The following is a 72089-nucleotide window of genomic DNA, read 5'->3' on the forward strand; positions in this document are numbered from 1 at the left end:
AAGACCCTATTCATGTCCTAGATCGTCTCAATATTAGGAGAGGAAAACATTTTATACTGACATACATATAACTGACATGACCACCAACAACACCACCATAAGCATCACCAGCTCCAACACACTACCACCACCACCACTACCACCACCATGAGGTATGGCTCATGACACTTCGAGTTATCCCCAACATTCGTCATCATTACGTTATAGGTGATTGGATTACAAGCTCATCACCGAACGAACATCGAGCTAACAGGATTCAGTCGTTTATACGCGCGGCTGATGGCACGGACAGGGGACGTAATCCTCCGTGAGGGGGGTTGGGATGGACCCAGACGATCCCGAAATTATTTGGTTCGGAGATTTGACTGTGATAGTGTTTTGGTATATCCCATACTGTGCCCGTCCCGTGAGGAGAAAATATGATTTTAGAATTGATTCGGTCTTCGTTATTCTCGGACATTGATGACCAATGAAAATTTTATTGGTTAATCTGTAAATACAAAATTATGTGTGGATTATTTTTTATAGAAACTTTTTTGCAATTATATAATCTTCAGACTTGTGTTGTTTCATATTACTCGTGTCTATGTAACTTTGTGAATATTAGTCGTGTCTATGTTACTTTGTGAATATTCTCGTGTCTATGTTACTTTGTAAATCATTTCATATTAGTCGTATCTGTGTTAGATTGTGAAGTGTTACTTTAAGGAAACAAGAAACTGTGGTGTTGCTTAGTGATATATAGCGTCTCTGTGTATGTAGTCTCACTCTATGATATGTAGTGTCACTTAGTGATATGTAGTGTAACTCTATAATATGCAGTGTCACTTTGTGATAGGTAGTGTCACTATGCTATGTAGTGTCACTCTATAATATGTAGTGTCACTTTGTAATAGTAGTGTCATATGATTTGTAGTGTCTATGATATGTGGTGCTTGCCTATTAGAGGAACTTCATTTGGTTTGCTGGAGGTAACGGGAGGTTATGTATGAAGAGAGCGAAGAAGGTTGGAGAAAGAACTGCTCCTTCAAGACCTCAGATGTAGAGCTTAAGGGTTTAGGGATAAAGCCAATATGAGTGACTGACATGGCTGCTGCTTATGATGTTGTTCGATCACCTAACGTAACTGTTGTAGAGGGTGGTGTTAAGTATCTTATATGAGCATGTGTTGGGGGATAGTGTCAAATGCTTTGTTGACATCTACTGCTACCAGTATTGTGCGATACGGTGGTTGTGGTCGATTAGATCCATCTCGGATATGTTGTGTGAGGTCATTGTGTAGGATTGTGGTGGAATGGTTGGGTCTGAAGCCATGTTGTGTAGTGAGATGTTTAGCTTCATTTTGTTCTGAAAAGAGAGTCGATGTATGGCGGTAGCAGGAGAGAGAGAGAGAGAGAGTGAGAGAGAGAGAGAGAGAGAGAGAGAGAGAGAGAGAGAGAGAGAGAGAGAGAGAGAGAGAGAGAGAGAGAGAAGCTTTTGAACTGGTATTATGTTCCCAAATTTCCAGATGTTAGGGATTTCGTTGTATATCAACAAGTGTTTGAAAATGTGAGTGAATATTGCTTGGATTACAACTGGGCCAAAGTGCTTTATGTGAAAGTTTGAGATGTTGCAGGAGGGTTCTTTAATGTTTTGATATATGTGCTGATAGGAGTTAAGATTGGGGTCTTCTTGAGTTGATTTCGTGTGGGCTTATTATGAGTCTTATTTTTAGTGAAAAAAAAATGGTTTATGGCTAATTTTTGAGCAGGGAATAGATCAGAAATGCCCCATGAGCAGCGAATGGATCAGAGTGGCAATTGAGGATCTTTCACGGACGCCAGAGTTTCTTGCTATGCGACCTGTGTTCGTTTTGTTGAGGAAGGAGTGCTAATTCATGATTTGTCTTTTAGTAAGTATTTGGTGATGGTGTTATTTAGAGTGTGGATTTGTTCTCTTATTTCTGTTTGTGGTGAGTGGTTCTATGTGAGTTGCATTCTTTGTTTTACGAGGTGTGTTATAAGTTTTAGGGAAAAGTTTGGTTTATGTATCTTTATATCTCGGGCCTTCACCAGCCAACCCCTTGTGGTAAGTGCTTCTGCAAGCTTGGTTGGAGAGTGGTTAGCGTTCCTTACCTTGACGCATTTACTGGCCGCCCGAGGTCGAGCGCTTGGTTTCAAATTCTAGTTACGGCTGTCAGTCCACAGTTATCCCAGCTGTTCATCAACCTTTAGGGGTTGGTCAATGAAGTGGGTACTTCATTTTTAGTTTCTGTGTCCCGTACTAGCAAGGAAGCGCCAGGAACAGACGGAGAAAGACAGCATTCGTTCACACTCAGTCTCTGGCTCTCATGTGTAATGCACCGAAACCACAGCTACCTATCCACATCCAGTCCCCACAGACCTTTCCATGGTTTACCATGGACGCTTCACATGCCCTGGTTCAGTCCACTTATGCACGTGCACCCTGTATACCACATCGTTCCAGTTCACTCTATCCCGTGCACAGCTTTCACCCTTCTGCATGTTCAAGCTCCACCCGCTCAAAATCTTTCTCACTCCACCCTTCTGTCTTCAATTAGGTCTCCCGTTCTCCTTGTTCCCTCCACTTCTGACACATATATCCGCTTAGTCAACCTTACCTCACTCATTTTTTCCATATGGCCAAACCATTTCATCACACCCTCTTCAGCTTTCTCAACTACAGGGTTTCTATTAACGCGCCCTGTATCACATACCCCTTCATTACTTACACGACCAAATCACCTCACCCTACGTATTTTCCACAATCATTTTATTTCCAATACATTCACCCTCCTCCACACAGCCTTATCTATAACCCATACCCGTTTTTGCCCTCCCACATAACATTCTTTCCGCACATTATTCAGCGCTCTTAGAGCCTTCGCCCCTTCACCCACCCAATCTTGCTTCTATGGTTCCATTTGCTGCCATATCCACTCCCAGTTATCAAAAACACTTCACTTCCTCCAATTTTTGTCCATTCGAACTCCCACCCCAACTGACCTGTCCCTCAACCCTTCTAAACCTGATAAAACGTCTCATTTACTATTAAACTTTCTTCACACACCCCTCCAGTCTTAATCATTAACTTCTAAAGTTTCTAACTCGAATCTGCCTCCAGTGCTGTATCATCAGCAAACAACATCTGATTCAGCATACAACAATTGATTTAACAACCATGGTGACATCACACGCCCCTTCCGTGGACCAACTCCTTCACTTGGGACAGCTCACTCTCTTCGTTTCCGACTTGCACATGCATTACACCAGTGATAAAACTTTTTACTGCTTCTAGCAGCTTTCCTCACACGCCTTACATTCTTAAGGCATTCTAAAAGGCATCTCTGTCAACCCTAACATACGCTTTTTCTAGATCCAAAAATGCCACATAGAAATCCATCTGTCTCTCTTAAGTTTTTCTCACACACATTCTTTAATACAAGCACCTGATCCACACATCCTCTACCACTTCTGAAACCCCACTGCTTCTCCCCAACTTAATGATCTGTACTTACCTTAAACATCTTAATCAATACCCTCCCATACAACTTACCAGGAACACTCAACAAATTTATGCCCCTGTAGTTTGAACACTCACTTTTATCCTCCTTACCTTTATACAGTGGCACTATACATGCATTGTGCCAATCCTCAGGTACCTCCCCATAATCCTTACATACAATGAAAATCCTTACTAACCAATCAGAAAAACAGTCACCTCCTTTCTTAAATAGATTTAGCAGCAGTAGCATCCACCCCAGCCGCCTTGCCACATTTTATCCTGCCTCCTCTCTTCGCCAAGTTATTCTTCATAACTCTTTTACTACACTAACCACCCTAACCCAGATACCCTACATGTGCCATCTTATGATTAAACACATTCAACGGTCCTTCAAAATACTCACTTCATCTACACCTCTCTTCATCACTGCATGTTACCACTTTCCCTCTCGCCCTCTTCACCGATGTTCATATGTGTTCTCTTGTTTTTCGCAAATTATTAATCTCCTTCTAAAACATCTTTTTATTTATTATAGTTGATCGTCGTTTCCTGCGTTTGCAAGGTAGCGCCAGGAAACAGACGAAGAAAGACCCATCCACTCGTATACATACACATATATTCCTAAGAGTCCATGGGAAAATAAACACGATAAGTTCGTGTTTCATTTTCCCTGTGGACTCTTAGGAATATACTTGATCACGCGCAAAATTGTAATCCTTTCCAACACACACACACACACACACACACACACACACACACACACACACACACATATATATATATATATATATATATATATATATATATATATATATATATATATATATATATATATATATATATATTGTTACGTTCTCTGCCTCCACCCCTTACATTAAAGGGTGTATAATCAGCCCATAGACCCATTAAAACAGATAACTGAAACAATGGCTTAAGAGAGAGGTTTGGGCTAGACTTAGATTCCCTTACCATCTGGCTGACATCTGACAGCTGACGGCCGTAATTACTTACATTCTTTTCCTTCCTGTTACGTTGGTCAAATACCAAACACAGTGGTGAAAAGTTATAAAAGTATATTCATAATAACAAAATAAACATGGGATGACTCTGTACATGAATAATACAATTTACTCTTGATACATCTCCCTCTACTTTACTTAACAAATCTTTGGCAAATATTCTGGCCTCAATTATATAACAGAAGTATTTGAAATAACTGAGAGGTGTACAGATTAACATTATAGATTTACCAACAGCTTTGTATCATCTTTCTCTGTGGCCATTCGTGAGAGAGGAGGGATTGGCCTTTTTTCCAATTTGTAAACAAATGCTTCTTATTACTTTCTCTTGTCTCTTAAATATTTTGTCCTTCCATGATTTGTAATGATAGTAAAAATATATATTATTAATTTATTTACAATCTGGTAAACGAAATTTCCTATTATAACATACAATAATAAGACGTCAAAACAATATATGTACACTGGATAATGTAACTTAGAAAACTGAACATATCATTTCTCAAAGAAAACCGAATAAGATGTAATGGATAACTAAAACATTTTACTGGTAAAGCGGGGCGATACTTGTAACAATGTATATATATATATATATATATATATATATATATATATATATATATATATATATATATATATATATATATTTGTTTATGGATGGGGTTGTTAGGGAGGTGAATGCAAGAGTTTTGGAAAGAGGGGCAAGTATGAAGTCTGTTGGGGATGAGAGAGCTTGGGAAGTGAGTCAGTTGCTGTTCGCTGATGATACAGCGCTGGTGGCTGATTCATGTGAGAAACTGCAGAAGCTGGTGACTGAGTTTGGTAAAGTGTGTGAAAGAAGAAAGTTAAGAGTAAATGTGAATAAGAGCAAGGTTATTAGGTACAGTAGGGTTGAGGGTCAAGTCAATTGGGAGGTGAGTTTGAATGGAGAAAAACTGGAGGAAGTGAAGTGTTTTAGATATCTGGGAGTGGATCTGGCAGCGGATGGAACAATGGAAGCGGAAGTGGATCATAGGGTGGGGGAGGGGGCGAAAATTCTGGGAGCCTTGAAGAATGTGTGGAAGTCGAGAACATTATCTCGGAAAGCAAAAATGGGTATGTTTGAAGGAATAGTGGTTCCAACAATGTTGTATGGTTGCGAGACGTGGGCTATGGATAGAGTTGTGCGCAGGAGGATGGATGTGCTGGAAATGAGATGTTTGAGGACAATATGTGGTGTGAGGTGGTTTGATCGAGTAAGTAACGTAAGGGTAAGAGAGATGTGTGGAAATAAAAAGAGCGTGGTTGAGAGAGCAGAAGAGGGTGTTTTGAAATGGTTCGGGCACATGGAGAGAATGAGTGAGGAAAGATTGACCAAGAGAATATATGTGTCGGAGGTGGAGGGAACGAGGAGAAGAGGGAGACCAAATTGGAGGTGGAAAGATGGAGTGAAAAAGATTTTGTGTGATCGGGGCCTGAACATGCAGGAGGGTGAAAGGAGGGCAAGGAATAGAGTGAATTGGAGCGATGTGGTATACCGGGGTTGACGTGCTGTCAGTGGATTGAATCAAGGCATGTGAGGCGTCTGGGGTAAACCATGGAAAGATGTGTAGGTATGTATATTTGCGTGTGTGGACGTATGTATATACATGTGTATGGGGGTGGGTTGGGCCATTTCTTTCGTCTGTTTCCTTGCGCTACCTCGCAAACGCGGGAGACAGCGACAAAGCAAAAAAAAAAAAAAAAAAAAAAAAAAAAAAAAATATATATATATATATATATATATATATATATATATATATATATATATATATATATATATATATATATATATATATATATAGGGGATAGGGGAGAAAGAATACTTGCCACGTATTCCCTGCGTGTCGTAGAAGGCGACTAAAAGGGGAGGGAGCGGGGGGCTGGAAATCCTCCCCTCTCGTTTTTTCCTTAATTTTCCAAAAGAAGGAACAGAGAAGGGGGCCAGGTGAGGATATTCCCTCAAAGGCCCATTCCTCTGTTCTTAACGCTACCTCGCTGACGTGGGAAATGTCGAATAGTACGAAAGAAAAGATAAAGATATATATATATATATATATATATATATATATATATATATATATATATATATATATATATATATATATATTTTTTTTTTTTTTTTTTTTTTTTTTTTTTTTGCTTTGTCGCTGTCTCCCGCGTTTGCGAGGTAGCGCAAGGAAACAGACGAAAGAAATGCCCCCCCCCCCCCATACACATGTACATACACACGTCCACACACGCAAATATACATACCTACACAGCTTTCCATGGTTTACCCCAGACGCTTCACATGCCTTGATTCAATCCACTGACAGCACGTCAACCCCTGTATACCACATCGCTCCAATTCACTCTATTCCTTGCCCTCCTTTCACCCTCCTGCATGTTCAGGCCCCGATCACACAAAATCTTTTTCACTCCATCTTTCCACCTCCAATTTGGTCTCCCTCTTCTCCTCGATCCCTCCACCTCCGACACATATATCCTCTTGGTCAATCTTTCCTCACTCATTCTCTCCATGTGCCCAAACCATTTCAAAACACCCTCTTCTGCTCTCTCAACCACGCTTTTTTTATTTCCACACATCTCTCTTACCCTTACGTTACTTACTCGATCAAACCACCTCACACCACATATAGTCCTCACACATCTCATTTCCAGCACGTCCACCCTCCTCCGCACAACTCTATCTATAGCCCACGCCTCGCAACCATATAACATTGTTGGAACCACTATTCCTTCAAACGTACCCATTTTTGCTTTCCGAGATAATGTTCTCGACTTCCACACATTCTTCAACGCTCCCAGAACTTTCGTCCCCTCCCCCACCCTATAATTCACTTCCGCTTCCATGGTTCCATTCGCTACCAGATCCACTCCCAGATATCTAAAACACTTCACTTCCTCCAGTTTTTCTCGATTCAAACTTACTTCCCAATTGACTTGTCCCTCAACCCTACTGTACCTAATAACCTTGCTCTTACTCACATTTACTCTCAGCTTTCTTCTTTCACACACTTTACCAAATTCAGTCATCAGCGTCTGCAGTTTCTCACACGAATCAGCCACCAGCGCTGTATCATCAGCGAACAACAACTGACTCACTTCCCAAGCTCTCTCGTCCACAACAGACTGCATACTTGCCCCTCTTTCCAAAACTCTTGCATTCACCTCCCTAACAACCCCATCTATAAACAAATTAAACTACCATGGAGACATCACACACCCCTGCCGCAAACCAACATTCACTGAGAACCAATCACTTTCCTCACGTACACATGCCATACATTGTCGATAAAAACTTTTCACTCCTTCTAACAACTTGCCCCTCACACCATATATTCTTAATACCTTCCACAGAGCATCTCTATCAATTTTATCATATGCCTTCTCCAGATCCAGAAATGCTACATACAAATCCATTTGCTTTTCTAAGTATTTCTCACATACATTCTTCAAAGCAAACACCTGATCCGCACATCCTCTACCACTTCTGAAACCACACTGCTCTTCCCCAATCTGATGCTCTGTACATGCTTTCACCCTCTCAATCAATACCCTCCCATATAATTTTCCAGGAAAACTCAACAAACATATACCTCTGTAATTTGAGCACTCACTTTTATCCCCTTTGCCTTTGTACAATGGCACTATGCAAGCATTCTGCCAATCCTCAGGCACCTCACCATGAGTCGTACATACATTGAATAACCTTACCAACCAGTCAACAATACAGTCACCCCCTTTTTTAATAAATTCCACTGCAATACCATCCAAAACCCCTAGCCTTCCCGGCTTTCATCTTCCGCAAAGCTTTTACTACCTCTTCTTTGTTTACCAAATCATTTTCCCTAACCCTCTCACTTTGCACACCACACCACCTCGACCAAAACACCCTATATCTGCCACTCTATCATCAAACACATTCAACAAACCTTCAAAATACTCACTCCATCTCCTTCCTACATCACCACTACTTTTTATCACCTCCCCATTTGCCCCCTTCACTGAAGTTCCCATTTGTTCCCTTGTCTTACGCACTTTATTTACCTCCTTCCAAAACATCTTTTTATTCTCCCTAAAATTTAATGATACTCTCTACCCCAACTCTCATTTGCCCTCTTTTTCACCTCTTGCACCTCTCTCTTGACCTCCTGCCTCTTTCTATTATATATCTCCCTGTTATTTGCATTATTTCCCTGCAAAACTCGTCCAAATGCCTCTCTCTTCTCTTTCACTAATAATCTTACTTCTTCATCCCACCACTCACTACCCTTTCTAATCTGCCCACCTCCCACGCTTCTCATGCCACAAGCATCTTTTGCGCAAGCCATCACTGCTTCCCTAAATACATCCCATTCCTCCCCCAACTCCCCTTACCTCCTTTGTTTTCACCTTTCCATTCTGTACTCAGTCTCTCCTGGTACTTCCTCACACAGGTCTCCTTCCCAGCTCACTTACTCTCACCACTCTTTTCATCCCAACATTCTCTCTTCTTTTCTGAAAACCTCTACAAATCTTCACCTTCGCCTCCACAAGATAATGATCAGACATCCCTCCAGTTGCACCTCTCAGCACATTAACATCCAAAAGTCTCTCGTTCGCGCACCTATCAATTAACATGTAATCCAATAACGCTCTCTGGCCATCTCTCTTACTTACATATGTATACTTATGTATATCTCTCTTTTTAAACCAGATATTCCCAATCACCAGTCCTTTTTCAGCACATAAATCTACAAGCTCTTCATCATTTCCATTTACAACTGAACTTCCCATGTTCACCAATTATTCCCTCAACTGCCACATTACTCACCTTTGCATTCAAATCACCCGTCACTATAACCCGGTCTCGTGCATCAAAACTACTAACACACTCACTCAGCTGCTCCCAAAACACTTGCCTCTCATGATCTTTCTTCTCATGCCCAGGTGCATATGCACCAATAATTACCCATCTCTCTCCATTCACTTTCAGTTTAACCCATATCAATCTAGAGTTTACTTTCTTACACTCTATCACATACTCCCACCACTCCTGTTTCAGGAGAAGTGCTACTCCTTCCCTTGCTCTTGTCCTCTCACCAACCCCTGACTTTACTCCCAAATCATTCCCAAACCACTCTTCCTCTTTGCCCTTAAGCTCCGTTTCACTCAGAGCCAAAACATCCAGGTTCCTTTCCTCAAACATACTACCTATCTCTCCTTTTTTCTCATCTTGGTTACATCCACACACATTTAGACACCCCAATCTGAGCCTTCGAGGAGGATGAGCACTCCCCGCATGACTCCCTCTTCTGTTTCCCCTTTTAGAAAGTTAAAATACAAGGAGGGGAGGGTTTCCAGCCCCCGCTCCATTCCCCTTTAGTCGCCTTCTACGACACGCGAGGAATGCGTGGGAAGTATTCTTTATCCCCTATCCCCAGGGATATATATATATATATATATATATATATATATATATATATATATATATATATATATATATATATACCAAGGATGTAAGGCATGTGTACGAGTAGGAAGAGAGGAAACCTCAGTGAATGTCAGTTTGCGGCAGGGGTGTGTGATGCCCCCATGGTTGTTTAACTTGTTAATGGATGGGGTGTTTAGGAAGGTAAATGCAAGAGTTTTGGAGGGAGGGCAAGTATGCAGTCTGTTGTGGGTGAGAGGGCCTAGGAAGTGAGTCAGTTGTTGTTCGCTGATGATACATATCTGGTGGCTGATTCGGGTGAGAAACTGCAGAGGTTGTTGACTGAGTTTGGTAAAGTGTGTGAAAGGAGAAAGTTGAGAGTAAATGTGAATAAGAGCAAGGTTATTAGGTTCTGTAGGGTTGAGGGACAAGTTGATTGGGAAGTAAGTTTGAATGGAGAAAAACTGGAGGAAGTGAAGTGTTTTAGATATCTGGGAGTGGATTTAGCAGCGGATGGAACCATGGAAGCGGAATTGAGTCACATGGTGGGGGAGGGGGCGTAGGTTCTGAGAGCGTTGAAGAATGTGTGGAAGGCAAGAATATCTCGGAAAGCAAAAATGGGTATGTTTGAAGGGATTGTGGTTCCTACAATGTTATGTGATTGCGAGGCATGGGCCATGGAAAGGGTTATACGGAGGAGGGTGGATGTGTTGGAAACTAAATATTTGAGGACAAGATGTGGTGTGATGTTGTTTGATCTAGTAAGTAATGAAAGGGTAAGAGAGGTATGTGGCACTAAAAAGAGTGTGGTTGAGAGAGCAGAAGAGGGTGTATTGAAATGGTTTGTACATATGGAGAGAATGAGTGAGGAAAGATTGACAAAGAGGGTATATGTGTCTGGAGAAGCGGGAGACCAAATTGGAGGTGGAAGGATGGAGTGAAAAAACTTTTGAGTGATCGGGGCTCAAGATGAGCTGCTGCAAGTGAATTAGGATCATGTAAAATGAGATGAGTTTAGTTTAGATAAGATGAACAGGGTAGGATTCCTACGGCAAAGATGAAGATGTGAGTTGTAGTGGATTTTGTGTGACGTGGAATTGTTGTGGGTGGCAGGTGTTGCCAGGATCCTGAGTTAACGGCCGGTTGCTAAAGTCTTATGCTCTTTGCTGTATAAGGCGTGACCATGGGCCACATTAATGTATGATACAGTCGTTTACCTTTCTGTATGAGTTTGTGAAACTTTTTGATATCAAGAAGTAACATTGTCCCTATTTTTTTAAGGAGGAAGACTTGAAGCGAGTTTTTTCACTGATCTCAAAATCTTATAAGAAAAGATCGTTGCATTTCAGATTTTTTTGTTGTTGTTCTAATATGTAATCCCTCAAAATATGTGATTATTTGTTTATATATGTGCCATTTAGTGTTAGGTGGCTGTTAGGGTGCGAACTTTGGGCACTTTTAGCTAATGCAACAAGCTCGCGTCTGTGTTTATCTCGGACAAAAACGTTGGTCTTTATGCGTAAAATCCTGTAATTGAAAACTGAGAAGGACGTGCCTGTGAAGTAGTGGTTGGGATTACTGGCTCGAAGCTCCACGCTCGCAATATTTGCCTTCCGATATGGCCGACTCCTAGAAGGGTGCCCGCAGCCTCTCGAGTTCTGACCCAGCGGCGTCCGTCTTCCGTACCAACTAGTGCGGCCCGATTCCCTGCACCAGTGCTTTAGGGCTTGTTCTTCCAGCATTCATCCGCCCGTGACTATTACTGTTATCCCTACTGCTGTTACTAACTCGAAAACTTTCTACTTCTTTACTTCTACTACTGCTACTACTGTTACTACTATGCTCCTACTACTAATGCCACTAATACTGTTCCTGTTACTACTACTACTACTACTACTACTACTACTTCTACTACTACTACGTCTGCTACTGGTGCCTTTGATACTACTACTACTACGACTCCTATTACTACTACTAATGTTACTACTTCTGCTACTGCTACCTTTGATACTACTACTATTACTACTACTACTACTACTACAACTACTGTATCTACTGCTATTACTGTCATTATTACTATTACTAATGCTTTTACTGTTCCCACTACTACTACTACTACTCCTAATACTACTCTTCTTACAACAACTGCTATTACTACCATAACTACTACTACTAATGATAATACTGTTCCTACTACTACTATTACTGCTACTACTGTAGTGATCCAAGGTTACCTTAATAACATCGCCATTGATTGGGTGACATCCTTTAACCTCACCTGACCTAATTGATAATCCTGGGAAGAATATGTTTGGTGGCCCATCCTACAGCAATATTAATCCCTGACACCTACACTCGATGTCGGCGGTTACAGGTCAAAAGCTGCCACTGTAACTATAGATGACCTGACCCTTTCCATAAGAAGTGCCGCTCTTACAGACTTAACCTCAAGTTCACCTCCAGGAGAAAGGCCAGAAGTTTGCGACATTCGGCTTCGTGTCTAATTTCCTTTGGGAATAGCTACCTCTCACAGAACGGACTCACTGTGTCTTCAGTGCCCGGGTATCTACTCAGCAAGTCAGTCGCTACGCAGCTGACTCACCACTAGACAACAAGTGTAACACTCCGGTGCCTAAAGTCTTGGTGATGTGACTTCAGACTAAAGCCTTCCTTAGGGCGTCTCCGTCTGTTGATATTCCAACGTGACTCCTGACGTTTCATCTCCCTAGCAGGTTTCATTGTGGTGCCTCATCTTTGATGTACACCTTCGACAAGAATCATATATGACCGCCTCCGCCCGTCACGAGCAGCAGTAACACGAGACCTGCGACCACGCCCGCGGCAGTCCTGTATCCCAAACGCCTCTTCAGGAGCCTTCTTCAGCACAAGTATTGTTCGGCAGTCGCGGGCACACTCCAGGAGCCTCCTGCATCTCTATCACATATAGGGAATCGCCGCACACTCCATGAGCCGCGATACGGGCCACACTCATCTACAGGGGCTTCAAGTTGGCTTGGGAGCCATGCACTTCTTCCACATGGTCCTACTTCCGCATACTCCCAAAGGGAATAAGAGGCGTTGAAGCAGAATTTCGCAAGTTTCTGACCTATCTCCATGCTGAACTTGAGGTTAAGTCGGTAAGAGCGGCACTTCTTATGGAAAGGTTCAGGTCATCTATAGTTACAGTGGCAGCTTTTGACTTGTAACCGCCGACATCAAGTGTGGGTGTCAGGAATTAATAATTCAAGTGCAGATGTGTAGGATGTTAGCTGAGAGAGCACGGGCAACTACAGACCTAATCAAGACTATCTCATTAACGCAGGAGGGTGAAAGGCGTACATGGAACATAGTGAATTGGAACGATATGGTATACTGAGATCAGCATGCTGTCAGTGAAGTGAACCAGGGAATGTGAAACTTCCGGGTAAACCACGGAAATGTCTGGAATATGCAGAGTTCAGTAATGTGGCATTTGCGAGTATATCTGGGGGTGATGGGGTTATGTGGCAGTTGCGAGTATATCTGGGGGTCATGGGGTAATCAGTATATTGAAAGGAAATGATGGAGAGCTTGTAAAGTTGTCCTGAAAATGGATTTATGACTGGGAATACCTGGTTTAAAGAGAGAGACATATACAAGCATCCGTATGTGAGTAGAATACATGGTCATAGGGCATTATTGGATTACATATTGATTGATAGACATGTAAGAGAAATGCTTTTAGATGTAAATGTGCTGAGAGGGGCAGTTAGTGGGATATGTGATCACTATCTTGTGGAGGCGAGGGTGAAGCTTTGAAGAAGTTTCCAGAAAAGAGGAAACATTGTCGGTGAGAAGAGAGTGGTGAGAGTAAATGAACTTGGAAGAGACTTCCCTGAAGAAATACCAGGAGAGATTGAATGTAAAATGACAAAAAGGTGAGAGTAAATGAAGCAAGGGGAGTGGGTGAGGAATAGGAGGTATTTAGGAAAACACTGATGGCATGTCCATGAGATGCATGTGGTATGAGAACGGTGGGCATATCAGAATATATATATATATATATATATATATATATATATATATATATATATATATATATATATATATATATTATCTTTGATATGTACATATTTCTACAATAATCTATAATATTCATGTCTCCTCCACTATTACAAACAGCCTCGAAGGGACCCAGTGGTCTGTTGCTGTTTGAATTCCTTTGTGTTGCCTGGATCGTTTTGTATACTACCTTCACAATAGCTAGCCTGGATTATTTTGTATTCAAAATACTTTTATTCTCTACGTCTCCCTCATTTCACCCTCTGCATCACTGACCCAATCATTACGGGCAATACTAAAGGTTAACTTTTTTACAGCCGGACAGAAATATAAAATGACAGTCAGAGACGCAAGACTCCTGTTAATACATAGATTGATAGACAACACTTATTATTAACACTCTTATTACCGTCACTCTCATTATTATTACCGTCACTCGTTATTTTTAACACTCTTATTACCGTCACTCTCATTATTATTAATACTTATTACCGTCACTCTCATTATTTTTAATACTCTTATTACCGTCACTCGTTATTATTGCCGTCACTCTCTTTGATAGTAACACTTACTACCGTCACTCTCATTATTATTAACACTCTTATTACCGTCACTCATTATTATTAACACTCTTATTACCGTCACTCTCATTAATATTAACACTTATTACCGTCCTTCTCATTATTATTAACACTTATTACCGTCACTCTCATTATTATTAACACTAATTACCATCACTCTCATTATCATATTTCTAATATCACATGTAACCAATGTATGCAGATGTGCGTTACACATATACAGTGTTCTGTTACACCTGTATACGGCTGGGCTACACTTGTACAGTTGTATACATTGGACGTTGGTGTGTTACATCTGTTCACTGTAAACATTTGTACATTGTATACATCTGTGTGTTACACATGTGCAGCGTATAGAGCTGTGTGTTACACTTGTACAGTGTATGCAGCTGTGTGTTACACCTGTTTAGTGTATTCAGATGAGTGTTAAAACTGTACGGGAATTTATTTACTTGCAGTCAGTTCATTTGCGTTTTCAACACATTTTAATGAAATAAGATGATACGTATTTGTTACACACTATTCTGTCTTTAGTCATGTCACCTCTAATACAGAATCATTATTTTTTTGTGTGTAAATGTAGGTGTATATGCAAAACAGTTGTAAATATAAATGCATGTTGACGTTTTGAAAAATATGCATTAAAGCCCTTAATAGTCAAAACCGCGTTTCCATTTACGAGACATATTGAATTCGCAATGAATTGCTCAAAATGTTCAATATTTATAACATATCAAACAAAATTGAATTATGAAAAAAGGCGTACACATATTTTTGAGTGATATACAGCAATTTTAATGCAGGACGCGTGTTCGTCCCCCTACTGGTAATTCCAGCAATTTCAAAACTTTGATTATGGATCTCCTGTGCATTAAAAATGTCAAATCTTTTTAGTATTCATCGCGTTTTGTTTATTTTTGGGGCTGGGTGGGGAGAAGAGGGAGTAGGATATTGGGGTGAGTGGGAAGGGAAAGGGAATGGTAGGGAGGAAGAGGGGAGTAGTATATGGTAGAGAGTGAAGAAGGAAAGGGAATGGTGAGGAAGAAGGGAAAGGAATGGGGAGGAAGTAGGGAATGGGATGGGGAGGAAGAAGAGAAGAGCTAGGGAGTAGGATGTAGTAGAGGATGAAGAGTGGAAGAGAGGAGTGATAAAGAGACGCTAGAGAGTGCAAACGAAGGTTACTTAGCTGGTGTTCTGGTTGGGTTTGTTGTGGAGTGGTATGACTGAACGAGGGGCACTGAAACACGTAAAATAGCAGCAATAATGCTTTATTAGACAAGGTGAGGTAACATAGGGCAATAGGCTACTGGAGGTGCAGGATTATAGTGAACAGAAGGTAAAGTAAGGTAGGTGGAGTCGTGCGAGGTAGGCTGGGCAGGGGTCCAAGATGAAACAGGACCACGTGGGAGAAGTGCGTAGCTGCCGAGTTACCGTGGATCCACGCTCCTGTAGGAGGAGGTGGATGTGGCCCGTATCGCGGCTGGATCCTAGAGTACAGAGGGAGCTTGGCTCTCGTGGGAGCCGGATGGGATAACAAGGCCCAGTGCTTAGGTCCCTCACCTCCGGCGGGCCGCCCTAGAGCATAGGGCCCGCACCTCGTGAGCTGTGGGGAGGTTTAATCTCAGACAACAAATCCTGGAGTATGCGGCGGTTGCCGGTATGTGACAGGGAAGCAGGAGGCTCCTGGAGTGTGCTGCCCTGTGCTGTGCTGCCCTACCTTGTGTCTGCCCTGTGCTGTGCTGCCCTACCTTGTGTCTGCCCTGTGCTGTGCTGCCGGTGCTGTGCTGTCTTGTGCTGTGTCTGTCCAGTCCTTTGCTGCCTTGCGTTGTGTCTGCCCTGTGCTGTGCTGCCCTTCCCTGTCCTGCCTTGTGTCTGCCCTGTGCTGTGCTGTCCTGTGCTGCCCTGCCCTGTGTCTACCCATTGCTGTGCTGTCCTGCATGTGTCTGCCCTGTCCTGCCCTGTGCTGTACTACCCTACCCTGACCTGCCCTGTGTCTACCCTGTCCTGTGCTACCTTGCACTGTGCTGCCCTGTACTGTGCTGCCCTACCCTGTGCTATGTTGCCCTGCACTGTGCTGTGCCTTGCTGCCCTGCCCTGTGTCTGCCCTGCCCTGTACTGTGCTGCCCTGTGTCTGCCCTGTGCTGTGCTGCCCTGCCCTGTGTCTGCCCTGCCCTGTGCTGTGCTGCCCTGTCCTGTGTCTGCCCTGTGCTGTGTGGAAATGGTTTGGACAAATAGAGATAATGAGTGAGTAAAGGTTGACAAAGAGGATATACGTGTTAGAACTGGAGGGAAGAACGAGAAAGGGGAGACCAAATTGGAGTAGAAAGGATGGCGTGAAAAAGATTCTAAGCGATCAGGGCCTGAAAACATAGGAGGGTGAATGACGTGCACGGGACAGAGTGAATTGGAACAATGTGGTATACCAGGGTCGACGTGGATTGAACCAGGGCATGTGAAACGTCTGGGGTAAATATTGGAAAGGTCTGTGGGGCCTGGATGTAGATAAGGAGCTGTGGTTTCTATGCACTACACATTAAAGCTAGAGACTATTATGTCTTTTCCTGGCGCTACCTCGCTCACACAGGGGTTGGCGATGGTGTTTTATGTGGGGCGGGGTGGCGCTGGGAGTGGATGAAGGCAAGCAAGTATGAATGTGACTTGTGTATATATGTGTATGTATTCCTTTGAGTCCACGGGGAAAATGAAACACGATAAGTTCCCAGGTGCACTTTCGTGTAATAATCACATCATCACGGGAGACACAAGAGAGAAATATAAGTCAGTTGATATACATCAAAGAGACGAAGCTAGGACGCCATTTGGTAAACATGCGATTGTCGACAATCGCATGTTTACCAAATGGCATCCTAGCTTCGTCTCTTTGATGTATATCAACTGACATATTTTTCACTTGCGTCTCCCCTGATGATGTGATTATTACACGAAAGTGCACCTGGGAACTTATCGTGTTTCATTTTCCCCGTTGACTCGTAGGAATATCTTGATCATGCGCAAAATTGTGATCCTTTCCAATGTGTATGAATGTGTATATATATATATATGTGTGTGCATATGCTGATATTTATATGTATATGAATTATAAAAGGAAGCGGCAGGAGGTCAAGAGGAAGGTGCAAGGATTGAAAAAGAGGGCAAATGAGATCTGGGGTGAGAGTATCATTAAACTTTAGGGAGAATAAAAAGATGTTATGGAAGGAGGTGAATACCGTTAGCAAGACAAGAGAACAAATGGGAACATCTGTGAATGGGGCAAGAGGAGAAGTAATAACAGGTAGTGATGAAGTGAGAAGATGGAGTGAGTATTTTGCATGTTTGTTGAATGTGTTTGATGATAGAGTGGCAGATGTAGGGTGTTTTGGTTGGGGTTGTGTGCGAAGTGAAAGGGTAAGGGAAAGTGGTTTGGTTAAGTGAGAGGAGGTAGTGAAAGCTTTGCGGAAGATGAAATATCGCAAGACAGCGGGTTTGGATAGTATTGTAGTGGAATTTATTAAGAAAGGGGATGACTTTGTTGTTGATTGGTTGGTAAGGATATCTAGTGAAGTGCCTGAGGAATGTGGGAATCCATGCATGGTGGCGTAGTACAAAGGCAAAGGGAATAAAGGTGAGTGTCCAAATTACGGAGGCATAAATTTGTTGAGTATTCCTTGGAAATTATTTGGGTGGTTATTGATTAAGAGGGTAGATGCATATACAGAGCGCAATATTGGAGAAAAGCAGTATGCTTTTAGAAGTGGCAGAGGATGTGTGGATCAGGTGTTTGCTTAGAAGAATGTATGTGAGAAATACTTAGAAAGACAGATGGATTTGTATGCGGCATTTATGGATGTGCAGAAGGCATATGATAGGGTTGATAGAGATACTTTGTGGAAGGTCTTAAGAGTATATGGTGTAGGAGATAAGCTGCTAGAATCTGTGGTAAGTTTTTACCAAGGATGTAAGGCATGTGTACGAGTAGGAAGGGAGGAGAGTTAGTGGTTCCCAGTGAAGGTTGGTCTACGACAGGGGTTAATGATGTCCTCATGGTTGTTTAATTTGTTTATGGATGGGGTGGTTAGGGAGGTAAATGCAAGAGTTTTGGAGAGAGGGGCAAGTACGCAGTCTGTTGGAGATGAGAGGGTCTGGAAAGTGAGTCAGTTGTTGTTCGCCGATGATACAGCTGTGATGGCTGATTCGAGTGCGAAAGTGCAGAAGTTTGTGACTGAATTTGGAAAAGTGTGTGAAAGAAGAAAGTTGAGAGTAAATGAGAATATGAGCAAGAGTTATTAAGTTCAATAGGGTTGAGAGACAAGTGAATTGGGATGTAAGTTTGAATGGAGAAAAATTAGAGGAAGTGGAGTGTTTTATATATCTGGGAGTGGACTTAGCTGCAAGTGGAACCATGGAAGCAGCAAGTGGAATTATGAAAGCAAGGTAGCCATCCAAATAATTATAACATATTCAGACAGAAATACAGTGATAGCGAGAGGGAAGAATGAGTAAAGCAGGCATTTCTCAGAGGTGATCAATCAAAACTTACATAGACTCGTCAGGAGTAATTGTCTGTGTTAAAGAGAAGAGGAGTTGATAGGGGAGGAGGCGAAGGTTTTGGGAGCTATGAAAAATGTGTGGAAGGCGAGAACGTTATCTCGGAGCGCAAAAATGGGTACGTTCGAAGGAATAATGATTCCAACAATGTTATATGGTCGTGAGGCATGGGCCTGTTGTGCAGAGGAGGGTGGATGTGCTGGAAATGAGATGCTTGAGGACAATATGTGTTGTGAGGTGGTTTGATCGAGTAAGTAATGTAAGGGTAAGAGAGATGTGTGGAAATAAAAAGAGTGTGGTTGAGAGAGCAGAAGAGGGTGTTTTGAAATGGTTTGGGCACATGGAGAGAATGAGTGAGGAAAGATTGACCAAGTGGATATATGTGTCGGAGGTGGAGGGAACGAGAATAAGTGGGAGACCAAATTGGAGGTGGAAAGATGGAGTGAAAAAGATTTTGAGTGATCGGGGCCTGAACATGCAGGAGGGTGAAAGGAGGGCAAGGAATAGAGTGAATTGGATCGATGTGGTATACCGGGGTCGACATGTTGTCAATGGATTGAATCAGGGCATGTGAAGCGTCTGGGGTAAACCATGGAAAGTTCTGTGGGGCCTGGATGTGGAAAGGGAGATGTCGTTTCGGGCATTATTGCATGACAGCTAGAGACTGAGTGTGAACGAATGTGGCCTTTGTTGTCTTTTCCTAGCGCTACCTCGCACACATAAGGGGGAGGGGGATGTTATTCCATGTGTGGCGAGGTGGCGATGGGAATGAATAAAGGTAGACAGTGTGAATTGTGTGCATGTGTATATATGTATATATCTGAGTGTGTATATATATGTGTACATTGAGATGTATGGGTATGTATATTTGCGTGTGTGGACGTGGATGTATATACATGTGTATGGGGGTGGGTTGGGCCATTTCTTTCGTCTGTTTCCTTGCGCTACCTCGCAAACGCGGGAGACAGCGACAAAGCAAAATAAGGTAAATATATATATATATATATATATATATATATATTTTTTTTTTTTTTGCTTTGTCGCTGTCTCCCGCGTTTGCGAGGTAGCGCAAGGAAACAGACGAAAGAAAATGGCCCAACCCACCCCCATACACATGTATATACATACGCCCACACACGCAAAAATACCTACCTACACAGCTTTCCATGGTTTACCCCAGACGCTTCACATGCCCTGATTCAATCCACTGACAGCACGTCAACCCCGGTATACCACATCCATCCAATTCACTCTATTCCTTGCCCTCCTTTCACCCTCCTGCATGTTCAGGCCCCGATCACACAAAATCTTTTTCACTCCATCTTTCCACCTCCAATTTGGTCTCCCACTTCTCCTCGTTCCCTCCACCTCCGACACATATATCCTCTTGGTCAATCTTTCCTCACTCATTCTCTCCATGTGCCCAAACCATTTCATAACACCCTCTTCTGCTCTCTCAACCACGCTCTTTTTCTTTCCACACATCTCTCTTACCCTTACGTTACTTACTCGATCAAACCACCTCACACCACACATTGTCCTCAAACATCTCATTTCCAGCACATCCATCCTCCTGCGCACAACTCTATCCATAGCCCACGCCTCGCAACCATACAACATTGTTGGAACCACTATTCCTTCAAACATACCCATTTTTGCTTTCCGAGATAATGTTCTCGACTTCCACACATTCTTCAAGGCTCCCAGAATTTTCGCCCCCCTCCCCCACCCTATGATCCACTTCCGCTTCCATGGTTCCATCCGCTGCCAGATCCACTCCCAGATATTTAAAACACTTTACTTCCTCCAGTTTTTCTCCATTCAAACTTACCTCCCAATTGACTTGACCCTCAACCCTCCTGTACCTAATAACCTTGCTCTTATTCACATTTACTCTTAACTTTCTTCTTTCACACACTTTACCAAACTCATTCACCAGCTTCTGCAGTTTCTCACATGAATCAGCCACCAGCGCTGTATCATCAGCGAACAACAACTGACTCACTTCCCAAGCTCTCTCATCCCCAACAGACTTCATACTTGCCCCTCTTTCCAAAACTCTTGCATTCACCTCACTAACAACCCCATCCATAAACAAATTAAACAACCATGGAGACATCACACACCCCTGCCGCAAACCTACATTCACTGAGAACCAATCACTTTCCTCTCTTCCTACACGTACACATGCCTTATATCCTCGATAAAAACTTTTCACTGATTCTAACAACTTGCCTCCCACACTATATATTCTTAATACCTTCCACAGAGCATCTCTATCAACTCTATCATATGCCTTCTCCAGATCCATAAATGCTACATACAAATCCATTTGCTTTTCTAAGTATTTCTCACAAACATTCTTCAAAGCAAACACCTGATCCACACATCCTCTACCACTTCTGAAACCACACTGCTCTTCCCCAATCTGATGCTCTGTACATGCCTTCACCCTCTCAATCAATACCCTCCCATATAATTTACCAGGAATACTCAACAAACTTATACCTCTGTAATTTGAGCACTCACTCTTATCCCCTTTGCCTTTGTACAATGGCACTATGCACGCATTCCGCCAATCCCCAGGCACCTCACCATGAGTCATACATACATTGAATAACCTTACCAACCAGTCAATAATACAGTCACCCCCTTTTTTTAATAAATTCCACTGCAATACCATCCAAACCTGCTGCCCTGCCGGCTTTCATCTTCCGCAAAGCTTTTACTACCTCTTCTCTGTTTACCAAATCATTTTCCCTAACCCTCTCACTTTGCACACCACCTCGACCAAAACACCCTATATCTGCCACTCTATCATCAAACACATTCAACAAACCTTCAAAATACTCACCCCATCTCCTTCTCACATCACCACTACTTGTTATCACCTCCCCATTTACGCCCTTCACTGAAGTTCCCATTTGCTCCCTTGTCTTACGCACTTTATTTACCTCCTTCCAGAACATCTTTTTATTTTCCTTAAAATTTAATGATACTCTCTCACCCCAACTCTCATTTGCCCTCTTTTTCACCTCTTGCACCTTTCTCTTGACCTGTCTCTTTCTTTTGTACATCTCCCACTCAATTTCATTTTTTCCCTGCAAAAATCGTCCAAATGCCTCTCTCTTCCCTTTCACTAATAATCTTATTTCTTCATCCCACCACTCACTACCCTTTCTAATCAACCTACCTCCCACTCTTCTCATGCCACAAGCATCTTTTGCGCAATCCATCACTGATTCCCTAAATACATCCCATTCCTCCCCCACTCCCCTTACTTTCATATACTTTTACTTATATACTTATATACTTATATACTTATATACTTATATATATATATATGTGTGTGTGTGTGTGTGTGTGTGTGTGTGTGTGTGTGTGTGTGTGTGTGTGTGCATGCATGTGTATTTCTGTGTATGCATATGTATGAATATGTTGAAATGTATAGGTATGTATATGAGCGTGTGTTGGCGTTTATGTATGTACATGTGTATGTGGATGGGTTGGGCCATTCATTCGTCTGTTTCCTTGCTCTACCTCGCTAACGTGGGAGACAGCGCCAAAGTATGATATATGAAAAATGAATATATATATATATATATATATATATATATATATATATATATATATATATATATATATTATATTATATATATATTATATATATTATTTTTTTTTTTTTTTTTTTTTTTTTTTCATACTTTGTCGCTGTCTCCCGCGTTTGCGAGGTAGCGCAAGGAAACAGACGAAAGAAATGGCCCCCCCCACCCCATACACATGTACATACGTCCACACACGCAAATATACATACCTACACAGCCTTCCATGGTTTACCCCAGACGCTTCACATGCCTTGATTCAATCCACTGACAGCACGTCAACCCCTGTATACCACATCGCTCCAATTCACTCTATTCCTTGCCCTCCTTTCACCCTCCTGCATGTTCAGGCCCCGATCACACAAAATCTTTTTCACTCCATCTTTCCACCTCCAATTTGGTCTCCCACTTCTCCTCGTTCCCTCCACCTCTGACACATATATCCTCTTGGTCAATCTTTCCTCACTCATTCTCTCCATGTGACCAAACCATTTCAAAACACCCTCTTTGCTCTCTCAACCACACTCTTTTTATTACCAAACATCTCTCTTACCCTATTATTACTTACTCGATCAAACCACCTCACACCACGTATTGTCCTCAAACATCTCATTTCCAGCACATCCACCCTCCTGCGCACAACTATATCCATAGCCCACGCCTCGCAACCATACAACATTGTTGGAACCACTATTCCTTCAAACATACCTATTTTTGCTTTCCGAGATAATGTTCTCGACTTCCACACATTTTTCAAGGTTCCCAGAATTTTCGCCCCCTCCTCCACCCTATGATTCACTTTCGCTTCCATGGTTTCATCCGCTGCCAAATCCACTCCCAGATATCTGAAACACTTCACTTCCTCCAGTTTTTCTCCATTCAAACTTACCTCCCAATTTACTTGACCCTCAACCCTACTGTACCTAATAACCTTGCTGTTATTCACATTTACTCTCAACTTTCTTCTTTCACTCACTTTACCAAACTCAGCCACCAGCTTCTGCAGTATCTCACGTGAATCAGCCACCAGCACTGTATCATCATCGAACAACAACTGACTCACTTCCCAAGCTCTCATCGACAACAGACTGCATACTTGCCCCTTTCCAAAACTCTTGCATTCAACTCCCCAACAACCCCATCCATAAACAAATTAAACAACCATGAAGACATCACACACCCCTGCCGCAAACCTACATTCACTGAGAACCAATCAGTTTCCTCTCTTCCTACACGTACACACACCTTACATCCTCGATAAGAACTTTCCACTGCTTCTATCAACTTGCCTCCCACACCATATATTCTGAATACCTTCCACAGAGCATCACTATCAACTCTATCATATACCTTCTCCAGATCCATAAATGCTACGTACAAATCCATTTGCTTTTCTAAGTATTTCTCACATACATTCTTCAAAGCAAACACCTGATCCACACTTCCTCTACCACTTCTGAAACCACACTGCTCTTCCCCAATCTGATGCTCTGTACATGCCTTCACCCTCTCAATCAATACCCTCCCATATACGTTACCAGGAATAATCAACAAACTTATACCTCTGTAATTTGAGCACTCACCTTTGTCCCCTTTGCCTTTGTACAATGGCACTATGCAAGCATTCTGCCAATCCTCAGGCACCTCACCATGAATCATACATGCATTAAATAACCTTACCAACCAGTCAACAATACAGTCACCCCTTTTTTTTTAATAAATTCCACTGCAATACCATCCAAAACCCCCAGCCTTCCCGGCTTTCATCTTCCGCAAAGCTTTTACTACCTCTTCTCTGTTTACCAAATCATCCTCGCTAACCCTCTCACTTTGCACACCACCTCGACCAATCTGATATATATATATATATATATATATATATATATATATATATATATATATATATATATATATATATATATATATATATATATATATTATCCCTGGGATAGGGGAGAAAGAATACTTCCCACGTATTCCCTGCGTGTCGTAGAAGGTGACTGAAAGGGAAGGGAGCGGTGGGCTGGAAATCCTCCCCTCTCATTTTTTTTTTTATAATTTTCCAAAAGAAGGAACAGAGAAGGGGGCCAGGTGAAGATATTCTCTGAAAGGTAGAGTCCTGTTCTTAATGCTACCTCGCTAATGGGGGAAATGGCGAATAGTAAGAAAGATATATATATATATATATATATATATATATATATATATATATATATATATATATATATAAATATTGTTTATATTATTTTGCTTTGTCGCTGTCTCCCTCGTTAGCGAGGTAGCGCAAGGAAACTGACGAAAGAATGGCCCCACCCACCCACATACACATGTATATACGTACCCGTCAACACACGCAAATATACATACCTATACATCTCATTGTATAGATATATATATATACACACACAGACATACACATATATACACATGTACATAATTCATACTGTCTGCCTCTATTTATTCCCATCGACACCTCGCCACACATGGAATAACAACCTCCTCCCCCTCATGTGTGGGAGGTAGCGCTAGGAAAAGACAACAAAGGCGCTACCTCGCTAATGCGGGAGACAGCGACAAAATATAATAAAGAATGAAATAAAAGTTTTGGGAAGATTTTCCGTAATTAAACAAGAATTGATCGAGAATTTATTTGAAGATAAATGTAGATACATAAACAGCTTATTGGTAACGTTTTCTTTGTTTTGTTTATAAGTAGCTAAGATTAAGATATGGGAACAGTAACATTTGGCAGGTTTAAGTTACCCTAGGTTAGGCAGGCTTGGATCAGTTTGGGTTATGGTTAGGATTAGGTTCTGAGGTTATGCTTAGGGTATATCTAGTTAGGTTAGCCTCCCACCCCCCCAAAAAAAATCCCTGGATATCAGGACTGAGGAAGTTTAACATTCTGATTAGTTTAATGCTGATCAGGTTTGGGTAGTTGGGTAAAGGTTCGACTAAGGTAAGGTGGGTGTGGTTCAGTTCTGGATAGGTTAGATTAGGTTGGCCAAAAATACAGTGCGTTAAAGTTATATCATAACATTATCCTCTGACTCTCTTTTATCCTAATTGCACTATCATACGACGTATACACAAAAAGGAACTCTGCAAAATTCATTACACCCAAAGTATTTATGGATCTTTAAGAATGTTTTACAGTTCTAAGAAACATACTGCATGAAGATCACTAAAGGAATTTTACCAGGAAGCTGGGTTACAATATAAGCAAATAAACACAGAAGTCTACCTTAGAAATTATTTGAGCATTAAACAGCATGCTTTGAAACTCACAGTATGCAATTTAATGCAATCTTTGATGAATAAGAAAGTAGGGAAAAAACACCAAACCAATTTTCAGTAATAGCCTGAAAAAGGGTTATATATGGTGGCCATTATCACAAGTAAACACAACATATACCATTAGAAAAGCTTGAGACATTTTACTAACATGTCTGAGTGTTGTTACTTTAAAAAATGACAACTCTTTAGGTATATTTGGTCTGGAGTATTACAGTTTAGTCTAAATCATGTTTAAGGTAATTTCTGTGACAATATATGAAAACATTATTTCTATATTACATACAAGGAGGCTGTAGATGTAAATTCCTTGAAGCTAAATTCATTTAGTTATACCTTATTCCTTAGTTAATGCATTAAGATTTTCTGGACCACCTCAGCATTTTTGCAGGACCACTACCTCAAAATCCAGGTGTCTTGTATTTACATGTATGGATTTTCTCAAATGTTACTATCTGCATAGGTTTAGAGAATGACTTGCAGATGACACTTTTATGTAATGATTGTCCTAATAGAGATGGTCCCAAACATCTACAATGTCCTTCAGTTTTTCTTTGAGGAATTTGATATACTACAATAGTGGTCATGTTAAAATAGTGGTGTATGAAGATAAAAGACACACTGGAGAAAGAAATGAATTATTTTGAAAGCAATGTATTTTGACCCAGAACCAAGACCCTCCTCAGGATAATAAAGAGGGTCTTGGGTTATGGGCCAAAATTCAGAGGATGCAGCTTTTCATTTCTGCATCCTTGGATCCAACATTAAAGTTGGTATGTATTAATATTGCATCTTTAAGTAAATTTTCAAGGTATGAATGGTGCTATCAGGCATGGATCAGGTGTTTGCTCTGAAGAATTTTTGTGAGAAATACTGAGAGAAAATGTAAGTAGGAGGGTGAATAGTTCCTGATGAATGTGGGTCTTTTACGGGGATGTGTGATGTCACCAGGGTTGTTTGATTTGTTTATGGATGGGGCGTAAAGGAGGTGAATCCAAGTGTCATGGAAAGACAAGCAGGTCTATAGTCTGTTAGGGGTGTGGGCTTGGGAGGTGTCAGTAGTTACTTTTTGCTGATAACACAGATAACACAGTACTTTTAATAGTAAATCCAGACCAAAGGTGACTTTTCACTCACTGTGTAGTTTCATGTAGAAAGAGCCCAGTAACACCTGCAATTGGACATGGATGACAAGATCGAACTATCAAAATCTCAAGTAGGTGTAGAGAGTATTGCTACTAGGGTTGTTCTTGAAGGCAAAATAATGAATATGATATATACTTTAAACTCTCTAATGTGTAAGTGACAAATGTTAGGATTGGCAGTACAGTTAGAGCAAAATGTGAGAGAAATGTTTGCAAATAATTGCTGGTTAATGAAAGAATGCTATTCTCTTCTGTGATGCCAGATTTCTATCTATCTAACTGCAACTCTGATGCCCATTCCCTTTGGGAATTCCCTCAAGGGGATGGCCATGGTAAAAGTGTCCATAACTGTTGAATTCCAGGGCCAGACTCTTCCCTCATTGAAGCATTCATGAACAGCTGATGGCATTCATTCTACATATCAGATTAACTAACCTTCAAACGTGTTTCTCATAATTTCAATGGGATCCAAATCATGGAGAATCTTTACTGACAATGTTGGGTCATGAAGCTTTGGTATATCAAGCTGTTTGGTCTCCATATCTGTGTGGGTGTGTTGCTTCTGTTTCAGTTAAATGAAAGTACCTTTTCAAATACATTTTATGATATGAGCTGAAAGTGACCTCATTATTGACACTCATTCCTTTTCAAATGCACATTATAATCTGAGCTGAAAGTGAACTAATCATTAATCCTCTTTCCTTTTCAAATTAGGCACTTCTGATCTGATCATTTGACATCCCTACATATCCATTCATAATCAGAAATGGAAAATTTACACTTATCTTTGTATTCTCCTAATAGGTCTCTTAATATTCTTACTATTCATGCCATGAACTATCTCCCTTTAGTGCACATTCCTATTAAGTCCGTGCTTATTCAATTGTATATCAAAACCATCTCTGCCTACCTGTATTTTATTGTAAATGACATAGTTGCAATTGTCATCCTCAGCCATTAGAATAGAGTGCCATTTGAATGATCTAAGTAAAACATGAGCTGGAAGTAGCCTTTGTTTTTACATACTTCCCTCCACCCACTTTCAGCTCATCAGTAAGAAGCATTTCCACCATGTCACTCTATCTCGGAAAACTCCATCTTATTATGCTGTTAGGCCTTCCAATTCTGTATCTGTTACAGATTTATTAGATGTTATCCCTCCATCTCTTGTTAGGCCTACTTGCTGGTCTTCTTTCAATCAATACCCAAGTTCAGGATATGGTAATGTACCAGAGTTTGATAATGAATAAGAAAATAGTGTGAATTAATTGCAAAAAATTGAGAACTTATTGTGTCTGAAAGAGGAAGTTAGTATATGAAGTAATACTTGTATGAATGACTATGCGGTAAAACTTTTTCAAGGGGTTTAAAGAGGCTGAGACTTGAAAGAGAAGTAGAAACTAGACATAGGAATGCATTGTAGAAAAAAATGACCGAGCTTATATGATGGGGCTAAAGGAAGGAGTAGTGCATCCCCCTCTTAAATGCACTTTGTTTTTGCATCTAACAACAGGGAGAAGACTTCTAAAATAAATGAAATCTAGCAATATTATCAGCAAAAAAGTACAGTTAAATGATTTTCAGTATGTCCATGTTTTCTTGAAGTGAAATATGCACAGGTCTTTGAGGATTATCCATGTTGAGACACTATCTGAATGTTGCAAAAATGGTGCTAATAAGAGATAAGTGAAGGAAGTTTGAAAAAGCAGTTTGATCAAGGGATTATAAAACCAGTGAACATAGTTTGAAAGATCAGAGCTAAGTTTTCATCTTGAATTTTTTATGACATAGGTAGTCCATATTTGTTCATGTATTTTGTGTCCACCATATGAATTTTATTGAATAATCTTGTGATGCGTGAGACATATCTGCAGAGAAATGAGCCTGAACCAGGATGGCCCATATCCATTCATATTGTGCTAAAGTATAACCAGATGAGAAATATTGATAAGAAAATTTCACCCATTTTTATTGTAGGATGAAGGGTATGAACTCTTGTTTTTCTGTCTAACTATCTGTCTATTACTATAACTCTGTTTCCAGTTTAACCACTCCTAAAAAAAATTGTCAATAAGAGTTAGGGAATGGAGTAGTTAAAGATTTCAGATTTTCACCATGATTGTTTTATTGTGGAATCGTTGAAACAAAAAAAGATCCTATTTGCAGCTGATTTCTTCTCTGACATTTAAAGTGATGGGACACTTAGAATATGGAATGCAAAAAAGAAACCTCATCCATCAGTGACAATACGTGCTTGTGAAGGGGAAGTCTTGAGTTGTCATTGGTGCAAGTAAATCAAAATGTTATTGCCACAGCAGGCACTGATGGTGCCATCCATGATTGGGATTCAAGACAGCCTGGGCAAGCAGTCTTTAATCTTAAGGTTAGCAACTTAAGTGTTTTCAGAGTTCTTTTTCTACTTTAAATGATTGATTTAGTTGTTTTCATACTTTGATTTGCCATTTCCTGTGTTAGCAAGGCTGCTTCAGGAACAGACGAAGAAAGACCTCATTTGCCCACATCCTTTCTTTATCTGTCATGTGTCAAGGGCAATGATTCAATATTTTGTGTAAAAATATCATAACTGTGAAGAAGGAAGAAATCAGGATGGAGAGTGAGTGACAGTAAAGAGGTTGAGAAATTTGCCCCAGGAATGTAACCCAACTTTATCCTCTTAAATCATGTATCACCTATCTTTTATATACTTCACAGGATTTATAATTTTATGATTATGTGCTAGATGGGGCTGATGTCCTAATGTTTGCAAATATTGGACTGTCCTCTGATTGAAAGCATATGTTATGTTAGATTACTAAGTCATGTGGTTAATAAGAGTGTTGAGAAAATGTTGGTAAAATAAAGTTAGCTGTTTCTGAAAAGTGAATCCTTGTACAGCATAAGGAGCTGAAAAAAATCAGAAAATTGTTTTGAGTTATATGCAGTATATGCAAGTAAGGTTCTCTGGTGGCACTGACATAGCCATGGATGCTTAAGGCATCCACCCCCTTCATAATAATATTTTTTGTTTGTTAATATCAGAACGCTTTGTGTGAATGATTATTGAGCCATATTGTATACCTATATATGGAGTGAAAAAGACTTAGAGCAATTGGAGCCTGAACATATAGTAGGGTGAAAGGTGTGCACAGGATAGAGTGAATTGAGAAAATGCAATATTCTCGGGTTGACATGTTGTCAACGTACTGAACCAGGACATGTGATGCATCTTTGGTAAACCATGGAAAAGTCTTTGGGGCCTGGTTGTGGATTTGTGGATAGGGAGCTGTGGTATTGTTGCATTAAACATGACAGCCAGAGAATGGATGTGAGCAGCTGTGGCCTATCTATGTCTGTTTACAGCACTACCTTGCTAACACACGAAATGGCAATAGAGTATGAAGAAAAAAAGGTATATATTATAGATTTACTTTTAGCAGTGATATGGATTGCTAACTTTTATGTTTGTATTCTGTAAAGGGTTTGTACGGAAATAAGAATGGTGGTTGAATTTTTTTTTATCATCTCATCAGTATTTTATAGCACCACGATGAAAGCATCATCTCCAGAAATGCCATGTACTTTATATTTTTACATATTGCTGATGCAGTAATTGGTGTGTCAGTGATGCTGGTCCTTTAATGTTCCTGTTGCTGGCATTGACAGTGTGGCCTAAGGATTGAAGCCCATTTTTTTGCATTAGACAGCACTTGACAGAGATGAACTGGAGCACACTCACTATATGCAAAGTTGCCTGACAAGACAGAACTGGAATTACATGGATTTAAACATACCAGTATGTCATGTTGCTGTAGGTGTCTGTACATAGTGAGTTAGTGTTATGTGTCATCAGATTATGTGCTGCCATTTTTTGTTAACACTCATGCCCATGTAATCTCCACCAGGGGATAACTCAAGACCAGAGTAAAGCACTATACCCAAAGTAATGGTTGAATTATAGTTCACCTGGCTGTTTGAAATGTCAATTTTGTAATTCATATACATGGAATGCTCCAGTTGCCCAAATCACTCTGTAACAAATTACATCCACTGACTTGATTTTATACTTGAATATATTGTTGGAATACTCAACATTAAGGCCAGTTCTCTAATAGATTGTCATGCATGGATCATTTTGTATTTTCAACCAGTTAGCAAAATGTTATATTTAGAAATGATCCATCCAAATTTAAGTGATTTAGTGTTAGATCACCCTTTGCTAATATAATTTAGGGACCCCTTTAGTGCAGGATTGGAAATTTTTAAGGTATTACGGACTAGCTGATACTCCATAGTAAGTTTAAGCAGACACTCATTTGGTAAGATAATATGATTTACCATGTTAGTCATGAGGTGAAAGATGCTTTGCATTACTGGGGCTTGAATCAGAGTGTGATGCATGGGTAGACTAGCGAGAGTTGGAGAATGTAGTATAGAGTGGTTGATATGCTGTTGGTGACCTGAACCATAGTATATGAAGCAATTAGGGGAAACCATGGAAGGGTCCTTGGGACATGGCTTTGGATTTGGTTTTAGTGCAGTATACATAACTGCTAAAAAGTGGATATGAGTAAATAATTAGGCCTTGTCTGTTTCTGGCAATACCTGAAAATGCACGAAACTGAGAACAAGTATGAGAGAAGTTACCTACATCACAGTATATTAGTAATACCATACCGGTCATACTTTGTGATGCTACTAAGGAATACATTGTATCTTAGGTACATACAACACTTTATGAGTTAACATGCAGTTTTGCCTGCAGTAAGAAAAGTATTTAAACAAGAGGCTTATTTGATAGTAATGGTATTGTAACAAATAATGAGATAACTATAGTAAAGAAATGTTCTCTTGATTTTTGTAAAGGAAAACACTGTTATACATATTACAGGCAAGCAGTGCTCAAGGCTCAACTTATTTTTTTTTTTTTTCTTTACTAGAGTACACCAGATGGCTTAGGATGATCCATATCCTGCAGAGCCTCTTATAGGTGAAGCTCAAGCAGAAGGTATAGGTAATTGGCTCCCCTTGTACAAGAACAGTTGTGATGGCATGTCATTTGTCATTATCAGCTGGAAAGAGTTGTATTGCTTTAGCTAGATCCTTTCAAGGCCTTGCTGTTTGGATTTTGGCACTTTCATGACAGTCATATGTATCTGCTATAGGTTGTAAGATGGGGTTCATCCTCACTGCATTCAGTGAGTTATGTTGTTTGCATGCCCAGAAAAGCAAATCTGGATGTTTATTATTGAGGACACACTATCTTGCTCACCTCACATTCTGGTCACCATATGACTTGTCACCCAAGGAGTTATGTTACCCAGAAACACTGTGCACTCTTATGGATTGTGGGAAGAGACTCCTGTTGTCTCATTATGGTGTGCCAATGTAGATTCCTTGCTGGGTGCCAAACTAATTAGGACTTTCCTCAATTGAGACTTCCAAGTGAGAATTGTTCCCCAGGCACCAAGAATCTATGGTTTTTTTCTGAAGTCTTTTTTCAAAGAAGACTTGTGATACCACTAAGTGTCATCTTCAGTTGGTTGCACCCAAATTGGTTGAAGGATCTGGGTGTTAAGTTGCAAGTGGAAATTCCCATTGACAGCATGATTGATGTTACCATGTTTCAGTATAAACATGTATGAAATAAGTAAATATAAATATAAAGGACATGTACAGACAGGTAAGTAACTTGCATTTCCGTAGTACATTCAAGCTTTAGATATCTTAGTGGAGGTGGTGGAGGGATGCTGAAGGAAACTCTGGGATGTAAGGTTTTTGTTGCACATCCAGTGATGAACATCACAGTTTATGGAAGAAATTCTTGTAAAATAAAAGGATATTTACAAAAAAGTGAGGAAATTTATGTGGTGAGATGGTGGAGGTTGGGAGTAAAAGACCACTGTTTTTGGTTGATATGTGCATATTACACATTTATATATATTAACATATGTATGTACACTGTAGATTTGATTTGAGAGTAGTTTTTTCTGAAAGAAGTGCCTGTAATGACCAAGGTGATAGCAGCCATACACAGGTCAAAATATTTGCAGAGGGAATTAAACAAAGCCTGTGGACATCAGGGCTCGTATGATGACTCCTGGCTTCTGCTGCAGTTGTCAAATGATGACTTCCAACATCAGAAATAAAACTCACTGCTTAAGGTGGAGTTACGGTCATATTAGGTAACATTTGGGCAAAATAATAGTTGCTTTTTATATGAATTTATACTGTCATGGCCCTCACACACTATTCGTAAAATATTGTAATAACCTAGTGTGAGATATACAGTTAATTAGGTCATTCATCCTTGGAAAATAAATAACTAAGAAAAATTCAGTTTGCTAAGATTGCTGCACTGATATTTGATTATATCACAATTATCCCTGGGGATAGGGGAGAAAGAATACTTCCCACGTATTCCCTGCGTGTCGTAGAAGGCGACTAAAAGGGGAGGGAGCGGGTGGCTGGAAATCCTCCCCTCTCGTTTTTTTCAATTTTCCAAAAGAAGGAACAGAGAAGGGGGCCAGGTGAGGATGTTCCCTCAAAGGCCCATTCCTCTGTTCTTAACGCTACCTCGCTGACGTGGGAAATGGCGAATAGTACGAAAGAAAGAAAAAAAAAAGATATTGCTTTTATAGGATCACAGTGTGAGTTGCATCAGTTTCCCAAATTGTTTCAGGGACATGGATATCAAGTACGCAGAGTAAAGTTCTCTCCTTTCATAGAGACCCAGTTGGCTTCAGTGTCTTAGAATTTTACGAAGGTATAGTATGGTACAGGACTTACATTTGTTTAGTGGATAGATGTAGGATTTATGAGAAAAAAAATAACATGGATATGGTATGTCAAATGTGTGTTATGTTAGTTGGGTGTGCTTCCATAAATTTTTGCATGTTTACACTAGACTGATACAGGACCATATCTAAAACTTCAGGTTTATTCTGTAAAAATGCATTCACTGATTTTGGTGTTTTTCAGAATCAGGATCACAAACTACCTTCTCCATGTCTGAAGGTGATGAACAACCACGCTGAGTTTGTTTATGGCCTAGGTTTTTCAAACCATGTTGAAGGGTTAATGGCAGATTGTGTATGGGATTAAACAGTTGGAATTTATAATCTTGGTAAGCCATTTCAAGCTCCACAACAGCCCTCATAATGCCTACGAACATGTCTGTGACGCTAAGCATTATAAGATGTCTCCTGTAAACCATATGTTGTTCTTAGTATTTTGAATTTGATGAAATCTCTGAGTTGTAATGATTTTCTCCATCAGTCTGCTGGAACACTTTTGGAAAATAATATACATGTTCATTTTGTATGATACAAATTTGTCTTTTAATATTGTAAATCTAGGTTATTGACATGGATGTTCATTGTGAAATGTGCCTTCAAAAATCATAATTAAACAAAAAGCGACAGATAAAATGCAAAATTCAACTGTCTTAATTGTTTTGAATCTTTTAATTGGCTCCTTTTCTCTTATAGTTTTCTTTTTTCTGTTCAGCTCTAGACTTCAGCACAAAGCTTAGAATTAAATCTCCTTTTAGAAAGCTAGATTAAGATGTATTTGCATTTAAGTAAAAGAGATCTTTCTGACTTTGTGTGACATTGATTGAAGTGCTTCTCTAACTTCATAAAGATGAAAGGCCTTAAAACAAAGAATGATTTACAAGCAGTGAAAGACTATATTAGTATTTCAAAGGAAAATTAACAAATATTTTGTGTTATCCGACCTAGAAGGGGATTTGAACTAAACCTTCAATTTCCTTCTATATTTTTGGATGCCTCCATGCCACTCTCTTGCCCTTTGGCACCCCCAAAGGATCTTTTGATTAAACTTTCCATTTGTCTCTTTCCCTTTAGATGCCGCTATTCCCCTGTAAAGGTCTTTGGCGACCTCAAAGGGGATTTGAATTAAACCCTCAATTTCCTTCTATATTTTTGGATGCCTCCACGCCACTCTCTTGCCCTTTGGCATGCCCAAAGGGGCATTAAAGTAAACTTTCGATTTGTTTCTTTGCCTTTGGATGCCTCTGTTCCCCTATAAAGGCCTATGGCGACTCAAAGGGGATTTAAATTAAACCTTCAATTTCCCTCTATATTTTTGGATGCCTCCACGCCACTCTTTTGCCCTGTGGCACCCCCAAAGGGTCTTTTAAGTAAACTTTCAATTTGCCTCTTTCCCTTTAGATAACGCTATTTCCTTGTAAAGGACTTTGGTGACCATAAAGGGGATTTAAATTAAACCTTCAATTTCCTTCTATATTTTTGGATGCCTCCACGCCACTCTCTTGCCCTGTGGCGTTCCTCCACCGTCAGATAGGTAGCCGCCCTTGTGTGCCAGGGAGTTAGTGGGAATAGTGTGTCATAGAGTGAGGTGCCAACATGTGCTAGAGACGGAGCCAGACAATCTGTCAGTGTGAGCAGCCATTCTTTGCCGCGGTAGTTTGTTAGGAAGTGAGCAGCAGTTTTGTGTTGTCTCCACTGTGGTAGTGTGAGGCAGAAAGCCAGCCTTGTGCATCAGGGAGTGTCATGTATTGTGTCATGGTGTGAACTACCCACGTACGTTAGAAACAGAGCTACCGACGTGTTTTTGCCTCTGAAGCGTGTGTCAGGCAGGAAGTAATGATAACGGAGTTAGGCAATGTAGTGTATCTTGGAGTGAGCAACCGATGTGTAACAGACACGATGCCACTGACGTCTGTCAGGGAGCGAGCAGTGTTTTTAGTGTATCAGGTAGGAAGCCATACAGGTAGGAAGCCATACCTTTGTGTGTCAGAGAGAGAGAGAGAGAATCGAATTTGGTCTGCCATGAAGTGAGCTACCGACACACGTGTGTTAGAGACGAAGCTCATCGATGACTGTTGGAGAGTGAGCAAAGTTTTTGAGTTCGTCGAAGTAATGTGTGGTGAAGTAAGCTACCGACGTGTATCAGAGACTGAGCCGCCGACGCCTGTCGATAGTGAGTAGCACTTCCTTTTCACCTTTATAGTGTGTCAGGTAGGAATCCGCAATGTGTGTGTATAAACGAATTAGTCGAAGTAGATTGTCGTGAAATGAACCAACGACGCCAAACTAAAGCGTCCATTTTGGACATTTGATGCCAGACGATTATTTTCAACTTACTTGGTTTATGGGTTGTGAAAGTAAAGATTTACATTCAGACTTATATTTAGGCTAACGCTAGACGGTTTTATATAGATTTTGTGGGTCACATAGGTCATCAGAGTAGAGTTTTACCTTGAGAATTTTCTTCTGACCTAACACTTATGCGGGCTTCATGGGTCATCAAAGTAAAGCTGCACATTGGTAACGCTGGCTTAGTCAGACGATTTTATTTAGCTGTTTAGGGCACCACAGGTAATCAAAGTAAAGCTTTACTCTAAGTTTATGCTGACCAATGCCAAACGATATTTTGTAGCTCTATCGAGCTCCAAGGGTCATCAAAATAGGCTTCACTTAGGGAATTATATATTTTTGGTCGATGACTGGCGATTATATTTAGCTTTTAGAGAGTGATATGAGCTTAGATATTAGGCAGAAGGTTGTTTGTTAGGGAGCGAGTTGCCGGAGTCTCCCACGGAGAGAGCCACTGCAGGGAGTAAAGCACAGACGCTTGGCGGTGGCTGACACCCTACTGTCAGAGAGTGATTTGCCTGCATGTGTTGGGGGGTAGTCGTCAGTCTTGGAGTGTGCTGACATTCTGTATCTGGAGGAGACGGACCAACACGCTCCAGGATACGAGTTGCTGACGTATGTCAGCTGGTTAGACGTCATTGGAAAAAGCGGCTTCGATGCTTCAGGGAGTGAGCCGTTCTTGTTTAGCAGGGAGCGAATACCTTATGTGTGTCAGAGAACAGGCCATGGTAGTGCACTATCGTACATTTGGACGTATATGTATATACTCTTTAATAAGATGCTTTGATTAGGGCATTCAGATGACCTTTCTGCCTCGGACAATCCACAAAAAAGTAAATCAACCAGGACAGTTGGTATACGTGGCTTGGAAATTTCCGTCGGCAAAGGTTGTTTCAGGAAATACCACATTAAAAGCAGGACGAGTATATTGCTCATGTTTTAGTGTGGTATGTTTACACTCTTCTGTAGATTCTGTGTCCACCTCTCATTGCACGTTAGGGAAGTACTCTAAGAACATATGTGGTTATTGAACGCAATTCCACTTTCTATGGTGAGGGTGGTAAATGGTGAAATAGGTTGTTAGTCCTTGCTACGGCCGTCCTGGCAGATGTTCAATCTATAATCGTGATAAAAATGTTGAATTTCCATCATCAAGGACAAAATGTGTTCTTAAGATTACATTTTTTTTTTCAATCGTGGTTGACCATAGAAAGACAAACAAGTAAAACATTTAGAAATTGACTGATGTCAGAAGAGTCGGAATACATTAAAAACGTGGACGATGTCTGAATCCGAATTGTTACATTGGCACTGACATGGGCGGACTCACGTTTACAATATATAATCTTTATTATGCAACAAAAATATTTTTCCTGCATAGATTTTTCAGTAACGTGCATGTAGCACGAATACATGGAATATTAGTAAGTGTATTGTCGAAACGAACGTTACAAAATAATAAAAGACCATGAAAGTCATTTCACTGGATTGAGACAACGCTTTGCGATACAATGAAGCCTCGCTTCTGCTTGGAGATGGTGGACGAGCGCATTTATTGCGGAATCGAAGATTATTATGTTTCTGGTTCATACGTTCATTTCCTGGGTTGTTGTGGTGAGTGACAGTATCGCGTTAAGGGTTCCGGCAAGTGTAGTGGTGGAGGAGGTTTCAGGGTACTAGAGAAGAGGTAAGAATCTGGTCACTGAGACACTCGGGGTAAAACTCAATTTGCTGACACAAATCTTGTGGTGGTGGAAAGGTGAGGATATGTGACCACAGGTGACTGGTCGCCAGCTAGGTAGTTGCCAGCTGGCTTCGTGCTCCCGGCTCTGAGTTGACTGATTTCTGCATAAACAAAGGTCTTATTTCTAGTCAGGTAAGAGTAACATTTGGAGATTTATGGTTGTAACCAATGTAGAATCAGTGGTGAACTATAGTTAGGTGTACTTAATGTAATTACAACTGCTAGAAAATGTAAAGAACAATGAACTCTGTTGACAGAGACTTCGAAGTATATTGCTATTCACTGAGGTGACAGCTTATGATTGTTCATCCTGGAACGTGAAACCCGCCATAGACGTTACTACAGTTATGGTTTTGGTAAATTGATAGTTTAGCTCATCCGAATGACGTTCTTTGTTTTGGATTTGCAAAATACAAACGGTAACAGACCACCGGGTCCTTTTGAAGTTTCGTGTTGCCAGTGAAAGAAATTGGAAATTGTGGTAAGAGTTCGCCCCACTGCCTAACCTCCCCTATACGTGGTCACTTCATCCGTTCTCACACCAGCAGACCACAGTAATAATGGCACATTTCCATTATAATTATCTGCATCTTGGGAGGTTAGGTAAGATTTTCATAGGCTATGGTCGGGTGGGCGGGGAGGTACTGCACTGCGTCAAGGTGAGGTAGGCTAGAATAGGTGGGTGAGTGGTGGCTACCAAACTGGATCATTGTGAGGTAGGTTTAGGTTCGATCAGCCGCGAAGCGGTGGTTACTATACTGGGTCGCGGTGAGGTAGCCCAGAAATGGCAGGTGAGTGGTGGCTTCTGTACTGAGTTATGGTGAGGTAGGTTGGGTCGGCTGGCCGGGGAACGGTAGCTAGTCTACTGGACCGCATCGAGGCAGGCTAGGGTGAATCTGAGAGATGAGAGGTTGGTGCTTAGAGGTCGCATGATCACTCTCCCTGATAATGTGTTCTCCATACTGGGCATTGCACATGAAGTTGTCCTGTCCTCCAACACCATGAAGTGGAATAGAAGAAGGTTGGAGAGCGGTAACCTTAACGACTTAATGTAAGTTATAAGAGTGTGAAAAGAAGTGGAACATGGCAGCAATGGTGAACGATGTATAGAGAATGAAATGCCTGCATCGGAGTTTATTATCAGCCAAATCCGAAGTGTCTGTTCGCGGGTAACTATATATGGGTATGCGTAAGTTTTGATAACAATGAAGTAAGCAATGTATTTGAAAATATTTGTCATTATTGTAACCTCATTTTCATATTAAAGGTATTACGTAGATTGTAAATTATGAAATTAGGCTTATAACTATCTAAACTTGATAATTGAATTTTAGATTTTCAATTCAGGGAACTGAGTGTCCATTCTTTGTGAACATGGTTGTGTTTTATTGTTGGCAGAGAGAACATGAGCGGCAGAGGCAACCCCCTCCAGCGAACGTGATGGGCATAAGACGTTTTTCCGTTGAGCCGCAGGCTAATTTTGCACGACAAAGGAACACACCACAGAACTCCCATGAGGAATGAACGCCTGAGGGAACAGCACATTGAGTGAAACAGAATCTGGTCTGAAGCAGTGTTCACTGAGGAGATGTGTATATCCAACTCTCATGGTAAGGTTCACTGCTGGAGGAGGAACTGTAACCGATATGACGTTGAGAACTTGTTGTTGTTCAAAGACTTAGAACGGCATAGTTATAGTAACCAGAAATTCATGTTGGTAACCAAAAGTTAATGATATACTGTTTTTAAACCACTATTGATATAAATCTTGCCGAATCACTACAATAAGCGTTAAAATCATAATGTTTCGCAGGCACATATGACCGAGCCAGCATGAGCGAGGAGGCCCGTTCATATCACTTTACCTGTTTCATGTAGAGGAGAGTGACATTACATGGCCTGGTTGACGTTTTCCACATTGGAGGTTGCTTTACTGCAACGACTGTTGCAGTAAGTGCTGGAGGAACGTTTCTACCGTCTCTGCGGGCGAGGAGTTTACCTCTCCATGCCGGGCCTGTCATTTCTATTAACGATAGGTGCCGCGTCCACACTGCTCGTGCCGTTCAACGCTGGTACTTAGGAACAAGACACCCTGTAGCTCCTGGACAAGCCAGCAATGAACAGACCAAATTATCATTGAACATGTTTGGGCAAAGATGGTGTACACCTGGCAACCAGGAGACAAGATGACTAGCCATCAACTACTGAACCACGTCCACGCCTTTCAGGAACTCTGTAGGCTGGGCGGTGTATTAAACTGTACCTAGAAGTTGGGTTTCATTTGTCTTTATAGATTGATTGGTTTATTGCTTAATACATATGTGTCAATAATAAGCATAAGACAATGTATACTTTTACAATATGTAGAGGAAAATGTATGTTTGATTTATTCACGTTATGAAGGTTGTTTTGTCTTTCCAGCTGTAAGGAACGATTAACGTTTGATAACGATTGCAATAAAATATATGAATGGTTGATTGTGTTTATGTATATTGTTTTCATGATGTATTGAATGTCGAAACTCCCACAACAACGCATCAGTGTGATACGAAAGAGTCGTCAGTAACGAGAGAGAAGTTAATAATTTCAGTATCGGCCAACTCTACCGCTGACGAATGATGGAGTGTATCAATATCCTGCTTACGAGGACAGGCAGGAGTGTTCATGCAAATATCATATTATAACGGGGAAATCGTGTGGCATAATTGTAACTTCTTTGTAGAATTGATATCACCAGTGTTCAGTTTAAGAATATATCTTGCTGCTCAGATACTTAACCGTACTACTGCAGCACTTGGTTCGGTGGTTTGCATTAACCACTTGCAGCCTTCACCTACCTCAGCTTTATAGATATCACACCCTCTCCAGCTGAAATGTCCGAGGTGCATTTTGATAGGATAATGAATGAGGATGAGTGTCACAAGTCGATCATCGTAGAAATTGATGGTTTGGAAATTTTTTTTTTATCCACGAAGGATAATGACACTATAGTTTTATACATTTTTTTTTTATTTTATTTTGCTTTGTCGCTGTCTCCTGCGTTAGCGAGGTAGCGCAAGGAAACAGACGAAAGAATGGCCCAACCCACCCACATACACATGTATATACATACACGTCCACACACGCAAATATACATACCTATACATCTCAACGTATACATATATATACACAGACATATACATATATACACATGTACATAATTCATACTGTCTGCCTTTGTTAATTTCCATCGCCACCTCGCCACACATGAAATAACAACCCCCTCCCCCCTCATGAGTGCGAGGTAGCGCTAGGAAAAGACAACAAAGGCCACATTCGTTCACACTCAGTCTCTAGCTGTCATGTAATAATGCACCGAAACCACAGCTCCCTTTCCACATCCAGGCCCCACAGAACTTTCCATGGTTTACCCCAGATGCTTCACATTCCCTGGTTCAATCCATTGACAGTACGTCAACCCCGTTATACCACATCGTTCCAATTCACTCTATTCCTTGCACGCTTTTCACCCTCCTGTATGTTCAGGCCCCGATCACTCAAAATCTTTTTCACTCCATCATTCCACCTCCAATTTGGTCTCCCACTTCTCCTCGTTCCCTCCACCTCTGACACATATATCCTCTTGGTCAATCTTTCCTCACTCATTGTCTCCATGAGACCAAACCATTTCAAAACACCCTCTTCTGCTCTCTCAACCACACTCTTTTTAATTCCACACATCTCTCTTACCCTTACATTACTTACTCGATCAAACCACCTCACACCACATATTGTCCTCAAACATCTCATTTTCAGTACATCCATCCTCCTCCGCACAACTCTATCCATAGTCCATGCCTCGCAACCATATAACATTGGTGGAACCACTATTCCTTCAAACGTACCCATTTTTGCTTTCCGAGATGATGTTCTCAACTTCCACACATTCTTCAAGGCCCCCAGAATTTTCGCCCCCTACCCCACCCTATGATTCACTTCTGCCTCCATGGTTCCATCCGCTGCCAAATCCACTCCCAGATATCTAAAAACACTTCACTTCCCCCAGTTTTTCTCCATTCAAATTTACCTACCAATTGACTTGACTCCTCAACCCTACTGTACCTAATAACCTTGCTCTTATTCACATTTACTCTTAACTTTCTTCTTTCACACATTTTACGAAACTCAGTCACCAGCTTCTGCAGTTTCTCGCATGAATCAGCCACCAGCGCTGTATCATCAGCGAACAACAACGGACTCACTTCCCAAGCTCTCTCATCCACAACAGACTGCATACTCGCCCCTCTTTCCAAAACTCTTGCATTCACCTCCCTAACAACCCCATTCATAAACAAATTAAACAACCATGGAGACATCACACACCCATGTCGCAAACCTACATTCACTGAGAACCAATCACTTTCCTCTCTTCCTACATGTACACATGCCTTACATCCTCGATAAAAACTTTTCACTGCTTCTAACAACTTGCCTCCCACACCATATAGTCTTAATACCTTCCACAAAGCATCTCTATCAACTCTATCATATGCCTTCTCCAGATCCATTAATGCTACATACAAATCCATTTGCTTTTCTAAGTATTTCTCACATTCTTCAAAGCAAACACCTGATCCACACATCCTCTACCACTTCTGAAACCACACTGCTCTTCCCCAATGTGATGCTCTGTACATGCCTTCACCCTCTCAATATATACCACAAATATAGAAAAAAAAAATTGTTCTGTTTCACAAGCCTTCAGCATAAAAGTATGGGTATATATAAAGGAGAAAGTATGTGTAACTTCGGTAGACTTACTGTACCACAAAAGTAATAATGGTTTATATGAAGGAATTGGAAGGAAATATTTCGGTACAATATGGAAAATGGTTATAAAAGGAATAATTTGTGCTAATATGAAATTTTCCAAAGGAAAAACGTACAAAGATAGACCTGTGTTCCCAATAGTACGAAACATATTAATTTTCATTAGAATGAGGGTATCGCATAACATCTAAAATGCAGAAGCTTAAACATTTTTGCAGATACAAAAGAAAAGTATATTAATTTCCGTACGTTCTCAACAATGCACTATTGTATGTTTACAAGCAATGGCTTGATACTTTTTTCATCACCATGTAGGTCTTGAGTTGTTTTGATATAAATTTTTTGCACCGTTTTTGATGTTATTAACGTGTTGTATTTTATATGTGAATTCCCATATGCATGCATTTCATACAGTTACACTTTGATATCCTATTTTGTATTACCGCATGCATGTGTGTACGCATGTACATACAGTTTATCACAAGGTGAAAAAAATGTTCTGATATATATTTATCAATACTGTATTGCACCAAATGAATATCACACGATAATTTGTTTCCTTTTATCACAATATTCAAGAATAAGGTGAAATGTAAGAGTATTAGGGAAATGTAAATTACCATAAATTACCAGCACAAACCGAAGTTAGGATCATGACATGTATACATAATTACTAATTCATATCAGCACTAGCAAAGAATTTTGTATAAGTTAACATAATGTCGGTTTGTATTAAGTCTTATCATTGCTAAGGCAAAACATAACATTTATACCACACAAAGTGCAATAAAGGGCTTTATTCCCTGCAGAAATTATGGCAGATTTGAATATCTTGCAATTACTTTTAAGGTCCTCGTTTTCTTTGATAGTTAAGCTCTATTTCCCGTTTTCGAATAGTTCTTGATTCGCCCCCAGATGGCGTTACTGCAAGCATCACAAAAATTAGTATGTCAGAGTCTGAAATTGCGCTTCTTTGTATATGTTTCTTGCTGCTGAGCTCGGCCGCCATTTTTAGTCTTCTCTGTGTCGGTGCCAAAGACGGATGTGCTCTTACGCTCTGTATTTCAAGTCTGTGTTGCCTGATGTATTGGTGTCTACTCTTATTTTTGGTAAGTCAGACTTTCCTTAGCACTATGGCAATGTTTCTGTGCATTTTCCTTGAGAAGTGAGGCTTCCTTGAGCTTTTATTCGATCTATCAATTCGTAGGAAGGATTCCACAGCTCCTAGCTAGGACGCCATTTTGGTTTAGTTTAGAATGCCATAATCAACACTCTTCTTTCAGTCCTCCTATCTTCCGTTAGCCTTCATTGCTTTCTTTGGATTATTCACTTATAATCAAATTTTGTGTGTTTATTGAACATATGTGAAGTGCTGTGTCTGGTAGACATACATATTTATTGCTTTTTAAGTGTGGAACTGTGCTTATAGAGGAGTTTTTCACTCGGTGAAGTGTTTACAAGGAAGTGTTTTTTAAACTTGGTGCAATTCGTTATGTTTCCGTGTGCTCAGTGTGTGAAAAGGAGTGGAACATGCCAGCAATGGTGAATGATGTATAGAGAATGAAATACCTGCATCGGAGTTTATTAGCAGCCAAATCCGAAGTGTCTGTTCGCGTGTAACTATATATGGGTATGGCTAAGTTTTGATAACACTGAAGTAGGCAATATATTTGGAAATATTTCACTCATTATTATAACCTCATTTTCATATTAAAGGTATTACGTAAATTATAAAAGTTATGAAATTAGGCTTATAGGCCATATAGGTTGTTAGTTATATGGTTATTTGCCTCAATTAGCAGTTTAGCTCAACATGGGAATAATGACTACTTAAGTTTTATGTTTGCAGTATACAAGCAATAAGAGACCAGCTTTGAAGCTCTTTTTGCTGGTAAATGATGACATCCGATTGCATTTTATTTACCCTAAATTTTCACAGAACAAGAATAGTAAGGATAACATTGCTAGTGAGGTTTTTGTCCTCGTAGTTGCCACCCATTTTAAGCAAATATTCAAAGATGGATGATAATAGATTAATCTATAATGTACCCCTGACCAGCTCTATCATAACCCACAAATAAAGACTGGTAGATGTTATATACAACATGTAATTTAACTTAATTAAAATATGCCGTAAGGTGTTCAAGTTGAAATAGAAATTAAGACACCGTTCATTTCCATAATTCCAGTCAAACAACGGGTTGGATATGATGACCATCCGTCCACCGTCGAGGACCACGTCACCCTCAGTCGTCTACTGACATCGCAAGAGGGAGGGAGGAAGCCGTCATGACAGCACTCGTCTTGCCTCAAGGAGGGTTGTACCTCCTTCACGTGTAAGTTTAGTAGTGGGGTAAACCTTCGTCGGGTCAAGGGGGGTGGTACCTACTTCACGTGCAAGTTTGATAGTGGAGTAAACCTTCGTCGAGTCAAGGAGGGTGGTACCTCCTTCACGTGTAAGTTTGATAGTGGGGTAAACCTTAGTCAAGTCAAGGAGGGTTGTACCTCCTTCACATGCAAGTTTGATAGGGCGATAAACCGTCGAGTCAAGGAGGGTGGTACCTCCTTCACGTGTATGAAAAACATCACAAAAAATAGTATGTCAAAGTCTGAAATTGCGCTTCTTTGTATATGTTTCTTGCTGCTGAGCTCGGCCGCCATTTTTAGTCTTCTCTGTCGGTTCCAAAGACGGATGTGTTCTTACGCTCTGCATTTCCAGTCTGTGTTGCCTGATGTCTTGGTGTCTATTCGTCTTTTTGGTAAGTCGGACTTTCCTTAGCACTAAGGCAATGTTTGTGTATTTTTCCTTAAGTGGGGCTTGCTTGAGCTTTTATTCGACGTATCAATACGTAGGAAGATTACACAGCTCCTAGCTAGGACGCCATTTTGGTTTCGTTTAGAATGCCATGATCAACACGCTTCTTTCAGTCCTATCTTCCGTTAACCTTCACTGCTTTCTTTGGATTATTTACTTATATTCAAATTTTGTGTTTATTGAACATATGCGAAGTGCTGCGTCTGGTAGACAAGCATATTTATTGCTTTTCAAGTGTGGAACAGCGATTATAGGGGTGTTTTTCACTCGAAGTGTTTACAAGGAAGTGTTTTTTAAACTTAGTGCAATGCCTTCTTATGATTCCGTGTGCTCAGGGTTGGGATCAAAGTAAAGTGAATTATCTTCAGTGGCTCACTCTGATTATTGTTAGAGACCAGCCCCGCAGCAGTCGCAAAGGCGCGGACACCGTTGCTTCGTTGCCAGCGAACTTCATTGGGTCGTAGGTTCTGAAACTTAGTTCTACCGTTCTAATTTGCCTTTCGAAGGGGTCAAAATTGGCAGCCAGCCTCTTGAGAGCCCGAACAACAAGCTTTTTATTTTGTGGGCCAGTAACCAGTGTTAAGCGGGAGGGTTTCCTCTAGTGCGTCTGCCTAGTTCATAGTTAGACAAAGCTAATGAGATTCGCTGACCCTTGCGTTCTGCTTGGCTTTCAAACCTTAGAACTGGGCTTCGCAAATTCTGGTAAATGTTGGGTTCTTTGCTGTTTTATGATTTGCCAATTTTAGGTGCTTGGCGCCTTGGTTGTGTAAAACGCTTCAATTCTCTAAGACTGTTTCAAAACGGCAAGTTTTGAACGTTATTGAAGCCAATAAAACATCGTTATATTCGTCTCGCTAATAAAACTTTGCATATATGGAGTTTAGCTAAATAAAACATGAATTCCAAGGGATCAACATTCTCGAATACGTCAGTTAGGCAAGCCATCACTGCTCCGTAGCGGTGGTAGCCATAACTACATGCGCAGCGACATTGCGCAGGACTGTGCAATCGTTGGTGTTCCGACTCGGTCGCGTGCCAGCTACTGACATGTTCGGAGCTGTATTCGTTCTTTCAGAGCTAGTTGTTACTGCTCTTCCCTGCGTTGTCGCTACCATTGCTTGGTTTTGAAGGGTTTTTGAAATTTATTCAATATATTTCATATATTGAATGTCGAACCTCGCACAACAACGCATCAGTGTCATACGAACGAAGAGTCGTCAGTGAAGAGAAATTGATAATTTCGGTATCGGCCAACTTTATCGCTGACGAATGATGGCGTGTATCAATATCCTGCTTACGAGAAGGACAGGCAGGAGTGTTGATGCAAATATCGTATTATAACGGGGAAATCGTGTGGCATAATTGTAACCTATTTGCAGTATTGATATCACCAGTGTTCAGTTTAAGAATATATCTTGCTGCTCAGATACTTAACCGTACTACTGCAGCACTTGGTTCGGTGGTTTGCATTAACCACTTGCAGCCTTCACCTACCTCAGCTTGATAGATATCACACCCTCTCCAGCTGAAATGTCCGAGGTACATTTTGATTTTTAGGATAATGAATGAGGATGAATGTCACATCGTAGAAGTTTATGGTTTGGAAATGTTTTTTTTTCTTTTTATCCGCTAAGGATAATGACGCTATAATTGTATACATATACCACAAGTATAGAAAAAAAAAAACATTGTTTCACAAGCCTTCAGCATAAAATTACGGGTATATATAAAGGCGAAAGTATGGGTAACCGGTAGACTTAATGTACCAAAAAGTAATAAGGGTTTATATGAAGGAATTGGAAGGAAATATTTCGATACAATATGGGAACTGGTTATAAAAGGGATACTTTGTGCCAATATTAAATTTTGCAAAGGAAAAACGTACAAAGATAGACCTATTTTCCCAGTAGTACGAAGCATATTTTTATTAGAATGAGGTTATCGCATAACATCTAAAATTCAAAAGCTTAATCATTTTTGCAGATACAAAAGAAAAGTATATTAATTTCCGTACGTTCTCAACAATGCACTATTGTATGTTTACAAGCTATGCCTTGATAATTTTTTGATCACCATGTAGGTCTTATTTGAATTTTGATATAAATTTTTGCACCGTTTTTGATATCGACAGGTTTGTATTTGGCAATCATTATATTCATTCACTTTACTGTTAGGCAGACATTATAAGATTAATTTACCTCAATTTGAGCCTTATTCTAATAATGACATGTTCTCTTGTTTCATCTTTGTGTATTTGTTCGCAGTGCTGCGTCTGATACATGTTTATTGCTTTTCAAGTGTGGAACAGCGATTATAGGGGTGTTTTGCACTCGAAGTGTTTACAAGGAAGTGTTTTTTAAACTTAGTGCAATGCCTTCTTATGATTCCGTGTGCTCAGGGTTGGAATCAAAGTAAAGTGTATTATCTTCAGTGGCTCACTCTGATTATTGTTAGAGACCAGCCCCGCAGCAGTCGCAAAGGCGCGGACACCGTTGCTTCGTTGCCAGCGAACTTCATTGGGTCGTGGGTTCTGAAACTTAGTTCTACCGTTCTAACTTGCCTTTCGAAGGGGTCAAAATTGGCAGCCAGCCTCTTGAGAGCCCGAACAACAAGCTCTTTTTATTTTGTGGGCCAGTAACCAGTGTTAAGCGGGAGGGTTTCCTCTAGTGCGTCTGCCTAGTTCATAGACAAAGCTAATGAGATTCGCTGACCCTTGCGTTCTGTTTAGCTTTCAAACCTTAGAACTGGGCTTCGCAAATTCTGGTAAATGTTTGGTTCTTTGCTGTTTTATGATTTGCCAATTTTAGGTGCTTGGCGCCTTAGTTGTGTAAAACGCTTCAATTCTCTAAGACTGTTTCAAAACTGCAATGAAACATCGTTATATTCGTTTCACTAATATAACCTTGCATATATGGAGTTTAGCTAAATAAAATAATAATTCCAAAGGATGAACATGCTCGAATACGTCAGTTAGGCAAGCCATCACTGCTCCGTAGCGGTGGTAGCCATAACTACATGCGCAGCGATATTGCGCAGGACTGTGCAATCGTTGGTGTTCCGACTCTGTCGCGTGCCAGCTACTGACATGTTCGGAGCTGTGGTTGTTCTTTCAGAGCTAGTTGTTACTGCTCCTCCCTACGTTGTCGCTACCCTTTCTTTGTTTTGAAAGGTTTTTGAAACTTATTGTTTATCAATATATTTCATAAGGTTGTTTTATGCAGAATAGATCTTTTATTGACCGTAAACGATGCTGACCAGCGATCCGTCCGAGTTATTTCCATGACCCGGCGGGCAGCTTCCGGGAAACCAAAGTCTTTGGGTTCCGGGGGAAGTATGGTTGCAAAGCTGAATCTTAAAGGAATTTGCGTAAGGGCACCACCAGGAGTGGAGCCTGCGGCTTAATTTGACTCACCACGGGGAAACTCACCAGGCCCAGACACCGGAAGGACTGACAGATTGAAAGCTCGTTCTCGATTCGGTAAAACTCAAACACCGACACGCGCCTATGTGTGATATCTTTCGTAATTGTTTCTATTATCCCATGGAACATACACATCAATGTATGCATGCCATCGGATTCTTTTTTGTTGCCTTCGTTTTTGACTCATTGAGAAGGAGGTTGCATTGAAGGAGGCTGCTGCTGCATTGGGGCAGTTCACTAATACTACGATTAGCACGCGCAAGGCCAAGCGACATGTATGTACTTGCCGAGGTAGAAACTTGGGTCCCCGCGTACTTTCACAAACCTTCTTAAGCAAACGACCGACCGACCTCACCTCACCTCAAACAAATCGGCCATGATTTATTCACTTTCTGTCCATCAACTTCTATGCCTCTATGGTAACATAATTCAACTTTATATTGTTTTTGCACACACGTGACAAGTATTTGCAACGCCCAAGGATTCGATATAGCCATTGGAGAACAACAAACATTTCATTTGCTGCTCGCTCAGAAGACTCCTTTTCGTTACTGTCGTCGCTCAGAGGCATTTGCTCTTGGCGCGCCGTAGGAGTCTGAATCCGTGGGTAGATATAGGAAAAAAGGAGGAATTCCCTCTTTGGGGACTCCTTCTGAGAAGACTAAGAACGATTCCCATGACATCCAAAAATGTGCTGCATTGAAGGCGACGGGGGAAGGCAGGCTGTGCTCACACCAGAAAGCCTTACATGACTTATTACTTCCACGTTGAGGCGTCGTCTACCCAGTGCCGCAGCATGTGCCATGACTGTTCCATATGGAGAAGGATGTCTTCGAAAAGGCCTAGGATATCATCCGGCGGTCTTCTTAACTTGCTCCGTGTTTCAGCAGCTATTGCTATTCACACTACTGCACCACTCTGATTTATCCTCTAACCGACCCACATGTACCGCCCCCAAGTGCATGGTTTTTCTTTGGGTCTGGCCAACACCAACAACAATAGGTTTCAAGACCGTAACCATCGTAGAATTAATGCATGGCTTATCCTCTGACCGACCCACATGCACCGCCCCTAAGTGCATAGTTTGTCTTTGGGTCTGGCCAACACCAACAACAGTAGGTTTCAAGACCGTAATCATCATCGTAGAGTCAATGCATGGCTTATCCTCTGACCGGCCCACGAGCACTGCCCCTAAGTGCATCTTCTTTGGTATATGGGCCTGGCCAACACCAACAACAGGTTGGGGTAGAGCAGAAAGACCTACGATTCGCATAAACGCGCACAGTCAAGCGACATGACATGATGTATGCATGCAGTTGCCGAGGCGGTGAGGTAGAAACTTAAATCTCCCTGTACAATATCAGGCTAGAGTAAAACTCAACAGGATCTTTCCTCGCTCTTTGGCGCAGGCCCTACGTTCTCATGCCTGTGGGTTCGCTAGATAGTAGACAAGGACATTGGGAATCACTTTAACTCATTCATGAGCGTCACTATTTATATGACAAGGCATTTAACAGTACACATACAAAGCAGAGCATGTGCATTGAAGGAGGATGCTTGTACTTACACTTGCATGGCTTAATTTTTGAGACAAGCATATGAATATGCTCATGGAAGAGCCGTAAAATGCATGTCTTATCCTGTGACCGACCCACATGAATGCACCCCTCCCCAAAGGTGCATACATGCTTTGTCTATCTGGGTCTGGCCAACACCAACCTGACTTCCTTCTACCACCAAGAGTCATAATAATCATTTGGGCGGCTGCTGTTGCACCGGTGTAAGACGCTCGAGGCTGGATGACTCCACCGAACCTCTCGTAGCATACATGCACTCGCTACAACACCAACCACCACCAGTCAGGCTTGACTGACTGCCTTCTTCGACTGAAGCAGAAAGCGAAGAACCCAAACAACGACACGCGCCTGTGTGGTATATTTCAGGTAATGGTTTCTCTGCATTATCCCATGGAACATACATACCAATGTATGCATGCCATCGGATTTTGGCTGCCTGCTTCGAGTGAAGCTGAGACTCATGCTATCCGAAAAAGCGAAAAACTCAAACAACGACACGCGCCTATTTGTGGTCATCTTTCGGGTAATTGTTTCTCTACATTATACCATGGAACATACACACCAATGTATGCATGCCATTGGATTCTTTTTTGTTGCCTTCGTTTTTGACTCGTTGAGGAGGAGGTTGCATTGAAGGAGGCTGCTGCTGCATTGGGGCAGTTCACTAATACTACGATTCGCACCTGCAAGGCCAAGCGACATGATGTATATACTTGCCGAGGCGCCCAGGTAGAAACTCGGGTCCCCCGTACTTTCACAAACCTTCTTAAGCAAACGACCGACCGACCGACCTCAACTCACCTCAAACAAATCAGCCATGCTTTATTCACTTTCTGTCCATCAACTTCTATGCCTCTATAGTAACATAATTCAACTTGATATTGCTTTTGCACACACGTGACAAGTATTGCAATGCCCAAGGAGTGTGATATTAGCATTGGAGAACAACAAACAATTAATTTGCTGCTCGCTCAGAAGGCTCCTTTTTGTTACGGTCGTCGCTCAAGAAAGAGGCATTTGCTCTTGGCGCGCCGAAGACGTCAGAAGCCGTGTGTAGATACTGGAAAAAAGATGAATATCCTCTTTAGGGACTCCTTCAGAGAAGACTAAGAACGACTCTCATGACATCCAAAAATGTGCTGCAGTGAAGGCGACGGGGGAAAGCAGGCCGCACTCACACCAGGAAAAGCCTTACAAGACTTCTTATTACTTCCGCGGTCAGGCGTTGTCTCCCTCGTGCGACAGCAAATGTGCCGTGACGGTTCCATACGGAGAAGGTCTTCAAAAAGAGACAACAATGATGTCATTAGACTGGGTCTAATGGCATTGAAGAAGGCTCCTGCAGCTTCGTCGGTGGCATTGGGGTCGAACACTAATAATACGATTCGCACGCGCACGGCCAAGCGACATGATGCATGTACTTGCCGAGGTAGAAACTTTGGTCTCCCCGCACAGTTATCTCGCAAAAGAAGAATGTCTTCGAAAAGAACAAGCTACCTAGCTAGGTTGGTATTTGGCGGAACTTTTCTCGACGTCGACCACTTCTTCTTGGCGTTGAGTGCGAGGCAAGTAGCGAAGGGGCAGGCGCTACACATTACCTATGGACCATCGATCGCTCCTCCGATACATTTGCCCCTTTAGAACGTCCTGGGAACTATTAGAGAGCGATTACCATGAAACCAAGAAAGGCGTTGCATGGAAGGCGACGGAGGAGGGCAGGCAGCGCTCACACCAGGAAAAGCCTTAGAAAACTTATTACTTCCGCGGTCAGGCGTCGTCTACCCCGTGCCACAGCAAATGTGCCGTGATGGTTCCATACGGAGAAGGTCTTCAAAAAGACACAACAATGATGTCATTAGATTGGGTCTAATGGTATTGAAGAAGGCTCCTCCTGCTTCTTCGGCGGCATTTGGGTCGAACACTAATACTACGATTCGCACGCGCACGGCCAAGCGACATGATGCATGTAGTTGCCGATGCGCAGAAGTAGAAACTTAGGTCTCCCCGTACCGTCATCTCGGAAACCAACAATGTCTTCGAAAAGACGAAGCTGCCTAGCTGGGTTTGCATTTGGCGGAACGTTTCTCGACGTCAACCACTTGTTGGCGTTGAGTACTAGGCAAGTAGGATAGTGCCAGGCGCTATACATTACCTATGGACCATCAATCGCTCCTTCGATACATTTGCTCCTTTAGAACGTCCTTGAAACTATTAGAGAGAGATTCCCATGAAACCAAGAAAGGTGCTGCATTGAAGGCGACAAGGAAGGCAGGCGGCACTCACACCAGGAAAAGCCTTACAAGACTTATTACTTCCGCAGTAAGGCGTCGTCTACCCTGTGCCACAGCAAATGTTCCATACGGAGAAGGTCTTCAAAAAGAGAGAACAATGATGTCATTAGACTGGATCTAATGGCATTGAAGAAGGCTCCTGCTGATTCTTCGGCGGCATTTGGGTCGAACACTAATACTACGATTCGCACGCGCACGGCCAAGCGACATGATGCATGTACTTGCCGAGGCGCAGAAGTAGAAAGTTAGGTCTCCCCGTACCGTCATCTCAGAAACCAACAATGTCTTCGAAAAGACCAAGCTACCTAGCTGGGTTTGTATTTGGCGGAACTTTTCTCAACGTCGACCACTTCTTCTTGGCGTTGAGTACTAGGCAAGTAGGATAGTGCCAGGCGCTATACATTACCTATGGACCATCAATCGCTCCTCCGATACATTTGCCCCTTTAGAACGTCCTGGAAACTATTAGAGAGCGATTCCCATGAAACCAAGAAAGGCGCTGCATTGAAGGCGACGGAGGAAGGCAGGACGGTCTCACACCAGGAAAAGCCTTACAAGACCCCTTATTACTTCGGCAGTCATGCATCGTGTACTCCGTGCCACAGCAAATGTGCCGTGACGGTTCCGTACGGAGAAGCTCTTCAAAAGGACACAACAATGATGTCATTAGACTGGGTCTTATGGCAGTGAAGAAGGCTCCTGCTGCTTCTTCGGCGGCATTGTGGTCGAACACTAATACTAGATTTTGCACGTGCACGGCCAAGCGACATGATGCATGTACTTGCCGAGGCGCAGAGGTAGAAACTTAGGTTTCCCCGTACCGTCATCTCGCAAACCAGTAATGCCTTCAAAATGACCAAGCTACCTAGCTAGGTTTGCATTTGGCGGAACTTTTCTCGACGTCGACCACTTCTTGGCGTTGAGTACTAGGCAAGTAGGATAGTGCCAGGCGCTATACATTACCTATGGACCATCAATCGCTCCACCGATACATTTGCCCCTTTAGAACGTCCTGGGAACTATTAGAGAGCGATTCCCATGAAACCAAGAAAGGCGCTGCATTGAAGGCGACGGAGGAAGGCAGGCCGCACTCACACCAGGAAAAGCCTTACAAGACTTCTTATTACTTCGGCAGTCAGGCGTCGTGTACCCCGTGCCACAGCAAATGTGCCGTGACGGTTCCGTACGGAGAAGGTCTTCAAAAGGACACAACAATGATGTCATTAGACTGGGTCTTATGGCAGTGAAGAAGGCTCCTGCTGCTTCTTCGGCGGCATTTGGGTCGAACACATATACTACGATTTGCACGCGTACGGCCAAGCGACATGATGCATGTACTTGCCGAGGCGCAGAGGTAGAAACTTAGGTTTCCCCGTACCGTCATCTCGCAAACCAATAATGCCTTCAAAATGACCAAGCTACCTAGCTAGGTTTGCATTTGGCGGAACTTTTCTCGACGTTGACCACTTCTTCTCTGCGTTGAGTACTAGGCAAGTAGCGTAGCGCCAGGCGCTACACATTGCATATGGACCATCGATCGCTCCTCCGATACATTTGTCCCTTTAGAACGTCCTGGGAACTATTAGAGAGCGATTACCATGAAACCAAGAAAGGTGCTGCATTGAAGGCGACGGGGAAGGCAGGCGGCACTCACACCAGTAAAAGCCTTACAAGATTTCATATTACTTTCACGGTCAGGCGTCGTGTCCCCCGTCGCCTTCAATGCAGAACATTTCCTGAAAATTCCCCAAGATGGGATTTTCTCCTTGTTTTAACAATTGGCGGGATGTTGTGATGACACCCGCCCCAGCCAATTTTTATGATAATGATGATGAGACGTTAAGAGGGGACTTCTGCCTCGGCAACTGCATACATCATGTCATTTCGCTTGACCGTGCGCGTGCGATTCGTAGGTCTGCCTCCACCAGGAAAAAGCCTTACAAGACTTATTACTTCAGCGGTCAGGCGTCGTCTCCCTCGTAGCACAGCAAATGTGCCGTGACGGTTCCATACGGAGAAGGTCTTCAAAAAGAGACAACAATGATGTCATTAGACTGGGTCTTATGGCATTGAAGAAGGCTCCTGCAACTTCGTCGGTGGCATTGGGTTCGAACACTAATACTACGATTCGCACACGCACGGCCAAGCGACATGATGTATGTACTTGCCGAGGTAGAAACTTAGGTCTCCCCGTACAGTTCTCACAAAACAATAATGTCTTCGAAAAGACCAAGCTACCTAGATATGTTTGCATTTGGCAGAACTTTTCTCGACGTCGACCACTTCTTGGCGTTGAGTACTAGGCAAGTAGCGTAGGGCCAGGCGCTACACATTACCTATGGACCATCGATCGCTCCTCCGATACATTTGTCCCTTTAGAACGTCCTGGGAACTATTAGAGAGCGATTACCATGAAACCAAGAAAGGCGTTGCATTGAAGGCGACGGAGGAAGGCAGGCCGCACTCACACCAGGAAAAGCCTTACAAGACTTATTACTTCCGCAGTCAGGCGTCGTCTACCCTGTGCCACAGCAAATGTTCCATACGGAGAAGGTCTTCAAAAAGAGACAACAATGATGTCATTAGACTGGATCTAATGGCATTGAAGAAGGCTCCTGCTGCTTCTTCGGCGGCATTTGGGTCGAACACTAATACTACGATTCGCACGCGCACGGCCAAGCGACATGATGCATGTACTTGCCGAGGCGCAGAAGTAGAAACTTAGGTCTCCCTGTACCGTCATCTCAGAAACCAACAATGTCTTCGAAAAGACCAAGCTACCTAGCTGGGTTTGTATTTGGCGGAACTTTTCTCAACGTCGACCACTTCTCTTGGCGTTGAGTACTAGGCAAGTAGGATAGTGCCAGGCGCTATACATTACCTATGGACCATCAATCGCTCCACCGATACATTTGCCCTTTAGAACGTCCTGGAAACTATTAGAGAGCGATTCCCATGAAACCAAGAAAGGCGCTGCATTGAAGGCGACGGAGGAAGGCAGGCCGCACTCACACCAGGAAAAGCCTTACAAGACTTCTTATTACTTCGGCAGTCAGGCGTCGTGTACCCCGTGCCACAGCAAATGTGCCGTGACGGTTCCGTACGGAGAAGGTCTTCAAAAGGACACAACAATGATGTCATTAGACTGGGTCTTATGGCAGTGAAGAAGGCTCCTGCTGCTTCTTCGGCGGCATTGGGGTCGAACACTAATACTAGGATTTGCACGTGCACGGCCAAGCGACATGATGCATGTACTTGCCGAGGCGCAGAGGTAGAAACTTAGGTTTCCCCGTATCGTCATCTCGCAAACCAATAATGCCTTCAAAATGACCAAGCTACCTAGCTAGGTTTGCATTTGGCGGAACTTTTCTCGACGTTGACCACTTCTTCTCGGCGTTGAGTACTAGGCAAGTAGCGTAGCGCCAGGCGCTACACATTGCATATGGACCATCGATCGCTCCTCCGATACATTTGTCCCTTTAGAACGTCCTGGGAACTATTAGAGAGCGATTACCATGAAACCAAGAAAGGTGCTGCATTGAAGGCGACGGGGAAGGCAGGCGGCACTCACACCAGTAAAAGCCTTACAAGATTTCATATTACTTTCACGGTCAGGCGTCGTGTCCCCCGTCGCCTTCAATGCAGAACATTTCCTGAAAATTCCCCAAGATGGGATTTTCTCCTTGTTTTAACAATTGGCGGGATGTTGTGATGACACCCGCCCCAGCCAATTTTTATGATAATGATGATGAGACGTTAAGAGGGGACTTCTGCCTAGGCAACTGCATACATCATGTCATTTCGCTTGACCGTGCGCGTGCGATTCGTAGGTCTGCCTCCACCAGGAAAAAGCCTTACAAGACTTATTACTTCAGCGGTCAGGCGTCGTCTCCCTCGTAGCACAGCAAATGTGCCGTGACGGTTCCATACGGAGAAGGTCTTCAAAAAGAGACAACAATGATGTCATTAGACTGGGTCTAATGGCATTGAAGAAGGCTCCTGCAGCTTCGTCGGTGGCATTGGGTTCGAACACTAATAATACGATTCGCACACGCACGGCCAAGCGACATGATGTATGTACTTGCCGAGGTAGAAACTTAGGTCTCCCCGTACAGTTATCTCACAAAACAATAATGTCTTCGAAAAGACCAAGCTACCTAGATATGTTTGCATTTGGCAGAACTTTTCTCGACGTCGACCACTTCTTCTTGCCGTTGAGTAGCGTAGCGTAGGGCCAGGCGCTACACATTACCTATGGACCATCGATCGCTCCTCCGATACATTTGCCCCTTTAGAACGTCCTGGGAACTATTAGAGAGCGATTACCATGAAACCAAGAAAGGCGTTGCATTGAAGGCGACGGAGGAAGGCAGGCCGCACTCACACCAGGAAAAGCCTTACAAGACTTCTTATTACTTCGGCAGTCAGGCGTCGTGTACCCCGTGCCACAGCAAATGTGCCGTGACGGTTCCGTACGGAGAAGGTCTTCAAAAGGACACAACAATGATGTCATTAGACTGGGTCTTATGGCAGTGAAGAAGGCTCCTGCTGCTTCTTCGGCGGCATTTGGGTCGAACACAAATACTACGATTTGCACGCGCACGGCCAAGCGACATGATGCATGTACTTGCCGAGGCGCAGAGGTAGAAACTTAGGTTTCCCCGTACCGTCATCTCGCAAACCAATAATGCCTTCAAAATGACCAAGCTACCTAGCTAGGTTTGCATTTGGCGGAACTTTTCTCGACGTTGACCACTTCTCGCCGTTGAGTACTAGGGAAGTAGCGTAGCGCCAGGCGCTACACATTGCATATGGACCATCGATCGCTCCTCCGATACATTTGTCCCTTTAGAACGTCCTGGGAACTATTAGAGAGCGATTACCATGAAACCAAGAAAGGTGCTGCATTGAAGGCGACGGGGAAGGCAGGCGGCACTCACACCAGTAAAAGCCTTACAAGATTTCATATTACTTTCGCGGTCAGGCGTCGTGTCCCCCGTCGCCTTCAATGCAGAACATTTCCTGAAAATTCCCCAAGATGGGATTTTCTCCTTGTTTTAACAATTGGCGGGATGTTGTGATGACACCCGCCCCAGCCAATTTTTATGATAATGATGATGAGACGTTAAGAGGGGACTTCTGCCTCGGCAACTGCATACATCATGTCATTTCGCTTGACCGTGCGCGTGCGATTCGTAGGTCTGCCTCCACCAGGAAAAAGCCTTACAAGACTTGTTACTTCAGCGGTCAGGCGTCGTCTCCCTCGTAGCACAGCAAATGTGCCGTGACGGTTCCATACGGAGAAGGTCTTCAAAAAGAGAGAACAATGATGTCATTAGACTGGGTCTAATGGCATTGAAGAAGGCTCCTGCAGCTTCGTCGGTGGCATTGGGTTCGAACACTAATACTACGATTCGCACACGCACGGCCAAGCGACATGATGTATGTACTTGCCGAGGTAGAAACTTAGGTCTCCCCGTACAGTTCTCACAAAACAATAATGTCTTCGAAAAGACCAAGCTACCTAGATATGTTTGCATTTGGCATAACTTTTCTCGACGTCGACCACTTCTTGGCGTTGAGTACTAGGCAAGTAGCGTAGGGCCAGGCGCTACACATTACCTAAGGACCATCGATCGCTCCTCCGATACATTTGCCCCTTTAGAACGTCCTGGGAACTATTAGAGAGCGATTACCATGAAACCAAGAAAGGCGTTGCATTGAAGGCGACGGAGGAAGGCAGGCCGCACTCACACCAGGAAAAGCCTTACAAGACTTCTTATTACTTCGGCAGTCAGGCGTCGTGTACCCCGTGCCACAGCAAATGTTCCATGACGGTTCCATACGGAGAAGGTCTTCAAAAAGAGACAACAATGATGTCATTAGACTGGATCTAATGGCATTAAAGAAGGCTCCTGCTGCTGCTTCGGCGGCTTTGGGGTCGAACACTAGTAGTACGATTTGCACGCGCACGGCCAAGCGACATGATGCATGTACTTGCCGAGGCGCAGAGGTAGAAACTTAGGTTTCCCCGTACCGTCATCTCGCAAACCAATAATGCCTTCAAAATGACCAAGCTAGGTTTGCATTTGGCGGAACTTTTCTCGACGTTGACCACTTCTTCTCGGCGTTGAGTACTAGGCAAGTAGCGTAGCGCCAAGCGCTACACATTGCATATGGACCATCGATCGCTCCTCCTATACATTTGTCCCTTTAGAACGTCCTGGGAACTATTAGAGAGCGATTACCATGAAACCAAGAAAGGTGCTGCATTGAAGGCGACGGGGAAGGTAGGCGGCACTCACACCAGTAAAAGCCTTACAAGCTTTCATATTACTTTCGCGGTCAGGCTTTGTGTCCCCCGTCGCCTTCCATGCAGAACATTTCCTGAAAATTCCCTAAGATGGGATTTTCTCCTTGTTTTAACAATTGCCGGGATGTTGTGATGACACCCGCCCTAGCCAATTTTTATGATAATGATGATGAGACGTTAAGGGGGGACTTCTGCCTCGGTAACTGCATACATCATGTCATTTTGCTTGACCGTGCGCGTGCGATTCGTAGGTCTGCCTCCACCAGGAAAAAGCCTTACAAGACTTGTTACTTCAGTGGTCAGGCGTCGTCTCCCTCGTAGCACAGCAAATGTTTCGTGACGGTTCCATACGAAGAAGGTCTTCAAAAAGAGACAACAATGATGTCATTAGACTGGGTCTAATGGCATTGAAGAAGGTTCCTGCAGCTTCGTCGGTGGCATTGGGTTCGAACACTAATACTACGATTCGCACACGCACGGCCAAGCGACATGATGTATGTACTTGCCGAGGTAGAAACTTAGGTCTCCCCGTACAGTTATCTCGAAAACAATAATGTCTTCGAAAAGACCAAGCTACCTAGATATGTTTGCATTTGACGGAACTTTTCTCGACGTCGACCACTTCTTCTTGGCGTTGAGCACTAGGCAAGTAGCTTAGGGCCAGACGCTACACATTACCTATGGACCATCGATCGCTCCTCCGATACATTTGCCCCTTTAGAACGTCCTGGAAACTATTAGAGAGCGATTACCATGAAACCAAGAAAGGCTCTTTTTGGATGTCATGGGGATCGTTCTTAGTCTTCTGCGAAGGAGTCCCCAAAGAGGATTTTTTTTTTTTACTTTTTTATTCTTTTACTGTATGTATCCACGGCTTCTGACTCCTTCGGCGCGCCAAAACCAAATGCCTCTCTCCTGAGCGATTACAGGAACGAAAAGAAGCCTTTTGAGCGAGCAGGAAATGAAATGTTTGCTGTTTTCCAATGGTAATATGGCAATCCTTGGGCGTTGTAAATGCTTAGCAGGTGTGTGCAAAAGCAATGTAAAGTTGAATTCTGTTACCACAGAGGCATAGAAGTTGGACAGAAAGAGAAAGAAGCATGGCTGATTTGTTTGACGTGAGATGAGGTCGGTCGGTCGTTTGCTTAAGGTTTGTGAAAGTATGGGGGGACCTGAGTTTCTACCTGCAAACTACTACTCCTCGATGAGTCAAAAAGGAAGGTAACATAAAAGAATCCGAAGGCATTCATACATTTTTGTGTGTTCCATGGGATAACAGAAATGGTAAAACCCGAAAGATGACCACAAATAGGCGCGTGTCAGTGTTTGAGTTTTTCGCTTTCTCAGATAGCATGCGTTCCTGCTTCAGTCGAAGCAGGCAGCCAAAATCTGATGGGATGCATACATTGGTGTGTATGTTCCATGTGATGATAGAGAAACCATTATTCGAAAGATGACCACACATAGGCGAGTGTCGTTGTTTGAGTTTTTCGCTTTCTCACCGAACACGCTCCTCTGCTTCGGTCGAAGCAGGCAGTCAGTCAAGCCTGACTGGTGGTGGTTGGTGTTGTTGTGGGTGCATGTATGCTGTGAGAGGTTCGGCGGCGTCATCCAGTCTCGAGCGTCTTACACCGGTGCAGCAGCGGCCGCCCAAATGATTATTATGACTCTTGGTGGTAGTAACAAGTCAAGCTGGTGTTGGCCAGACCCAGAGAGACAAAGCATGCATGCACCTTTGGGGCGGGGTGCATGCGTGTCGGTCACAGGATAAGCCATGCATTTTACGGGCCGTGCATAAGTGTCACAAAGATTAAGCCATGCAAGTGTAAGTACAAACATCCTCCTTCAATGCACATGCTCTGCTTGGTATGTGTACTGTTAACAAATGCCTTGTAATCTAAATAGTGACGCTTATGAATGAGTTAGTGATTCCCAATGTCCTTGTCTACTATCTAGCGAACCCAAAGGCAGGAGAACGTAGGGCCTGCGCCAAAGAGCGGGGAAAGAAGATCCTGTTGAGATTTACTCTATTTTGTTATTGTACAGGGAGATCTAAGTTTCTACCTCGCCGCCTCTGCAACTGCATGCATGCATCATGTCGTGTCACTAGACCGTGTGCGTGTGAATCGCAGGTCTTAGTGTTCTACCCCAAGCTGTTGTTGGTGTTCGCCAGACCTACAGACCAAAGATGTACTTAGGTTCAGTGTATGGTTAGGTTAGTTTTGTCTTAACAAATGCTTCATCTAAATAGTGACGCTTATGAATGAGTTAGTGATTCCCAGTGTCCTTATCTACTATCTAGTGTACCCACAGGCAGAAGAACGTAGGGCCTGCGCCAAAGAGCGGGGAAAAAAGATCCTGTTGAGCTTTACTCTAGCCTGATATTGTACGGGGAGACCTAAGTTACCTCTTTTTTCCTATATCTACCCACGGCTTCTGACTCCTTCGGCGCGCCGAGAGCAAATGCCTCTCTCTTGAGCGACGCCGCAGGATATTGAGCAATAAGAGGTCTGTGATGCCCTTAGATGTTCTGGGCCGCACGCGCGCTACACAGAAGGGTTCAACGTGCTTTCCCCTCTGAAAGGAGTGGGTTATCCGTTCAAACCTCTTCTTGATGGGGCTTGGGGCTTGCAAATGTTTCCCAAAGTCTAGTATCCCGACAAAAAGAAGTATATAAGGATACTTCTATGGTTGATACCTATCAAACCATTATAAATGGATCCTCGTTATCTACTTAGTGACAGACTCTTATAAATCCTGAATTTGGAGCATGAAAAACATGTCTTTTCTTACTTTTCCGAATGCCTGTGTAGTTCCTTGGTCGTAGGCGCCTTGGTTCTCCTTCACAGCCTGAGCAGCGAAAGCGGAGTGCTTCTGGACAGAGCAACCTATTGAGTGTGGACAACCTATACTATTTCAACCTTTAAACAACTCTGTTGCTACTGCATCTGTGAAATGCAGTCAGCACTATCAGAGGCTTGTTGCGACTGATAGGGTTATGTTTGGTTAAGTTAGGCTAGGTTAGGTTGGGTTAGGCATGAAAACCATAAGAGTCTTGTCATACTAGTACGAATGCCTGTGGAGATCCTTGGTTGTAGGCGCCTTGGTTCTCCTTTTTGTTGTTGGTTTGTTAGACGACGGTACAGGGAGACGTAAGTTACTACCTCGGCGCCTCGGCAAGTACATGCATCATGTCGCTTGGCCGTGCACGTGCGAATCGTAGTAATAGTGTTCGAGCCCCAATGCCGCCGCCACACCAACAACACCAGCGGCAGCAGCATCAGTAATATCCTTCAATGCCATTAGACCCAGTCTGATATCCTTGGTCTGTCTTTTCCAAGAAGACATTCTTCTCTATATGTAACCTTCATGGCACCCGCTGCGGCACGAGGGAGACGACGCCTCAACGTTTATGACTTTTCCCTATTGAGTGCTGCCTGCCTTCCCCCGACGCCTTCAATGCAGCACATTTCCTGAGAATTCCACAAGATGGGATTTTCTTATTTTAAAAAGGGGGCGGGATGTTGTGGTGGCACCCGCCCCAGCCAATTATGATGATTAAACATCAAGGGGGGGGGGACCTAAGTTTCTACCAAGGCAACTTCATGCATCATGTCATGTCGCTTGACCGTGCGCGTGCGATTCGTAGGTCTTAGTGTTTTACCCCAAGCTGCTGTTGGTGTTGGCCAGACCCAATCACAAACCATGCACTTAGTGGCGGAGGATATGGGTCGGTCAGAGGATAAGCCATGCATTGATTCTTAATGATGATTACGGTCTTGAAACCTACTGTTGTTGGTGTTTGCCAAACCCAGAGGCAAACATGCCGGATGATTCTATGATGATGACGGCGGTCTAGAACATTCGAACAATTGTGTGTATGTGCTATGGGAACCAGAGAGTGCATGACTGGTTATATATATATAACATAAGACCGAATGATTTTGGTTACGGTCTTAAAGCCCTACGGTTGTTATTGGTGTTGGACAGACCCAGACAAAGCATGGACCTTTGGGTCGGGGTGCATGCTTGTGGGTCGGTCGCAGGATAAGACGTGCATTTCACGGGTCGTGCATGAGCATAGTCATATGCTTCTCAAATATTAAGCCAAGATTATGTTGGTCAGACCTAAAGACCAAAGAAGATTCACTTAGGTCCGGTGTATGGTTAGGTTAGGTTGTGTCCTGTTAACAAATGCCTCGTCACCTAAACAATTACGCTTATGAATGAGTTAGTGATTCCCAGTGTCCTTATCTACTATCTAGTGAAGCCACAGACAGGAGAACGTAGGGCCTGCGCCAAAAAGCGGGGAAAGAAGATCCTGTTGAGCTTTACTCTAGCCTGATATTGTACGTGGAGATCGAAGTTTCTACCTCTCCGCCACGGCAACTGCATGCCTGCATCATGTCATGTCGCTTAACCGTGCGCGTTTCTGCGAATCGTAGGTCTTCGTGTTCTACCCCAAGATGATGGTGTTGGCCAGACCCAAAGACCAAAGAAGATGCACTTAGTGGCGGTGCATGTGGGTCGGTCAGAGAATAAACCATGCATTGATTTCATGATGATGATTACGATCTTGAAAGCAACTGTTGTTGGTGATGGCCAGACCCAAAGAGAAACCATGCACCTAGGGGCGGTGCATGTGGGTCGGTCAGAGGATAAATCAGTGGTGCAGCAGTGTGAATAGCAATAGCTGCTGAAACACGGAACAAGTTAAGAAGACCGCCGGATGATATCCTTGGTCTTTTCGAAGACATCCATCTCCATATGGAACAGTCATGGCACATGCTGCGGCACGGGGTAGACGACGCCTCACCGTGGAAGTAATAAGTCTTGTAAGGCTCTTCCTGTTGTGAGCGCGGCCTGCCTTCCCCTGTCGCCTTCAATGCAGCACATTTTTGGATGTCATGGGAATCGTTCTTAGTCTTCTCAGAAGGAGTCCCCAAAGAGGGGATTCCTCTTTTTTCCTATATCTACCCACGGCTTCTGACTCCTTCGGCGCGCCAAGAGCGAATGCCTCTCTTGAGCGACGCCGCAGGATATTGAGCAATAACATGTTTGTGATGCCCTTAGATGTTCTGGGCCGCACGCGTGCTACACAGAAGGGTTCAACGTGCTTTCCCCCTCCGAAAGGAGTGGGTAATCCGTTCAAACCTTCTCTTGATGGGGATTGGGGCTTCCAAATGTTTCCCATGTTCGAGTGTCCCGACAAAAAGAAGTATATTAGGATACTTCTATGGTTGATACCTATCAAACCATGATACATGGCTCCTCATTATCTACTTAGTGACGGACTCTCATAAATCCTGAATTTGGAGCATGAAAAACACTAGTCTTTTCTTCCTTGTACGAATGCCTGTGGAGTTCCTTGGTCGCAGGTACTTTGGTTCTCCTTCACAGCCTGAGCAGCTAAAGCGGTCTTTGCTGAGTGCAGAGACCCTACACTATTTTAACCTTTGAAATGACGGCTCTGTTGCTGTTTGTGAAGTGCAGTGTGCCCTTTCAAAGGCTTGTGTCGACTGATGGGGTATATGACGAATATGCTTGGGTTCGCCTACATGTTTGTTTGAGTAAAAGTTCATGCAAAGCACGTCGAGAAAATGGAAACCGCGAAAGACAAAAAGTATATGGGGATGCTTTTATGGTTGATACCTATGAAACCATGACAAATGCCTCCTCATTATCTACTTAGTGACTGACTTTTATAGATGCTGAATCTGGGGCATGAAAAACATCGTTTTGTCATACTTGTACGAATCACTGTGTAGTTCCTTAGTCATAGGCGCCTTGGTTCTCCCTCACAGCCTGAGCAGCAAAAGCAGGGTGCTCCTGGACAGAGCGACCTATTGTTGAGTGTGGACAGCCTATACTATTTCAACCTTTAAAATGACAACTCTTTTGCTGCTGCATCTGTGAAATGCAGTCTTCACTATCAGAGGCTTGTTGCGACTGATAGGGTTAGGTTTGGCTAGGTTAGGCTAGGCATGAACACCTTAAGAGTCTTTTCACATTTGTACGAATGCCTCTGGAGTTCCTTGGTCGTAGGCGCTTTGGTTCTCCTTTTTGTTGGTTTGTTAGGCGACGGTACAGGGAGACCTCCGCGCTTCGGCAAGTACATGCGTCATGTTGCTTGGCCGTGCCCGTGCTAATCGTAGTATTAGTGTTCGACCCCAATGCCGCCGCTGCAGCAACAACACCAGCAGCAGGAGAATCGGTAGTATCCTTCTTCAATGCTATTAGACCCAGTTTAATGATATCCTTGGTCTGTCTTTTCGTAAGACATTCTTCTCCATATGGTACCGTCAGGGCACCCGCTGCGGCACGGGGGAGACGACGCCTCACCGTTTACAGCTTTTTCATATTGAGTGCTGCCTGCCTTCCCCCGTCGCCTTCAATGCAGCACATTTCCTGAATTCCACAAGATGGGATTTTCTCCTTGTTTTAAAAAGGGGCGGGATGTTTTGGTGGCACCCGATCCAGCCAATTATGATGATGAGACTTTAAGGGGGAACCTAAGTTTCTACCTCGGCGCCTCGGCAACTTCATGCATCATGTCATGTCGCTTGACCGTGCGCGTGCGCTTCGTAGGTCTTAGTGTTCTACCCCAAGCTGCTGTTGGTGTTGGCCAGACCCAAAGACAAACCATGCACTTAGTGGCGGCGGATGTGGGTCGGTCAGAGGATAAGCCATGCTTTGATTCTATAATGATTTACGGTCTTGAAACCTACTGTTGATGGTGTTGGCCAGACCCAGAGGCAAACATGCCGGATGATTCTATGATGATGACAGCGGTCTTGAACATGCGTACAATGGTGTGTATGTGCTATGGGAACCAGAGAGTGCAAGACTGGTTACATATATAAAACATTATAAGACCGAATGATTTTATGTTGATTATGGTCTTAAAGCCCTACGGTTATTGGTGTTGGACAGACCCAGACGAAGCATGGATCTTTGGGGCGGGGTGCATGCATGTGGGTCGGTCACAGGATAAGACATGTATTTCACGGGACGTGCATGAGCATACTCATATGCTTGTCTCAAAGATTAAGCCATGCAAATGTAAGTACAAGCATCCTCCTTCAATACACATGCTCTGCTTTGTATGTGTACTGTTAACAAATGTCTCGTCTAAATAGTGACGCTTATGACTGAGTTAGTGATTCTCAATGTCCTCATCTACTATCTTGCGAACCCACAGGCAGGAGAACGTAGGGCCTGCGCCAAAGAGCGGGGAAAGAAGATCCCGTTGATATTGTACTGGAACATCAAAGTTTCTACCTCGCCGCCTCGGCAACTGCATGCATGCATCATGTCATGTCGCTTGACCGTGTTCGTTTTTTGCGAATCGTAGGTCTTGGTTTTCTACCCCAAGATGTTGTTGGTGTTGGCTAGACCCGAAGACCAAAGATTATGCACTTTGGGATGGTGCATGTGGGTCGGTCAGAGAATAAGCCACGCATTGATTCTATGATTACGATCTTGAAAGCTACTCTTGTTGGTGTTGGCTAGAACCATAGAGAAACCATGCACTTAGGGGCGGTGTATTTGGTCGGTCAGAGGATAGATCAGAGGGGTGTAGCATTGTGAATAGCAATAGCTGCTGAAACACGGAGCATGATATCCTTGGTCTTTTCGAAGACATTCTTCTCCATGTGGAACCGTCACGGCACATGCTGCGGCACGGGGTAGACGACGCCTCACCATGGAAGTATGTGTCTTGTAAGGCTCTTCCTGGTGTGAGCGCGGCCTGCCTTCCCCCGTCGCCTTCAATGCAGTACATTTTTGGATGTTATGGGAATCGTTCTTAGTCTTCTCAGAAGGAGTCCCCAAAGAGGGGATTCCTCCTTTTTTCCTATATCTACCCACGGCTTCTGACTCCTTCGGCGCGCCAAGAGCAAATGCCTCTTTTGAGCGACGCCGCAGGATATTGAGCAATAACATGTTTGTGATGCCCTTAGATGTTCTGGGCCGCACGCGTGCTACACAGAAGGGTTCAACGTGCTTTCCCCCTCCGAAAGGAGTGGGTAATCCGTTCAAACCTTCTCTTGATGTGGATTGGGGCTTGCAAATGTTTCCCATGTTCGAGTGTCCCTACAAATAGAATTATATTAGGATACTTCTATGCTTGATACCTATCAAACTATTATAAATGGCTCCTCGTTATCTACTTAGTGACCGACTTTTATAAATGCTGAATTTGGAGCATGAAAAACATCACTTTTCTTCCACAGACTTGTACATTTACTTGCGTCTTATTTATATGTCATCGACTTTGACTTATGTTTTATTTATATGCCATCGACAGCTTAGGTGACATTAGGCTTGAAATGATAATCACAGAAAATGGGAAAAATTAGTCATTGCAGAAAATGGTAAACTTTTAGGGGTAACAAACACTATTAGGAATTCTTTAGGATTTAAGAAGTTGGGATACGTTACTGTATAAATATCCACTTTTACATTTATTTGCGTTTTATCTATAAAACATCGACTTGTACAATTACTTACGTTTTATCTATATGCGAGCGACTCGTACATTTACTTAGGTTTCATTTATATGCCATCAACTTGTACATTTACTTACGTTTTGTTTATATGCCATCGACTTGTATATTTACTTTCGTTTTATCTATATGCCATCGATTTGTACATTTATTTGTTTTATTTATATGCCATCGACAGCTTAGGTTACGTTATGCTTGAAATGATCACAGAAAATGGTAAAGATTAGTCATTGTAGAATAGGATAGGATAGGGGATTAAGAATACTTCCCACGTATTCCCTGCGTGTCGTAGAAGGCGACTAAAAGGGGAGGGAGCGGGGGGCTGGAAATCCTCCCCTCTCGTTTTTTTTTTTTTTTTTTTTTTTTTCAATTTTCCAAAAGAAGGAACAGAGAATTGGGCCAGGTGAGGGTATTCCCTCAAAGGCCCAGTCCTCTGTTCTTAACGCTACCTCGCTAATGCGGGAAATGGCGAATAGTTTGAAAGAAGAAAATGGTCAACTTTTTAGGGTTAACAAACACTTTATGAATTTTTTAGGGTTTAAGAAGTTGGGATACGTTACTCTATATATATCGACTTGAACATATACTTACGTTTTCTTTACATGCTATCGTATCGTAGATCTACTTGCGTTTGATTTATGTGCCATCGACTTGTGCATTTACTTACCTTTTTTTTTTTATATGCCATTGACTTGTACAGTTACTTACGTTATATTTATAAGCCAACGACTTGTACATTTACTTACATTTTATTTATATGCCATTGACTTACACATTTACTTACGTTTTATTTATATGCCATGGACTTGTAAATTTACTTAGGTTTTATATATATGCTATCGACTTGCATATTTACGTACGTTTTATCTATATGCCATCGACTTGTACATTTACTTGTTTTATATATATGCTATCGACTTGCATATTTGTTTTATTTACATGCCATCGACTTGTACATCTACTTACATTTCATTTATATGCCATCGATAGGTTAGGTTACGTTAGGCTTGAAATGATAATTACAGAAAATGGTAAAAATTAGTCACTGTAGAAAATGGTAAACTTCTTAGGGGTAACAAACACGTTATCAATTTTTTAGGTTTTAATAAGTTGGGATACGTTACTCTATATATATCGACTTGTACATTTACTTACGTTTTATTTATATGCCATCGATTTGTACATTTACTTTCGTTTATTTGTATGACATCAACTTACATATTTACGTACGTTTCATTTATATGCCAGCGACTCTACATTTACTTACGTTTAATTCATATGACATCGACTTGTATATTTACTTACGGTTTATTTATATGCCGGCGACTCGTATATTTACTTACGTTTTATTTATATGCCATCGACTTGTACATTTACTTTCGTTTTATCTATATGCCATCGACTCGTGTATTTACTTACGTTTCATTTATATGCCATCGACAGGTTAGGTTACGTTACGCTTGAAATGATAATCACAGAAAATGGTAGAAATTAGTCATTGTAGAAAATCAACTTTTTAGGGGTAACAAATACCTATGAATTTTTTAGGTTTTAAGAAGTTGGGATACGTTACTCTATATATATCGACTTGTAATTCACTTACCTTTTATTGATATGCCATCGACATGTACATTTACTTAAAATTTATTTATAATGCATCGACTTGTACATTTACTTACGTTTTATCTATATTGACATCAAATTATAATTTTAATTTCCTTTTATATGCTATCGAAAGGTTAGTTTACTTTAGGTTTTCAAAAAATGACAGAAAACTCGTACATTTCCTTACGTGTGATTTATATGCCATCGATTTGTATATTTACTTACGTTTTATCTATATGACATCGTCTTGTACATTTATTTACATGCCTTCGACAGGTTAGGCTTGAAATAATAAGCACAGAAAATGGTAGAAATGAGTAATTTTAGAAAATTGTAAACTTTTTGGGGTAACAAACATATATTAAGAATTTTTTAGGGTTTAAGAAGTTGGTATACGTTACTCTCTATATATGGACTTGTACATTTACTTACGTGTTAGGTATATGTCATCGACTTGTATATTTACTTCCGTTTTATTTGCCAGCGACTCGTTCATTTACTTACGTTTTGTTCATATGACATCGACTTTTACATTTACCTATGTTTTGCTTATATGCCATCGATCTTTACGTTAATTTACGTCAAATTTATATGCCATCGACTTGTACATATACTTTCCTTTTATTCTTATGCCATCGACGGGTTAGGTTACGTTAGGCTTGAAATGATAATCACAAGAAATGGTAAAAAGTAATTATTGTAGAAAACGGTTATCTTTTTAGGGGTATCAAACACGTTATGAATTTTTTACGGTTTAAGAAGTTGCGATACGTTACTCTGTATATATAGACTTTTACATTTACTTACGTTTTATCTATATGCCCTCGATTTGTACATTTACTTAAAATTGATTTATAAGCCATCGACTTGTACATTTACTTACGTTTTATCTATATTGACATCGAATTATAATTCAAATTTCCCTTTATTTGTATGCTGTCGAAAGGTTAGGTTATGTTAGGTTCAAATAATAATCGCAGAAAACTCGTACATTTACTTACGTTTGATTTATATGCCATAGATTTGTATATTTACTTAGGTTTTATGTATATAACATCGACTTGTATGTTTACTTACGTTTTATTTATTTGCCAGCGACTCGTACATTTACTTAGGTTTTATTCATATGACATCGACTTTTACATTTACTTATGTTTTGCTTAATTGCCATCGGCTTGTACATAAATTTACGTCATATGTCATCGATTTATACATTTACTTTTATTTATATGCCATCGACGGGTTAGGTTACGTCAGGCTTAAAATGATCACAAAAAATGTTAAAAAGTAGTTATTGTAGAAAACGTTAATCTTTTAGGGGTAAGAAACGCGTTATGAATTTCTTAGGGTTGAAGAAGTTGTGATACGGTACTCTATATATATCGACTTGTACATTTACTTACGTTTTGTATATATGCCATCGACTTGTACATTTACTTAAAATTTATTCATAAACCATCGACATGTACATTTACTTACGTTTTATCTATATTGACATCGAATTTTAATTTAAATTTGGTTTTATTTATATGCTATCGAAAGGTTAGGTTACGTTAGTCTTCAAATAATAATCACAGAAAACTCGTGCATCAGTTACGTTTGATTCATATGCCATCGATTTGTATATTTTCTTACCTATTATCTATGACATTGACTTGTACATTTACTTATTTTTTTTTTGTATGCTATCGACAGCTTAGGTTACGTTAGGCTTGATATGATAATCACAGAAAATGGTAGAAATTAGTCATTGTAGAAAATGGTAACCTTTTAAGGGGTAAGACACACATGTTTTGAATTTTTTAAGTTTTAAGAAGTTGGGATACGTTACGATGTATATATCGAATTTTACATTTACTTTTATTGATATGCCATCGATATGTACATTTTCTTAAAATCTATTTATAAGCAATCGACTTATACATTTACTTACGTTTTTCTATATTGACATCGAATTGTAATTTTACTCTCGTTCTATTTATATACCATCGAAAGGTTAGGTTGCGTTAGGCTTCAAATAATAATCCCAGAAAATGGTATAAATTAGTCATTGTAGAAAATGGTAACCTTTTAAGGGTTAAGAAACACATGTTTTGAATTTTTTAAGTTTTAAGAAGTTGGGATACGCTACTTTATATGTATCAACTTTTACCTTTACTTACCTTTTATTGATATGCCATTGACATGTACGTTTACTTGAAATTTATTTATAAGCCATCGACTTGTACATTTACTTACGTTTTATCTATATTAACATGAATTGTAATTTTACTTTTTTTTTATATGCCATCGAAAGGTTACGTTGCGTTAGGCTTCAAATAATAATCACACAAACTCGTACATTTACTTACGTTTGATTTAGATGCCATCGATTTGTATATTTACTTAATTTTTATCTATATGGCATCGACTTGTACACCTATTCACATTTTATGTATATGCCTTCGACAGGTTAAGTTACGTTAGGCTTGATATAATAATCACAGAAAATGGTAAAAATTACTCATTGTAGAAAATGGTAACCTTTTAAGGAGTAAGAAACACATGCTATGAATTGTTTAAGGTTTAAGAAGTTGGGATACGTTACTCTATATATATATATCGACTTTTACATTTACTTACCTTTTATTGATATGCCATCGACATGTACATTTACTTAAAATTTATTTATAAGAAATCGATTTGTACATTTACTTATGTTT

At 41.9% G+C, this 72089-nt stretch overlaps 3 long non-coding RNA genes across 3 annotated transcripts; all 3 read left to right on the plus strand.

Moving 5' to 3' along the window:
• The first annotated feature begins 29173 nt into the window (after positions 1-29173).
• Positions 29174-34630, plus strand: LOC139764384 (uncharacterized). The gene is made up of 3 exons (XR_011716355.1): positions 29174-29548; positions 33845-33928; positions 34144-34630. It is a non-coding gene; the product is annotated as an uncharacterized lncRNA (long non-coding RNA).
• Positions 34631-37998: 3368 nt separating this feature from the next.
• On the plus strand, positions 37999-40523 carry LOC139764268 (uncharacterized). Its single transcript, XR_011716337.1, has 3 exons — positions 37999-38181; positions 39448-39659; positions 39863-40523. It is a non-coding gene; the product is annotated as an uncharacterized lncRNA (long non-coding RNA).
• A 3335-nt stretch (positions 40524-43858) lies between these two features.
• On the plus strand, positions 43859-47411 carry LOC139764385 (uncharacterized). Its single transcript, XR_011716356.1, has 2 exons — positions 43859-43967; positions 45048-47411. It is a non-coding gene; the product is annotated as an uncharacterized lncRNA (long non-coding RNA).
• The last annotated feature ends 24678 nt before the right edge of the window (positions 47412-72089 follow it).

This window comes from Panulirus ornatus, chromosome 49, assembly GCF_036320965.1.
Source record: "Panulirus ornatus isolate Po-2019 chromosome 49, ASM3632096v1, whole genome shotgun sequence".
Lineage (NCBI taxonomy): Eukaryota > Metazoa > Arthropoda > Malacostraca > Decapoda > Palinuridae > Panulirus > Panulirus ornatus.